Raw genomic sequence first — 60,228 nt, 5'->3', positions numbered from 1 at the left:
CAGAGCTGAAGGAGGTCCAGCTGAAGAGGAAGGAGTCCAGGCAGCAGAGTAGGTCCTCCAAGGAACTCATCTCACATCCAGATGTCTCAGCTGCCACACAACTGTCCATCAGCTCAGTCAAGGATCTGACATTTTCACACAGATGTTCCCTTTGGAGTATCACTGAAATCCCTGCAGGAAAAACTACTGAGGGAGGAAATCATCTTTGGTCTCATCTCTCCTCTCAGTCTCAGGACGAACCAAGGTTTTTACAGTGCAACATCACTCAGAGTTACAGTACTGATTTACAGGTTTAGAGACTGAAAGTGAAGTGAGGCTGCTTTCAAAGGCAAATAATTTTTCTTTAACTTCATCCAAACAGAAAACATCTGAATCAGATCAGTATTTGCTGTGATCCACCTTTGCCTTTAAACCAGCACCAGTTTTCCTCGTAAACCTACTCACAGTTCTTCAGGTTTCTTGTTTTTCCAGCAACAAGGACCTGAAGAACCTGAGAACAGTTGTTCTTTGGATTTGATCTCCTCATACTGATGGTCAGTGTTTCCACACAGGTCTCCCACATGTCACTTACTACAAACCATACTTCACTTATCTGTAGCACAGATGTGAAGACACAGCTGCCCAATCCCTATTGGCTGTTTCCATAGCAACTGAGGTTGTAGTATGGACCCTCAGAGACAGGATAGGAGAGAGAGAGAGGTCAGTGAAGGAGGGAATCAGCCAGTGTCTCAGGGTCAGTAAGTTACACATGACTTCTCTAAGTAGGACAGAGGGTGTGAAACTGTACAGTGTGACCAGTAGAAGGATGTGATGTGGTTCCATGAAGAATAACTGTATTAGGACACGTAGTTAGTGCGATGTAGAACAGGGTTAAATAGGGTCTACCAGGAAGGAATCCCTGTAATGTTGAACTGCTCATCTGTCTTCTCCTTGATCGATTACGCTTCAATAAATGCTTCTGCTTAAGACACCTGGGTCTCCTGAAATGTCTGCCTTCACAGTCAGGTCTGCTTGTCAGACAGCCTGAGAAACCCCCTCCCTCCACACCTTTCCACACCTCAGGAGGATCTGTGTCCGCTCATTTCTGTAACTGAAACAACGATCTGACATTAACCCACTTCATGATTGGTCGGCTGTGTGGAGATGAGGGATGAGCCAAAGGAGACTGACTGAAAATGAGCACCTTTATCCCCATTTTTAAACCGATTTTGTCCCTGCCTGAAGACGGCTTTTCAGAGGTGGAGGTGGCACGATGTGTCATTAATGTGCACTCACAGCACGTAGAATTTTTAAATGTATTAATATTCTCCTAATAATAGACTTGCACTTAAATTAACAGGCTACATGCATACACGACTGCTGATGCAGAACCTTTGTAGTCAAGTGGCCGAACATTAGCAATGGCAAACAAATAAAGACCTACTCTGAGCTCAGTTACTAAACTTGAGACTATTATATTTTCAAATGCTCCAAACAGAAATGCTTTATAGACATCCTGGGTTCTATGGTGCTCTGAACTAACTCAGAATGACTAATACTGTACAGTATTTGTATTTATGATATGGCCAGCACCGGTCACCTACAGCTCTGTGACACAATAAACAGAGCAACCCTGGTCCTTCATGGCTTCAGGGTAGAACTGAAAATTCATTTTACCAAAACACCAATTGATGCATCATGTGACTGTACCAGGACAGAAGATATTGATGTTAACGTAGCTGTCTCATTAATATCACACCTTGAGGGAGGGAGGGAGAGGGAATCACCAGATTTGATGTTTGAAGTTTGACTAAACAGAGCACAGGTGACTGGCACCATCCTACCTTAAGGCAGACAGTTAATCCAGCTGCTTCCATGTAAGTCCAGGTTCCTGGAAAACAAGCTGTGAGGCTCAACATCTACTAGAATCACTGGATATTCTGAGGCCAATCTTACATTTGCTCATCACGATAGATCATCACCTCTTCTTCTTCACCCACCAACAGAGGCATTTGGTACGGAGGAGGAGCTTGTTTCCCCTTGATGGTAGTAGTGATGAGATGTACACAGAGAGAATGAATACATGGAATACAGCAACATCCACATAAAACAAGCATTGCCGTGACCGCTACTAGAGAAGAAATCACTGACACCACCAGATTGTGCCATTTACCAAACCATGATTCAAGCATATCAGTGAATGGGTTGTCAATACCTGTGTGAGATGCCATCTCCTCGTTGAGGGCACGCAGAGCAGTCAATGCTCTAGTGACGGAACCATCTGGAGCGGTGTTGTTGGGGATAGCTGTGCAACATTGATCTCCGAACATGTGACATACACCCCCTTTTTCTTGATTACCCAACCTTTGCACATTGCAATAGATGTAATTTATGCGATCAACATTTTTATTAATTGTACACCACCAACACAAAGTAGACTCAAACCCTGCAGCAACCTGATTCACCAGTTTGTGTTCGTCAGGAACTCCTCGTGGAACTCCTATGGAATCAATATAGGTTGGTGAGTCTTTTTAATTCAACTCTATACCTCCATAACGCTGCCAACACTAATCAGTTGTCTTACCATTCTTGTTAGTCAGAGATCTCTTTGTGCGATTGGTTGGTTTTTGTGATGCTAGGCTTACCTGTGCCTGGTGTCTGTGATCTCCCTCTGTCTTTTCCCAAATCAAAACTGGTACAACAATCAAAAGAGAAATCACACAGAAAACAACAAGCCTATGCCGTCTGTTAGATGGAGGCGTCATGACTGGCACAAATTTCATTCTGTTATTTTTCAAACAAGATAAAAACACTTTTTTTTTTAAAGTTATTTTTATGGCCTTTTTAATGCCTTTATTGGATAAAGCGGGTCAGATTCGAACCCAGGGCCGCTGCGGGTAGGACTAAGCCTTAATGGTATGCGCTCTACCAGTTGAGCCACCAAGGCACCCCAAGATAAAAACACTTTTTTTTTTTTATTATTTTTTTGGGCCTTTATTAGATCAGTGAAGATTGACAGGAAAGGGGGTAGAGAGAGGCAAATGACATGCAGGAACAAGTCAGACCGATCGGTAGTCGAACCAGTGACTACCTGCAAAGAGCGTCTTGCGCTCACACATGATACACGCCCTAACCACTCGACTACCGGGATGCCCCGATAAAAACACTTTTAAGCAAAATATGCAACTGGCAATAAGCTGGATATATGAATGTTTTTGGGGGTTTTTTAATGGTCACAGAGTCTAATCCTTGGTTTCTTCTGGATCTGCCTGCTGTGTGTCTTTTAATGACTGTCTGGTGTTTTCCAGGGATCTCCCTGGGGGTTCAGCTGGAGTACACCTACTCCAATGAAACCACGTCTCCCCTTTACCTTGGAGTCTGACAGCATGTGATGTTCTTTCCACCACCTTGTAGGGTCCAGTCCACCTTGGCTCCGACCACTTGCTTTTGATGACTTTCAGGAGGACCCACTCAGTCACTGGTGGAGGAGTGTCCTTGCCTTCCTCTCGCTCACTGTGAATCTGGGTGGAGAAAGCTGAGACAATAGCCATTAGTTGTTCATAGTAAGGTTTATAGCTTACTGGGCTTGAATTCCCCACTATCAGGCTGGCTCCTGTGAAGAGTTCAAAAGGTGTGAAACCTGTCATGCTGTTCACTGTGCTCCTGATACTCATCAATACCAATGGCAGCGCATCTACCCAATTTAGTTTAGTTAGCACACGCTTTTCCCAACTTTTCCTTTATGTTTCTATTTCTATTCTTTTCCTTGAGATTGAGGATGATACACTGTTCCAAAGGCATGTTTCAATCCAAGTATCTTTTCTACTTACTGTAGATCTTTGTTTTTGAAATGTGTGCCATTATCAGATCTAATTCTTCTGGGGAAACCGTGAAATGGAATGTATTGATTTATCAAAAATTTGATTACCGATTTTGCATCTTCATTTTTTGTTGGTACAGCTTCTGGCCAGCCGGTGTATGCATCCACCGCCACCAGAAGATACCTGTAACCTCTTTCTCTTTTTACCATGTCAGTATAGTCAATCACTATTTCCTGACCTGGAAGTTTGGGCAACATTTTTTCCTTCGTGAGGTTTAACAGTACTTTTTACATTATATACATTGCAGATTGAACATTCTTTCACATGAGTTTCCATCATTGCTGGCAGGTATGGATGCCACCAATGACAGAGATGTCTTTCCAACTGTCTCTTACCACAGTGTGTTAACCCATGAGCTTCTGTCAATACTGATTTCATCAAACCTGGAGGCAACATTGGTCAGCCGTCCGGTGCTCTCCACAGCTCATCTTGTTTCACCGCTCCCCTTTCAACCCATACTGATATATCATAGGGAGAGACCAGTTTTTGTTCTGCTATTAACATATTTACATTACACTCAGGTAACAAGTAATGAATTGTTTTTTCTGCCTGCATCATCTGGTATTGAGGCTGATACCCTGCTTTCCTTTTGGCTGCCTTGTCCGCTTCCTCATTTCCTCTGGCTGCCTGCGTGTTTGACCTATCATGTCCCTTGCATTTCATTACCGCCACTGCTGTTGGTTTCATTAGCGCTTCTGCTAGTTCTTTCATTTCTTTCTCATGTTTGATAGGTGACTGGGCTGATGTCAAAAACCCTGCTCTGATCCATTGGCTGAGTTCAACATGTACTGCTCCTACTACGTAGGCTGAGTCTGTGTAAATGTTCACCTTCCTTCCCTCTGACAGTTCAAGGGCCGTTATTACTTAATTAAGCTAGTTGAGTTGACACTTTCCCTTCCACTTTTTCTGCTCTGACTTAGGGATGTTTGTTTTACCACGGCAAATGCAGCTTGCAGCCCTTTGTGGGATGTCTATAGCAGCACCCATCAGTATACAGTGTGTCATCTGCATCTGGGATTGGTTTGTGTTGTAAGTCTGCTCTAACTTTTACATCTCGCTCCACTCTTTCCTCACATTGGTGTGGTGTTCCTTCCTCCATGTTGTCAGCCATGTTGTTGCCTTCATGTGTGTAGGTGATGTGTGCAGCTCCTAGAAGTTTATCTAGCCTAGTCTGCCTTAGTGATGCTGTGTGTTGTTAAAACTGTCAATGCATGTCCCATTACTATGTGTGCTGTTTTTTGTAGTAGTTTAGCTTCTCCTGCTGCATGTCTTGTGCATGGTGGATGTCTTGCCTCTGTTGGATCTAGAGTTACACTAGCATACATCAGTACTTGTCTACCTCCCCCTATTTTCTGAAAAAGCACCCTGTTCGCGGAATGTGCTTTTACAGAAACATCAAGGAAGAATGGTTCTGTGTAATCGGGGGCCGCGAGATCAGCAGCTTGAGACATGTCTTGTTTGAGGCTAATGAACGCTTGTTCTGCTGCAACCGTCCAATTTAGACGTGCGGTTAGATTTCTCATACCTTGTTCATTAACTAGGCAGCGAAGAGGAGCTGTGACTTCACAAAATGCTGGAACAAAATGTCTGCTATATCCTGCCAAACCAAGAAATGACAACATCTCCTTCACTGTGGATGGTTTAGAGTGATCAAGAAGTGCAGATCAGTGATTACCAGAAATGGCAGTGCCCTTAGAGGACACTACACGACCTAGGAACGTCACTGACTGCCTACAGCACTGTAGTTTGGATTTTGAGACTTTAAAGCCTATCTCGAACAGCTTCATTAGCAGGGAACGTGTCGCCTCTAGGCAAGAGTCAGGTGATGGAGCAGCTAATAATATGTCATCTACATATTGAATTAGTACCACACCCTGTGGCAGGTGCAGCCCACCCAGCTGTTGTTTGAGTACCTGGTTAAACAGTCCTGGTGACAAAATGAACCCCCTGAGGTACACGAGTATACCTAAGACGGCGTCCTTGGTATGTGAATGAGAAGATGTCACGCAGATGATCAGCTAATGGAAGACAGAAAAATGCGTTAGCCAAATCTATGCATGAAAACCACTGATGTTGAGGTGTGAGAGTTGCTATAGCAGTATACGGATTGGGCACGGGGACCATCGGCGTCGCCGTGATCAGATTAATGTGTCGCAAATCATGAGCCATGCGGTATTTGCCTGTGTGTTGCTTCTCCACAGGAAGAATGGAAGAGTGTTCCAAGGTGAGGAAGAGGGTTCAAGAACACTGGCTTGTAACAGCCCTTCAATGGTGTCCTGTAGGCCTAGATCAGCTTCCGTCTTATGTTTATATTGAGGTTGCCAAATGGGTGTGTTGTCAGATAAGTCAAATGTGATTGGATCAATGTGTGAGCAAAAACCTACATCTGTGGGTCCTTGGGACCACAGGGAGTCAGGTAATGTGCTAAGCATCGCATTAGCATCTTCATGGTCAGTTTTTTCTCTGCCTCTCAATTTGCCTGTGTTCCAGGATCACTAGATCACGTGTTGCATGTGTTATTTTATATGCAGATTCTGAAGGGGAATACTGAAGGCCAGAAATCTGAGTTGGCTGTGACGCCACTCAACCTTTTGGTCATGGGACCCAAATCTTTAGCTTGATGATTAGCATGAACCATTAAGGTGATATGAGGTATGGCTTCTTCAGCCATCTCATACCATACACTTTGTTCTGGTGTTAGATCAACGACCGCAGCCACACCCTCTGGACCTGCAAAAATACACTGGGAAGTAATTTGCCAATTCTTCCCGCATGTTGATACATTTCATTACCTTCTCTATCATACAACAGAGTGACATGATAAGGATCAACGGGGGAAGCATAGGGATGCAAAGCCCACAACCAAGGTCGCCACTGCATGAACAACGTTACTACACCATTATGTTTCACATCCTCAGGTTCCAACGAACCCCAGTAGATGTCAGCCCACAGAGTTGGTGCTTGTGGAGTCGTGTCAGCCGCCAGCATCATATGTGAAGTTGTATGCAATGATGGAACAGAACAGTTCGTGGTTACACCATTTGGGAACGTGACTGAGAGCCCATCCGGACTACACAACACAGAAGCTCCACATTTTATCAAGAGATCCCTACCCATGAGGTTAACAGGGCATGATGCTGCCTGAACATACTGATGATGAAACACCTGTCCCGCCACCGCCGTGCAGAGAGGTTTCGTGAGTGGCAAACCTTCTGGTCTACCCGAGAACCCAACAACCTGGACACTGTGAGAAGAAAGTCTAGATTTGGACAATTCATTAATGATGGTTGAATATCTGGCTCCTGTATCCACAAGGAGAAGCAGTTCTTTGTTTTCTACCATCATAGGCATGTAGGGGTCTGCCAATCCTACATGCTCCTGAGGTGCTGGACCGCGATTGGGAGGCTGCCATGGCCTCGCCCCCAGCTGATATGCTTGTGGGCAGTCTCAAGCCCAATGTCCTGTTTGATGGCATATGTAACACTGATCTAGCGCATGGTCAAACCCTCGGTAACCGCTACCTCCCTTGCCTCTGCCCCGAAAGACCCCTGCCATGCCCCTTGTGTGATTTCTAGGATGTCGAGGTGGTCTAGGCACCCAACTTGGTGCTGGATACAGGTCAGGCTGGGTGGGCGATTGTGGTTGAGGCTGTTGCACTGTTTGTTTTGAGGCTTTCTTTGAATCATTCACAAGTTTTCTGGCAGCCTCAAGCTGGAGCTTAAGAAGCTGAGTTTGTGCTACTTCAGTCTCTGCCTTCTCTGCATCAGTTTTACTTTTGTGGGCTTTCATATGGTGAGAGAGATGCTTCTCCCACTTTGCACAGTCACATCCTGGGATGTCGGGATTGCTTTCCATAGTTGTTCTAACAACTTTGGGCATTCCCTCCATCACAGCTTTCCTAAACAGTGACTTCTGCAGCTCACTAGAACCTGGATGCTCTCCAGTGGTGTTTGTCCACTGTGTTTTGCATCTAATCAGAAAAGCTGGAACATCCTCTCCCTCCTGCATTGAGAACACTAGTGAGTGCACTGCCCCATGTGGAACTGGATATTTTACACGCATTGCTTCGCCTATAGCAGTGGCATGTTGCAAAAACGGCGCTGCATCAGATGCTCCCCCTAGCTTAGCCATTGCCTCTACTTGTCTTACTTCCCATTCACCAACCTGTCTGCCCAGGAGAGCTCTCCAATCTCCCATAGCCAATTGGTGGCCCATGGTCAGCTGACAAAACTTTGCCATCCATGGGCCTCCTCCGTCTGTTGGGGGTGGCATTTTCTTCATGTCAGTGAACGGGAAGGGCTGATAAACCTGTCCTTTACTTGGCCCACAATCTATTAATGGAAAATTTCCCTTGGTGGTTGCTCCGCTGCGTAAAGGATACGGAGAGCGCAATCTATCTGGAGGCTGTAAAATGCCCGCTGGCACCTCAACATGCCCACTTAACGAGAGTGAGTGATTATTCTGTCCCTCATCTCTGCTTATCGCCTCTCTGTAGATGCGTTCTAATTCTGCATCATATTGCCCTCGTTCATTGGTGTCGGATTCCCCATCACTATGGTTCATATCCTGTTTGTTAGCTGGATCGTTGCTCAGTCTGTCCTGTTGCATTGAAAACTGAAGTAGGTCCTGTTGGGTGTCTAAAAGCTGCCGCTTTACACTCTGAATGTTTTTCCTCAAATCAGCCTCATGTAACCCGCCTGCCTGTGCCCCTCTTGAACTTGATTTTGGAATCTCTCTACACGTGAAGCAAATGGTTGTGCATATGGTGTTGATGTGATGGTGTTGGGCAAGGGGATGTGATGTGACAATAATTCACTGTTAGAATGATGTGCTGCCCCTGCACCTGACAGGTCCATGAGTGCTACATGATTTCTCTCCATTTTTTTCAGTTAACTGGCTAGTCTCTGCTACTCGGCTCTTAGCCTTTTCTATCTCTTCCCTTATCACTTCTAGCTCTGACTGTACCAGCCCACTCACCTCTTCTAACAGTTTGTTCTTCTCCTCCTGGCTTATTTCTTCTGTCTGCAAAACTCCCTCTACCTTGACCACTGGCATCTGATAAGATGGTAATAATGCATTTAAATCTGGATACAACTGTGGGGCTGTTGGTGGTGACAGTACTGCTGCTGATTTAGACATGTGTTGCATTTTTTCACCCTTGTGTGTCATTTTTCTCCATGCCTCAGGATACACTGCTGCACAAGCCATGGCCATATTATGAACTCGAGTGCGCCACTTATCTTTCTTTTCTAGCCCTTTTCCCAATTTCCTTTCTGAAAAGTGCCTGGTGTTTGTTTACCATGCTCCTCAACCTCTTTCTTTGCCTTTTCCTCTGCTATCACTAGATGGGTTATCACAGCCGCGGGTACCTGTCCCTCAGTTTGCATCTGTTTCCAGACCTTATTATAATTTTTCAACTTCTTTTCTCTCTCCTCCCTGGAAAAACCACTTGACAGTTGTGCTATCACCTTACTCCACTGCTCTCCCACTGAACTCACCATCATATACCGTGGAGGACCACACCCTCCATTCTCCTCACACTCTTTGTCGAATTCCCCTTCCATGTTTGTGTGTGTGCGATATGAATCTGCCTTCAGTCGATGGTTATCTGCACCTTTTCAATTGTGCGTTACTCACCCTCTTCAGCAGATCCTGATGAATTTGGTGAATTTTGAATCCTTCCCTCAACAGCCAGTCAGTTTGTATGGAATAAACACCCGAGCAACTGACCCAATGAATTGTACTCACTTTCACAGTGAGGCATGTGAATCATGTTAGCACCATTAGGTTACCTTCACACGTCTTTACAATTCAGACACTTAATGCAACACAGTTGAGACACTGTTGTAACTACCACCCAAAATGATCTTCACATAAAATCACACCAATGGGGACTCTAACCCCATATCACAGTCTCTTGGATCACTACTGGATACCTTCAATATGAAATTTCTTACAGTAGCTTAGGAATACGAGCTCACCCTCCTCATGTCGCGGGGAGTAATAACAAAAAATAAACAAAACTGCGAACTTGAAACACTTCTGCGATAAACTATCCTGGATTACTGCTTCACACTCCCTTCTTTGATCCTTTAAACAACCTACTTGCTCCACTAATGTCTCTTAATAGCGAGCTCCAGGGCAGCCTCGAGACTCTTCCTCCACCACGGAATCAACAATCTCCTTTCCCCACTCTCCGCTATTTTACAGACAATGTAGACACATCGCACAGTGTTACTTTTAGAAATATTCAATGTGCAGCTCTTCGTTCAAACAGGCGTCTGCTTACCCTTGAATGCGAGGCCTCGATCTGTGTCCAGGTTGTCTGTGTCCAAGTAAAACAAAATTAAACTTCCTTTAAAAATCCTGCCTTTATCACGTCAAGGTCACCAAATTGTTGAGTTCGTCACCTTAACTCGCGTGTTGGTTTGATGAAGGAAACAGGAAACTCATTCAAAGTTCAAATCCCAGCATTTAATAAAGCTAACAGCAAAACAGCATTCAGAAAAGGAGATCGTTACAGAGCTCTGGCCAAACTATCTTTCCCTGACAACAACATGCAGTTGTGTCAGTTCACGAAGTCTGACCTCCTACTTCCTCCTAGCCTGGTCTTTTTATCACTGTTACACAAAGGAAGCAAAGAATGTAGGTTGAAGTCCTCTTCATTGGCTGTTGCCCGTCCTGCCTTCGCCCAGGCGCCTCCTTTGCGGTTATCTGACTCCATTTGACCTCCTTCACTCGTGCCTGGGAACAGCTGATTTTTCCTGTGTGAAACAGAGAAGAGAAGACAGAGACAGACACAACACTCCCACATCCTCAAGGCTGTCTCACATCTATCAGTTAACCGTGCCCTTGCACACTTCTGTCCTCGTCTTTACCTATGCAGTCTATCCGTGGCACGTCAGCCCCTGTGCACATCCTTGACTTCACTATCTGTAACACCCTGTTCCCTGACAGACTTCAGCAACTCCCCAACATATAGTTATCAAAAGCAAGCATCCTACCCCAACATGTTTCTCATAACCTTGTGTAGCAGGACGCAGTCATTGGCCCAGTGACGTCATTTAGGAGGCGGCCCCAGCCAATTGCGGTGGGTGAATGCAGCATAAAGGCGGGCATAGAACACCTGTCTGTCGTGTGCTAGGCTCCGTCATTTCCTGGCGTCCGTCGCTTCCGCCCCTCTGGTAGCAGGTGAGCTGTAATGAACCCACTCACTCTTTTAATCATACCCTTGATCTGGTTCTGACTTATGGGATTGACATTGAATACCTAACAGTTTCTCCCAGAAACCCTCTTTTATCTGACCATTCTCTGTTAACATTTGAGTTTTCAGTCATGGACTACACAGCATCTGGGGAAAAAATCTATTACAGCAGGTGTCTCTCTGACAATACCATTAGCAAATTTAAAGAAAGGATCCCATCAGTACTTAGCCCACTGCCATGTATCAATGCAGTAGGGAACAGCTCTCTTAACTTCACAGCCACACAGGTTGATGATTTTGTTGATAGTACTGTAGCCTCACTGCGTGCAACTCTAGATACTGTGGCCCCTCTGAGGAAGAAGGTAGTGAGTCAGAGAAGGCTAGCTCCATGGTACAACTCAGAAACACGAGCTTTAAAGCAAAATTCAAGGAAGCTAGAAAGAAGGTGGCATTCTACTAACCTGGATGAATCTTTAAAGGCTTGGAAAGACAGCCTAGTGGCGTATAAAAAAAGCCTCCGTAAAGCCAGAACATCCTATTATTCATCATTGATAGAAGAAAACAAGAACAATCCCAGGTTTCTGTTCAGCACTGTAGCCAGGCTGACAGACAGCCACAGCTCTGTTGACCCATCTATACCTTTAGCCCTCAGTTGTAATGACTTCATGAGCTTCTTTACAGATAAAATTGTCTCTGTTAGAGAAAAAATTCACCATCTCCTCCCCACAGCTGGTTCAGATGTATTGTCCAGTTCAGCAGCCTCAGAGTCAACTGTAACTGGCTTATATTTTGACTGTTTCTCTCCTGTACATCTCCCTGAGCTCACTTCAACAGTTTATTTATCTAAACCATCATCCTGTCTTCTTGACCCCATTCCAACAAGGTTGTTCAAAGAGGTTTTTCCTTTACTTGACACCTCTATATTAAGTCTGATTAACTTATCTTTATCAACTGGTTATGTACCGCAGGCTTTTAAAGTTGCAGTAATTAAACCTCTACTTAAAAAGCCTACTCTTGATCCTGACGTTTTAGCCAATTATAGACCTATATCCAACCTCCCCTTTATCTCCAAAATCCTTGAGAGGGTCGTTGCAAGCCAGTTATGTGATTACTTGCACAGGAATGGTTTGTTTGAAGACTTTCAGTCAGGTTTTAGAGTCCATCATAGCACAGAAACAGCTCTGGTTAAGGTTACCAATGATCTCCTCATAGCCTCAGACAATGGACTTGTCTCTATACTTGTCCTACTAGATCTTAGTGCCGCATTTGACACCATCGATCATAAGATTTTATTACAGAGACTAGAACATATGGTCGGCATCAAAGGAACCGCACTAAGCTGGTTTAAGTCATATCTGTCAGATAGAATCCAGTGTGTTCATGTTAATAATGACTCCTCTATCATCACAGAAGTCAGTCATGGAGTTCCACAAGGTTCTGTGCTAGGACCAATGCTCTTCAGTCTATATATGCTTCCTCTGGGAAACATTATTAGGAGGCACCAGATGAATTTCCATTGTTACGCAGATGACACCCAGCTGTACTTATCCATGAAGCCAGGTGAGACTAACCAGGTAGCCAAGCTTCAGGTGTGTCTTAAGGACATAAAAATCTGGATGACCAGTAATTTCTTACTCTTAAATTCAGACAAAACTGAAGTTATTGTAATTGGCCCAAAACACCTCAGAGATACACTATGTGATAATATACTGACTCTGGATGACATCACCTTGGCCTCCAGTGCTACAGTCAGAAACCTTGGTGTCATTTTTGACCAGGACTTGTCCTTTACTTCACATATAAAGCAAGTCTCTAGGACAGCCTTCTTCCACCTGCGCAATATTGCTAAAATCAGACCCATTCTATGTCTAAAGGATGCTGAAAAACTAGTTCATGCATTTGTTACCTCAAGACTGGACTACTGTAATTCTTTATTGTCAGGATGTCCCAAAAATTCAGTAAAAAGCCTCCAATTGATCCAGAATGCGGCAGCACGAGTACTGACAGGAACGAGGAAACGAGATCACGTCTCTCCTGTGTTAGCCTCTCTGCATTGGCTCCCTGTAAAATCCAGGAAAGAATTTAAAATCCTCCTCCTCACCTACAAAGCCATTAATGGTCAGGCACCATCGTACCTTGGAGAGCTTATAGTTCCCTATTTTCCCAATAGGACACTTCGCTCTCTAAATGCAGGTCAACTTGTGGTTCCCAGAGTTAGTAAGAGTAGAATGGGGGGCAGAGCCTTCAGCTATCAGGCTCCTCTCCTGTGGAACCAGCTCCCAGTGTGGGTTCGGGAGGCAGACACCCTCTCTACCTTTAAGATCAGGCTTAAAACTGTCTTGTTTAGTAAAGCTTATAGTTAGGGCTGGCTCGGGTATGTCCTGACCCATCCCTTAGCTATGCTGCTATAGAGCTAAACTGCTGGGGGATTCCCATGATTCACTGGGCGCTCTCTCCCTATTTCTGTCTCTCTCCCCCGCTCTCTCTCAATGACTTCATGCCATTAACTTTGTTTTTTTTTTTCTCTCCCGTAGTTTTGTGCTTCTCCTCTCTCTCCCTCTCTCTGTCCTCATTCTGCAGGTCTCTCTGCCTCGGGAGCAGCAGGATCCAGATCCACCACTACTCATCTTTACTATTACTATTACCTGTCTTTATTATTAATAACGCCATTACCGACACAGCTGTTCCTGGTCTCTCTCTCTTCTCTCCCCTCTCCTCCCCCTCCCCCTCTTTCTATCTTCCCCTAAACCCAACCGGTCGAGGCAGACGGCCGCCCACCCTGAGCCCGGTTCTGTTGGAGGTTTCTTCCTGTTAAAAGGGAGTTTTTCCTCCCCCCTGTCGCCAAGCGCTTGCTCGTTGTGGGAACTGTTGGGTTTTTCTCTGTAACAAAGTAAGGTCTTGACCTTACCCTGTAAAGTGCCTTGAGATAATGTATATTATGATTTGGCGCTATACAAATAAAATTGAATTGAATTGAATTGAACTGTAGGCCGCGGCTGCACTTCTCTCCACGTTGTCCCATCCAGTGCTAATTTGAGTTATTTTGGTTATAGAGGCTCGCTGGCTGTTGCTGCTGGCTGCATGCTGCTCACCGCTTCTTAGCGCCCTGTACGTCCCTCGCTGCTCGCTGCCGGTAGGTGAGCCTTCTGTCTCAGGGTCTTCCCCTGTGGTGTTGCACCTGTAGCGACCTGTGTGTGTTTACAGGTCGCTCGTGTATAGCGCCGACCCTCCGCTCCGTGCCGTGTGGGCCGGGACTGCCTGACCGGGTAAGGATGTCCATGTAGCGGCTCAGCGCCGGCTAATCTACCGCTGAACCACTGCTGCTTTGTCTCGCTGGAGCTTCCTGGCGGTCAGACACCGCTTGCTGCAGACTGAGTGCTGCCTATTACTACTTTGCTGTTTGCCTGAGCTCCCACTGTCGCCACGGCCGACCCGGCCCCTGCTGGCCTTGCCTGGCTTTGACTGTCTGGTTGGCTGGGTGTCTGTGGTGCTGCCGGGGCGAACCTGTGGCTCAGCAACGCTATTGCTTTTTGTTCATCCAGCCACTTCTTAAAGTGTGTGTGTGTGTGTGTGTGTGTGTGTGTGTGTGTGTGTGTGTGTGTCATCTTGTGTCTTTGTTTAATTGTTGGTTGTTGTATGTTCTTTATTATTAATTTTTCTTTTCTTTTGTAACCCCTAGATTTGATTAGTTGGTAGCTTTAAGTTTATTTGTGGTTATTTCTTTTTGGGTATTGTGGGTTGTAATTAATTTGTGATATTGTATATTTTGAGTAAGCAAATTGGTTTGCTATTGTGCCTAATTATTATAGATTTTGTAAATTTAAGTTCTTTATTCATTTTTCTTTTTGCTATTAGTTGTTGTTATTTTTGCTTGCCTCCGTTCCTAAACTGTCTCTCTCTGCCCCCCCCCCCCCCCCCCCCCCCCTTCAGGTGCTGAGCCTACGGTGGTGGATTGGTGTCCGGTGGTGGTGCCCCTCTTTTGTGCTGTGTCTTCACTGGTTTGAGTTTTCACTTATTTTGTTGCACGTGTGGTGTTCCTGGTATCCCCTTTTTGTTGACCCATCCGTCATGACCCCATCCGGCCTCAGCACTGATTGGCCCCCCTTTTTAACTTCCCCAGTGAATGATTTCATTTAAACCAGAGTTTTAACAAATTGATTATGATTAATAAAATAATAATATATTGTACCTTTGAACTGCCGTCTCTGCCTCGCTTTGTTAGTGGACCTGCGTGCCTCCTCTTGCGTTAGTTCACTAAAGTCCCTGGGTGAAACTCCCAGGGTGGCGTTGTCTGGCAACCATTATTTAATTAACACCAATCTAACATTAAACTAACTAATCCACCTCCTTGCGCCACCACAATCGCAATACTCCCACACACACAAGCTATTATATAAAAATATTCTTCAGGAGCTAGCTCACTGAGGCAGGTGAAACGTAGCTAATCGAGATGAACCCGTCACTTCTGTCACACTCATGGTTTCTGCAATGGAGACGTTTCACTGTCATCTGAAAACTGCTCGACTTCAACAACTGTTTTCACTTAGTTCTTGCTGCTTCTCAGCTTAGTGAAGCTCAACGTTGTGTTAGACTTAGTAAAGGCTAGGACCGTGTGAAATAAAGGATTTGTCACAACTGTAATATCTAATAACAGAAATAAAAGCATTAACTTTAAACTTAGATAAATAGTTAAATTGTTCTATTTTGGCCCAGCAGGGTTACAACAGTTCAGAGTCTCACTAATTGTTCTTACCATTTGTAAACTGTAACTTTCCACTGAAAACTTGTGTCCTTCTGGCCTGAGGTCCCAATACAACACTGAACAAGGCCTGTTCAAATACAGAGTAGACTGTCTACAACCCCACAACAGTGGCTCACACAGGTGCAGAGAGTAAATATGAGGCTAAACCACCGTTTAATCTGTCTGGTTTCTTCATAACTGAAATTTAAGTCAGTATAGACTGATGATGGATGTGTCACTCACCGATTGTTGTCTCTGTTTGTCCAGTTCAAGTTAAAAATAGACATCAATTAAAATGATACTGAGGTGAAGTGATATCTCTCCTTACCTCTGATCTCAGAACAGCTTTCTGTCCCTTCTGATGCCTGTGATTGGTCAAACTGTTCTTCCCCTCTTACTCAGCAGACCTCATGCTGCTGCCTGCTGCTGTTAGACTTGAGTACTGCTCATGTACGACTGAACTCACAGACGTCACCAGCTTTTTGTGAAGTTTATAGTAAAGTTCGTTCCTTTTTAAAACGTCATCCTCCTCTCCATCATGGTGACAAACCTGCCAACCACTTTATCTATGCTCAACGCACAGCAAGGTGAGGTTGGGTAGTCTGGCCTCATCCTTGCCTGAACACAGATATCTCTTAACAGTTCAGACAGACTAGATGCCAGTAGACCACCAGACCACTAAACCTCACCCCACTGAAAATCAGGTAATAAAATTACATAAAAGCAACAAAAGCTAAACACATACAGTTGAACCTGCACTCATCAGGACACAATTGAATGTGTCCAACTGTTGGTGCTGTCATGTGACTCCAGCTCTGTCTGCTGCTGTTTGTTGGGCTGAGACAAGACATGACGCCAGGAGACGAAGTGAAGACATTAGGACACTTCAGCTTTATGCTCTGCACTTATTGTCGCCAAACAGTAGACAATGATTCACATCAGGGTTCAAACCTCCACCAAACATTGTGTTCAAACTAGTCAGTTTGACTGAGTGAGTGTTTAGCTGCGGCCAGCAGATTGGAGGGAACATCAGCACCAGCATCAGCTGGGTTCATGTGTAGTTTGTGCCCCTCATCAGTTCACCTCAAACAAACGTGAGCTCCTCTGTCTGTTCCAGGGGTCTGGTTGAAGACTAAAGGGGATAGAGCGTTTGTCTACTGTCTGTGATCTCCTTTAAATCTCTTCTTCTCAACATACTTTTATCTGAGAAAATACACGGTAGCATGGAATTTGAAAAGTGTTGTATAAATAAAGACCATTATTATTATGATTATTCATATTAAGATTATTATTTCAGTAAATATGGAAGCCTGGTGGTGGGACACTCCCCTAACTGAGATCTGTGTTGGGGCTTTTTGCTGCCGTGTCTAGGTTTATCATCCTGCTGCATGAATGTGTCAAACAGCAAACATGTACTGGGCTCAGTGCAGCTGATGATGGTTTAACTTGACATTGCTCCAGGACATTGTCTCAGGGTGACTTTTCCTTCCTCCAAGCTAACTGAGCTAACCTTACTCTTGTCTTATTGCTGGTCTAAGTGTCTGATGGGACAGGGTAAACCCTGGTAGCATCCTGCATCGAGGTCATGGGATTGTTAATAGTATGTATTTGCAAATAGTTAATCTTATGTGAGCAAATTAGTGCCAGTGATGTCTTATTTGAACTCAAATGCCATTTCATTGATGCTCTCGAAACAAAAAAAAACATAGGCAAATTAATTGAATTAATTAAATATTGTAAAAACCCCTGAGTGCAGTCTGTAGATGCAACGCACAGTGCCAGTCTCTGATTTGGCACCAGGTGAGATGGAGGAAGAGCCAGGACCAGAATCACTCTACAGTGCCCAGAACCTCCAAGTACTGTGAGCTACTCCTGAGGGGGCTTGCTGCCAACAAAGAGTCAGAGCGGTCACAGTTCAACACAGACCAAGGATCTCTCCCAGTGACAGTTGTCTGACTCTAATGTGAGTTTCTTTTGTTCCTAAAGCCTGGCACTATACCTTAAATTATTAGTTACATCTTATAAATTATTTGTTTTAACTTATAACTCGTGAATAAGCTCATATTTAGATTGAAACCAGCATCAACTGCTGTCTACCCTCATGGCCTAGACCCCCTTCTGCCTGTATACTTAATCCTAAAGCCTGTAATAAACGAGATTTGGCTGGAACTGGAGTTCCCCGGGTGCTTCCTTGTGCCTGACCACATGCCCTATGTGTTCAACTACATTACCCAGAAACCTGCATGTCTCCATACAGCCTTAAATATCGAGTCTCTACTACACACGACAGACTGCTTGACTGTGGAAATCAACAAATCAAAGAAGCCACCAGAGGTTTTCAGGTCTGAAAAAGGAAGCTGAAAAACTAGTCCATGCATCTGCTACCTCTAGACTGGACATCTGTGATTCTGTATTGTCAGGACGTCCCAGTAACTCAGTGAAAAGCCTCCAACTGACCCAAAATGCTTATAGTTCCCTATTGTCCTAACAGGACACTTCGTTCTCCAAACGCAGGTCTACTTGTGGTTCACAGAGTTTTTAAGAGCAGAATGGGGGGCAGAGCCTTCAGCTATCAGACTCCACCCCTGTGGAACCAGCTCCCACAGACCCCCTCTCTACCTTTAAGATCAGATCATCTTGCAGGTATCTGTTTCTGGAGCAGCATGATCCAGATCTACCACTACAGCACTCATTATTATTATTATTATTATTAGTTATAGTAGTAGTAGTGTTATTAATTATTATTAACACCATTACCCATAGTATATACAGCTGGTCCTCTCTCTCCTCCCCCCAGGGGTGGACAGTAACAAAGTACATTTACTTCACTACTATACTTTAGCATATTTTTTGAGTAACAGTACTTTACTTGAGTATTTTCCTTTTTTTGGAAACTTATGATCTTTACTGCACTACACTTGACAAATATTGTACATTTGGCTCCACTACATTTCTATGAAGTACTTGTTACTTTGAAACAGCACTTTAGTATCTTTTTTTTATTTTCAAAGTTGAACAGACCATACACTGTGTTGGTCACAGGAGAAAAACCAATCACAGCCCACTCCCCCAATCTCAGCCTGTCTGAACCTGTCAGTGTCCCAACGATGCATCATTAGATGAAGATGAGGCAGAGACCATGATCTGATCTGAAGTCTGTGTTTGAAGATTCAGAAACAAAGAAAGATTCTTAAGCTTTAAATGTTTGCCATGTTTACAAAAATTTGCCGTCAAATTTGAGAAAGCATGTCAAGGTCATGTTTAATTTTGGATAAACTTTTAAACAGACAGCCTGTAGTAGTTCTCTGTCCTTTTTGTTGATTCTCCTGTGGTTTTATGTCCATGTCTTCAGTCTCTGTACCTGTATACTTTACAAGCTTTTTACAACGCCTTGATATAACAAACGTAATGTAAGTTGATATACTCAAAGTTACCATCAACCTTTTAATGGTTGATGATGGCATGTGCACAGTCCTCGTAGCCCTGGACCTTAGCGCAGCCTTTGACGGTCGACCACAGCATCCTGTTAGACTAAGGAACTGGGTGGGGACATTAGTTGTATATAGAGTGAGCAACAAAACCTAACTGTGGGTCATAATAACATGCTGCACAGACAACCTATGGGCTCTGTGTTTACAGGACAGTCTCATCCATAGACATGATGTCTCTTTTCATTTTTATGCTGATGATACACAATTGTACCTGCCGGTTTGATCTGCTCAGTTCTCTTAATGAATACCTGTGTGAGGTTAAAAACTGGATGTCAAACAGTTTTCAGATCCTTGTTAAAACAAATGCTACCATCTGTTGGTTCCCTGTCAGATCATATCAAGCCTGTTGCAAGGCTCAAAAATCTAGGTTTTGAGCATCAGCACCACAAAACTTGTACCATCATGTTTTTACATTACATTGACTCATGTCTCAGACACTTTTCTCCACAGACCCTGAGGTGGATCAGTTAAGCTTCAGGTCAGTAGACACCTCAGTGTCAGGACTCAGTTCTACATCTGTTTAATCAGTGAAGGAGATCAGGTAAAGAAGTGTGATAATGTGATAATTATCAGAAAACAGAGAAATATAAACTGTTTTATAAATTGTGTTTAATGAATTGTTCCAAATGATATAATGACAGTGTGTGTGGATGTTTGTGTTCTTATTAATACATGTTTCTGTACATGTATCTTTGTCACAGCTGTTTGTGTGATGTGACTGTGAGGAAAACGGCCTCAGTTTTCTGTTTTGATGAGAACTAGTTTGTTTAAAAGCATCAGTTGATAATAATATGCAACAACATTTAAAAACGTGAAAACATAAGATAAACACGGTGCATGATTTCTTTGTGTTCTAAGTCCTGTGAAAAGCAAACAGACACACATGAATCACATCACTGTAGCTACAGTAAATGGCTTTGGCTCCTGAGGCATTTGGCCAGTGTTGGTGCTTCATATAAATCTGGTTTGATTCATATTCTCAAACATATTTAACCAGGTCATTCACATTTCTTAGAAAACATATTTTTGGATTAGAAAACATAACACTGATTACAAACAAAACCAGAGAAGATACAAAAGCTCTCTCTTAGTATCTGCAGTGACGAGCTTTAACTAAATACTGTGATTGTTTCTGTGTCAATGCAGTTCTGTCACTGGACGGGTTCACTTTACAAACTAAGACACGTCACATCAAACATTGTGGTCACACATATTTGGCAGAAACTGAACTTTACTACACTCATGTTCTTAATTCTCTCAATATATTCAAATATCTCCGACATATAAGGCATTGGGAGGCATGTCAGCAAACTACATCAGCTCACTACTGTATGCAACTCACAACCCTCATCATTAACACTGTAACGAGGACGGCTGTAATACAGAACAATGTTAATATAAAGAACACATATCTGAATAATATTTGATGTTGTTACAGCAGAAATTAAAAATGATTGTCTTCATTAAGAGCCTCAAGAGAAAATATGTGATGGATGTTTAATAAATGAGCAGCTGCTACTGAATCACATGGTATAAAATCACTACAGCAGTCACCTGCACCTGGAACAGCTGTTATGGCACCTCTGGACCAGACCCAGTTTATCACCTGACTCAAACCAGAAACAATAAACGGAAGCTCCATGAGTCCATCCTGACAGCAACACGTAGGCAACGCGGACGACAGAGTTAATGAAGAAGAAGAAGAAGAAGAAGAAGAAGATGTAGAAGAAGAAGAGATGCTGATCAGCTGAAGTCTCGGTTGGTGAGGATCATGGGGGCCACCAGGGTCCAGATGTACAGGGTCAAACACACCCAGCTGGAGGTGATCTTCACCCACACTGCAGGCCACTTGCTCGTTATGGTGTAGTCTGCATCAGGGCTGTGAGGAAAACACAACACAGGTGTGTCAGCTGTCATTGTGTTACCAGGTGGAAGAACACCTTCAGAGACAGAGTATGAGGCTTCAGTCCAGGTGTTTAATGGAGGACCTTTTCCACCTGGACCTTGAGATCTGAAGTAACAATGCTACAACAGTCCAGAAGAACATGTGACTGTCACTGCACAGAGAAACCATCACAGCCACAGAAAGTGGGTCAGAGGTAAACATGGTGTGTAATGGTGTAACGGACGCTTCAAACAGAAACAGGTTAAAAAACTTTACATGTTTTCACCCAGATGTTCAGAGGACGTTTGTTTTTCAAACATCACCTAAACAGATGTTTACCGCTGTGACTCCAGTGTAATGGTAACACATCAGACAAACACACTATCCATGCATTTTCTTCCTTTTATCCGGGGTCGGGTCGCAGTGGCAGCAGGCTAAGCAGGAAGTTCCAGAAGTCCCTCTCTCCAGTAACATCCCAAGGCGTCAACAGGCCACATGACATAATATCTCCTATGTATTCTGGGCCCCTTCCAGTTGGGCAAACATCCAAAGGAAGGCACCCAAAGACACTAAAGGTCATGTTAACTTCACACTCACCACCTCTGCTGCAGAGAATCAGAGATGTGAAAACACTATCTGCTGACTGTCCTGAACAGGACCTGAGGATTTTATCAGAGAAAATATACTCAGTGAAAACTTCATGATAATTATTGTAATTATTATTTACGGTTCATCCTCAGTCTGACTTTAATCATTAAATTATTTCACTGTTTTATTTTGGTCATGTGATTTTTATGTGTCACCTTGTTGAATTTCACTTGATGATGTCACTATAACCAACTTTACCTGCAGGTCTCACTCGTCTCTTCTTCTCAGATCATATTAATACTGTATTCATGCTTCTGATGATGATGTTATAACTCATAACGAGCTCGTACCTGGACAGGTGAACCCAGAGAACCAATTGTTCAGGTGATCAGGACAGTGTTAGGTTTAGTTAGAATGCTCTTTGTCCTCTTCTTGTTATTCCTCTTCTTTTTCCTTCTTTTTCTTGTTCTTCTTCTTCTTCTTCTTCTCCTCCACTTTGATGTCAGACTAGAACAGCTGTAGTGTCATTATACTGCCCTCCTCATGGACTTCACCTGCAGAGTAAGAAGGCTGCTGGTGCCACCACTGCCAATGTTGAGAGACAAACCAATAGGACATGCAGTGTTTCCCATGAATCATCTGGTCCGTGGGGGCCCACTGGTCTAACCTGTCCCACACAGATTCATGTTAAAAATATTTTCACTCTTCTCAGACTAACAGAACAGATCTCTAATATGATGTTTAACACTGGTGCTTCATTGTCCACTCAGCCCCTCCCTCGGTGTAATCAACAGGATACCTTGTCTTTGGAACCCTAACCCTTCCTGCAGTACTGTGGAAAAAGGCAGTGACTTGGTTACCACTGGTTCTCGTGGTGTCTCTAAGCCAGCAGGGTGGAGGACTGACCTGTACCAGTTGGTGAGGGTCATCATGATGTAGAGCGAGGCCAGGAAGAGCATGAAGTGGAAGAAGGAGTAGCTGTACTGAACCATGTCCCGCTCGTTGTCCTCCACCCGCCTGGGCCCTGTCGACTCCTCTGATAGGTCGGGGCTGCTGCCTCCCTCGGCCAGAATGGTGGAGTCTCTGGAGGCCATGGTCAGCTTGTTCACCTGACTGGTGCTGGATGAACGAATGCTGCAAGCACAACAGGGACAAACAGACGCCAGTTAGAACAACCACTAATTACAAAGACCGTTGTTCCCTCAGCGTTGTCTTGGAGGACCTGTCTTTCTGGGGAAATAAATTTTTCAGGAACTGAAATCCAGTGTGAAGACGCTCTTGACTGTGGAAACAGCAACTGACCGAATAAAGGCCATATGATATGATCAAAAGCTCCACAACAGATACTAAATGACTGTGAGGAGAGACTGAACTCAGTGCCCATTGTATGATTTACATGCAGATGTTTCTGTACCCTGTAGTTGACAGGACATTTGTGAAGAGGCGGTAACATTCTAATGTTCTAATGTTAGTGTTATATGATGTTATCATGTTATATATTATATTATGTTGTTATGTTATGTAATGTTATATTATGGTCTAATGTTAGACTCCTATATCGATTATATATATTATAAGTGAAGAATATGTCACACTGCTTATTCGCTTATTTTTCATTTAATGATCACGAGGACACAGTAAAAGTAACCACATATGATTTTAGTATAATTTTAGTATGATTTTAAATATAATGTTAATATGATGTTAATCTGATTTTAATATGATTTTAACATATGCTTTTAATGAATACATATGAGTTCATGCATAATTTAACCCAATTACAATATTAGTGTATTTCACCAGACTCGGGGCTGCAGGACTCACACTAAACTGTGGTTTTTCACCAAAAGGCTGCAAATGTCGATGTCATGAAGAATATGTTTATACAATAGCATTGTGTGTGAGTGAGTATTGCAAGGTTATGAGGAACATGTTGGAACAGGATGCTTGCTTATATATTTTGATAACTATATGCTGGGGAGTTGCCGAAGTCTCGACCGGGAGCAGGGTGTTCCAGATAGTGAAGTTAAGGATGTGGGATGGGGTTTTTCTCTAGGTGCGGTGCGGACGTGCCACGGCCAGACTGCGTAGGCAAAGACGAGGACAGAAGTGTGCAAGGGCACGGTCAACTTATAGAGGGGAGACAGCCCTGGGGATGTGGGGGTGTTGTGTCTCTGTCTGTCTCTGTTTCAGGCACAAGTGAAGGAGGTCAAAGGGAGTCAGATAACCGCGAAGGGGCGAGGGCAGGACGGGCAACAGCCAATGAAGAAGAGCTCAACCTACATTCTCTATTTTCTTTGTGTAACAGTAATAAAAACACCGGGCAAGGGGAAGTTAGGAAGTCAGACTTCATGAACTGACACAGCTGCATGTTGTTGTCAGGGAAAGATAGTTTGGACCCGGAGCTCTGTAACGATCCTCTTTTTGTGAAAGCTTGTTTAATAAATTAGTGAAAAGAATTCTGAATTCGTCTCCTGCATTAACTTCATCAAACGAACGCGCGAGTTTACTTGAAACGAGAAAGGACAGTAAACTCAACATAAGATGGTATAATGTTATATAATGTAATGTCTAATGTAATAATCCAACCTTACCCAGGGCAGTGAGCCTACCTGGAGTAGAGGATACACAGGACAAATATGACAAGCCCCACGATGCTCTGGGCGTCCCACCACTGCAGGTATGGGGACGTCAGGACAGGTTCCTCTGTGCCAATGATCACCACAGCTGTCTGGTTCTCCATCTCCAGAGGGGCCAGCGTGGGGGCCGCGATCTGCTGGAAGATACTCAGCAGGCTGGGGTTACATGCTTGGTCTAAGAGGATGGAAAAAAACACAAGCACAGAATACGAATCTTTATCTTAGTGCGTTAGGAGGAATGGAAACAGACGGATTCTGATTTTCATTTACACCTCATGTATTCTTGACTTTCACATGTTCTTACAATCACAAGACATGAGATCCGTGAAAGTAGCTCGAAAATGACACTTAGACCACCTCAGATCAATGGTCATGCATTATGTGTGGATACCTCAGCACATTCTATGGAGGAATCAGTTAACTACAGTGTATGCATCATGCACATATTAAAAGCAGTAAACCACAGTCAAAAGAAGGAGAAAATGAAAAACAGTGCTGTGTGTCTTGTTTAGGTCTCACAGATGGAGGCTGTTTGATGGTTACAGGAAACTGTTTCACAGGTCACAGGTCTGTTTGACAGGAGAACTGGTCTCATTTTAGAACAGAGTCTGGATTTGATTGTGTTTCCCTGTTGAAGTAAGTGGATTATGCCACAGAGCAATATCACTTCTATCTAATGAGTTTTCCAGAACAAGGATGGATGAGAGAGTTTACCCTTGTTTGTTCCTCAGACTGTATCTGGGGGTCGGCCTTTATTTGTTTGTATCAACCAGCCATTATCAGAGAGCTCATACCACTAAGGCTCAGTCCTTACCACTCTATCTGTCTGTCCCTGTGGCCTTAAAAAGGCAAAAACTGCCCAAAGAGATAACTTAACTGACTCCTGGTTTTTATTTGAGGAAATATGATATTTCAACCCACCGGGCTCATTGGTCATGGCTGACCAGGTCAGAAACATGGTGTACAAGGTGATGATGGAGGACTGGAGAAGACCTGACCGTGGCTGAGACTCCTGGAGACACACACAGATACAGCAGTCAGAAATCTCACAGGTTGAACTGAAAGATTAAATCTGCATCATCTCAAAAGAAATCTAACCCACGTCTTGTCTGCATGTAAATATGTCAGCTAAAGTCTGGTCTGAAAGTCTGATCGTTAACACAGGGTGAGAGCAGCTCTACACTGTGTCTTAATGTCCACATCTTCCTCTGGTCTCTGTCCTGTACCTGGACTTTGTGCAGCACAGAGACGACAGAGGCCATGACGCAGAACAACATGTTGAAGCTGATGAAGAACTTGTTAATGAAGCATCCATCAGGCTTGGTGTAGAAGATGAAGAACAGCGCCACGGCAGTGAATGACAGGATGTAGTTGAGGATGGTCACAGCCAGCAGAGCTAAACACAGGAGGCAGAACAGAGACCACTCAGAAACAGGTCTACACCTAGTCCACGTGTCTCACATCTGTACAGATGTTTCCTGTGTGTCTCTTACTTCAGCTCCTGTGTCTGCAGGGTCTCATATCCTTTGTGTTCCTGAGCCACTCACCTGCGTACCAGCCTCTGGAGTTCCCTGTCTCCATCTTCTCTACCCAGGCCTCATTCCAGGAGTGGGCGAAGTCCACCAGCAGCACCAGCTGGATCAGGATGAAGAAGAAGGCTCCACCAGAGCCCACCACGAACCACGCTGCAGCAACACACACACACACAGTTACTCAGCTGTCATATCACAGCTGTGTGTGGCTGTGAGTGAACAGGTTCTTACTGTAGGTAAAAGGCCCGTCTGGAATGTAAAAGGCACCGACTGTGACAGCCACCAACGCAGCAAACTTAAAGAACCAGAACCTGAAAACACATGAGTGACAATTACAAAGAATCCAGACACACACGTGATAAGAAGCTGTTCCACACAGGCTGTTGTTAAGGTTTTTATTTTTTGAGTGTGTGTGAAAGTATTTCCTGACTGTAACACAGGAATCAGACGTTACGAGGTTTAATGTGTGAATGTGTGACATCACTGGTGTGTCAGACTGAGGACTGGTCTGAGTTCACTTACTTCCTCTCTGTTCTACCCACAGAAACATACTGGTTTCCAGTCTGACACTGGAATTCTTTACAACAAGGGGAAATCTACAACCAGCTGACACACAGTGTCTATCAAAGAGCTGACTGATGTTATGTTTGAGTGGGGGGGTCATGCTCCATGTAATGAAGGAGTCTTGAACTTTTGAACACACACGGTTATCATTGACACTGAAGGTAAATGTTCAGTCAGGGGGAAAATGAAAAGCCTGTTCGTATAATGCAAAAAGTAAAATGTTATTAAATAATATGATGCATCAGCTTTGACATAACAAACTACATTTACTAAGACGAAAAGGCAGAGCGTGTGTCACCCACAGATCCTGTAATTTAACAGGTTTCACAGGTGACACTGAAAAAAAACACCTGGCACAACCTGCATCTGTACAACACTGAAGGGATTAATGTGAAAGAGAAAAGGTTTTCTCAGTTAAGGAAACAGAGGAAGAGGTTTATGATTAGTTGATTGGTTAATTAATTAAAAGTTAATCAGCTGACTTGACATAAAGAACTGACCAATTATTTTATATTCATCAGGAAAAACACCAAACTTTTGCTGCACTGCTGATTTATTTTTACTTAAAACTTTCTCAGACATATAGATGTACATGTATAGATACTGAACACAGTGACACATGAACTGACTGTGTCAGTACCTGCATGCACAGTGACAGTAACAGAAGACTGCTACTGTTTCACCTCCTCAATCCTCTTCAAACGCTTTCTTTTCTTTTTGGAAAGTTCATCTGAAGAGGTGAGTAAAAGAGGAAACAGGTAAACATCAGGTCTGTGGTTACTGTTGTTTTAGCTTAAAAGTACAAAAACAACCCTCCATAAGGACACAGCAGGACTTAATCAGGTGTGGGTAAGGATCTGACTGTAGAAGTGAATGAAGAGGCCTGGCGAGTGTTTAAATAGTTCATAATGTTGACCTTCCTGTAAAGACTAGGATTAGTGATCTAACACACGCTCTCTGGTCATGCAGTCAACTTTCTATAATTAGTTCCTTTCACTTAATTGAACTGTGACTGTGGACACTGTTGTTACGCATGATGTGCTGATGTGTTCACTTTAGAATTAATTATTCATTATATATTCTTTCTTTTAATAAGTTTCATTCTGACTTTACAGCAAAATAATAAACATATTAAAAAAAAGTATGAAACAGCTGAGTTTTCTTTTTTCACACCAGGTGACATGAGGGTTGTAACATGTGTTAAACTATATTAAGTCCTGAACTAATCAATAATCAATAATATAATGAACAGGTCAGAATGTGCTGTAGTTGGTGATAATAGAGTCAGCTGTAGTTCATGTGAAGCAGGACAAAGTCCAGCCGCTGAACAACATGTATGAATTATGACAGATGTGTCAGTCCTCTGACGCACTTGTGCACTCACTGTGTCTCTGCAGCTGCCTGCACAGGAAGCTGCAGCTCCTCAGGTGAATGTAGGTGACACACATACACACATAGTGATAGTGATAGTGATGTGTGTGTGTGTGTGTGTGTGTGTGTGTGTTGCTGCAGTCCTTACCCATTGTGGATGGCAGCACGGGGGTCTCTGCTGTTCTTGATGTTTATCATGAGGATGGAGAATCCCAGGAACCACACGCTCATACCGAAGCAGACCCGGTACACGGCCTTGTAGCCCACAAACATCTCACAGTTCATATCAGCCTGCAGGCCGGGGATAGAAGAGCCCGCCCCCTCTTTACAGAAGCCCGGGATCTGCAGCGAATCACAGGAAGTGTCACTCTACAGAGACCAGGACAATCAGGTGGACCTCATATAATGTCAGACTGGGTCAGAATCAACCTGTGACCTGCAGTCACATCCAGAACAGAGCTGCACTGGTCCACACACTGTCATGTGAGTACCAGTACCAGTTTGAGATGATGGAGATCATCCACATACACCCAGTGAAGCTTGCACCTCTGGGTGGTTAATGAGAGTTAGAATGAACAGGCAGCAGCATTAAAGCTGTGGATACAGTACAGCATTAGTTAACATCAGTGAGTCATCACACACAGAGCTCCAGCTTTTACACATTAATACATTCACTCTGTTCCACTCCCATGATGCTCTCCTACCCTCCTGAGCTGCTCGTCCACGCCCGGCGACAGCATGATGCAGGCGACGATGGTCCCCAGCAGCAGGATGGAGGCGTAGATGATCCTGGTCACGGTGGAGTTCCTGCTGCTCGGACAGCAGCTGCACATCAGACACGTCGCACTGCTACACAGGCACGGCACCTGCAGACACACAACCACACACTGCAGTGTCTGAAGGGAGACACATCTGGGGACAACATCGACCTCATGAGGGAATATGTTGATGAAGAATGATGTGACCTGTGGTGGAACACAACCTTTTTTTTTTTTTTTTTTTGCAGATACAAATTCACTCTTGCTGCTTCCAGCTCTTCAACTCCTTTCAGAGCTTCCACTTCGACTGACCCCATCACAGTTCATCACCACAGAACTAAAACTAAAACTTCTCTGTCTCTCAGTTCACACTTGAAGTGGCACTAATTCTATCACTTCAGCTCCGTTTATCACCGACACTTCAACTGATATGTCACCTCCTTCCATGCAGCTGCAGCTTCTGCTAGCAGCTCCATCTTAACTGCTAATTCAGCTACTTTCAATGTTTGCAATTCCGCAGTCGCTTCAGCTACAAGACCATTTAGACTATTTCAAATATTTCAGCTGCATGTTTCCTTCATAAGACTGAGCCTTTTCACAATAAAATACATGTGACAATACAGCAGAGTCACAGCCCTGTGGAAGAATGTCAGGAGCAGTGTAAACTTGTCAGAGTATGAAATCGTTCTCATGTCCTCTCATTAGCAGGAGGTTCAGGATAATGGCTCCTCTCTCTGGGTAAATCTGGTACATCAGATTGGACATGCGAGAAAAGACATTGTGAAACATCATCTGAGAGTCATCTGTCACGGCAACATCAGCTGATGATCAGGCTTCAATCTGTTCTCAGCCCTCTGAGTGTGAGGAAGCTTCATGGTTAGTCTGACCACGGTGACAGAGGTTTAACACTCCCACAGGATGCACAGAGGAAACTAGAACCACCACCTCGTGGTCGTCTGCCTCCGTCACTCAGACTAGTTTTAGATGACATCCTTTTCATCCAGAGTGACATCAAACACAACCCATCTGTGTGAAATTTTGTCAGAATTGTTGTGTGAAGTCTGGAGTACTGACTTTAAAGCCTTATGTGAGGTCACACTGAACTTCACCTTTGACCTCTGGACCACCAAAATCTAATCAGGTCATCCTTGAGTCCAAGTGGACATTTGTGCCAAATTTGAAGACGTTCCCTCCAGGTGTGACTGAGATATCATGTCCCTGAGAATGAGACAGACAACCTGAGAACAGTATGGCTCCGGCTCTGACTGTTGCCGGCGCAGAGACATAAAAACAACAGTGACGACTGACTTTGAACGTGGGAGAGATGTGGGTCAAGCTGAAACTCTTCAGATTCCGGTCAGATGGTAAAACTGTGGAACCTCGAGGTAAGGTTATATAGAAGCTACGTGAGCTAGTGGCAGCTTAGCCTCCTCCTCCATTACAACACTAGCAACCTGTGGGCTAGTGCTGGAAGACATGATGCAGCCAGAACCTGTACGAGTAGTTCTGTCACTCGTCGTATTGGTTTGACCTCTGATGGACATCATGAACACAAACGAATGAACCAATGAGCAGACAGTGGACGGGTGGGACGACGTACTCACTGTAGCTATGGACAAGACGCTCTGAAAATGTGACGCTCTCTGACTACACAATCATTTAACTGACAGAAATGCACAGTGAAGAGACTTTTACTCTATATGTCATTTCTTTGGATCGTCCCATCACACACATCAAACATGCTTCACTGGTGAAAAGGTTCCACTGAGGCTTTATGCATTTACTACTGTTTATTTCTGTGACGGTAAACGAATCCAATGATAAGACCAGAACCAGCAACATGTTCTCACCCTGTCCAGACTGAACCTGGATCCTGCTCAGGGTTCGTGTTTAAAAACTGCTGGACCCTGTGGTGTTGGGGACTACTTTCATCTGAGGATTGATATACATTGGTTCTCTATTGAGTTGGCTGTGTTATGTGAGATTGACTCAAAACTAGTGTGTGTGTGAGTGTGTGTGTGTGTTTGTATAGCACCTTTCAAAAACAACAAGGCTATTTCAGTTGCAGGTAGAGCTGCACAATTAATTGAAATATAAATGAAACCACAGTATGGCAATATTCACATCACACCCAGCTGCAGTTTTCTGATGGGTTTTTTTTTTTTAGACATGGCCTGACTTACAGATCTTATTCTCCAGACGTACAGGAACATGATTGTTTGGTACAAACAAAAATCACATCATCATCTTTTTTTTTTTAATTCCGTGAAATGCAAAAACAACCATTCCACCTGAAAGCGTGACTCATATCACAATCACAATAGGATTTTGTTTTGTTCAGCCCTGGTTCCATCCATGTTGACCTGATATGACAGAAACAGCCGACAGTCTGAAGACAGATAAACAGGATTTAAAGAGGCCTCAGTGCAGCCTGGTGTAAAGCTGCTTGCACCAGATTGTTGGTCCTCTCCATCTCTACAGTGGTGGTGGTAATTATGCTAATGTTGAGCTAAGCTGTAGCAGCAAAAACTAACACAAGAGGAAGAAATTTCCTTTAAATGAATGAACGACTGATCCTGGAACAGGTTGTTAAACTACACTGTAAAACTGAGTCAGAGAAGATAATTAGTGGCCTACATTCAATGAGTTCTCTGCTCAAACAGCCTGTATAATAACACACCATAAACCACTATCTACACTGCTTTAGGGTGTGTGACTGTGTGTGTGTGTGTGTGTGTGTGTGTGTGACAACTGAGTCAAGTCAAGAGATAACGAGGCCCAGAAAACAAGTTAATTCCCCTGCCAGCCAGACAAGGTCGGCTTAGTCCAACCACAGACGAGGCCATGGTGATGTGTGCCAGACCCATGACCAACCAGGCCACGCTTCGGTGTGAACCAGAATAAACCCAGGAAATGTCCTCATTAGTGTAGAAATGACAAAGGCACGGTCTTCATTTAGTGTAATCACCACAGTAGCTCTGACAGTCCTTTAGTGAAGAGCACAGACAGGTGAAAGGCAGTGATGAAATGACTGATCAATTCATTTATTTGATCATTTTCATCATCTATTGATCATTTAATTTATTTATCAAGGAAAAATCCTAAATACTTGTTCACAGCTGAGAAATATTATTTGTTTTCACTGTCTGAAAAATCAATGTAGGTTTAGTATCTAGAATATATGATTTCTGGACAACTTGTGACGAATGCCTGTCATTATTTTTGACATTTATATAAATATTACAGTTGTTAAATTAACAGATAAACAGATAAAATAACAGAGTGAAGTGTTTGTGTTGTGCAGCAGCTGAAGACTTAAATCCTTGTACAACATGTTCTCATTATTCTGACCTTGGTCAGTTTATAGTCATATATCTTCTTCTTCTCCTGCTTTACATTAATACAAACTGTCACCACCATGTGAATTCACTCTGTTGACTGTATTAGTTGTTGTTGGTCTTGAACAACAACACAACAAAGCAGAGTTAATCCAATGAATCCCGTGTAAGCAGATGACTCAGTGTGTTATGATTAACCCTTTGCTTTGCTGGGTTGATCAGGTTAGACCGTTTTTAGCGAAGACTGGTGACGGCTAACATTTAGCGGGTTAGCTCCAGGTGACACTCTAACGGTGCTGTAATAACATCCAACTGCGAGTCCACAGTAATAAGCTTTGTAATGATTAAACAAACATGGGGCAGCTGTCTGAAGCGTCAGGAGGACATGTACTCTGCCCGTGTTTCACAAGTACCTGAAGTTCAGGTGTCATGACTGTACTGAGACAATGTTCACGGTACTCTTGGAAATATACAGGTAATTACTTAGGTGCCGAATTAACCTGTATACATTAATTAAATTAAATCAAATTAAATACATTGTATTCAGTGACAGTGTGGTTAAAACGACAGATATGTGAATGGAGTTTGGCTTGGTTAAGCACAATTCCTTGATTGAATGAATTGAGTTTAACCGAAGTTGAGAGCTGCTCTGTTAACCGCCGTTCATACCGAGGACTGTGACTTAAAACAGCAGATTTTACGGTGGAGTTTGGTGCACAGAGGAGCGGGCCGTACTGTACTGCTCTGTGCTGTGGGGCGATGTCACCTGTTGATCATCAGTCCGTGGTGTTTCCCAACACTTAAACACGGCGTGTGTCAGGAACACGACTCATATCCCACTGTTCTTTATCAGAGCTTACCCAGCTTGCGAAGGAGAAGACCCCCAGAACAGCCCCCATGACTGCCCGGTCTCAGCCCGTGATTCCGTGTTGTTCCGCCCGGTACTTCTGCTCTGACGCTCCAGGCTGGACCTCAGACCCGGTCCCGGTAGATGAACCGTTCCCGCTGAGACGGAGCAGGACATGAACCGCGGCAGCAGCGCGGGTCCTGGGCACTGTTCGGTGAGACGCAGACAGCTCCGCTCCGCTCGCGCTCCGCTCGCGCTCCGCAGCACCTCTGGGTTTCCGCTCAGCGCGCCTGTGAGTGCGTCACGCTGGGTGACGTCACTACGACGGAGTCGCGCCGTGAAGACTGACGGCTCCAAACCATGGATGTATTATAAGAGTTCTTATAATAATAATAATAATAACAATATTATAAGAGTTCTTATAATACAGCCATGCTCCAAACGTGATGAAGGAACAGTTTGCCACCGGTTTTTCAGTGTGAAATGATATCTTTTAAAGATCTTTTGAGGTAGATACCGCTCTACCCCTTTAACCTTAAAGATGATTATTTTTCTTATTAAAGATTATCGGTCACTGTGAGGATCGCGCTCTCTGAATATTGGATTACCTTCATTATTCTAAATGAAAATATTTCTTTTCACAAACAGAAATTTGCCAAATCAATAACAACAACAACAAAAAATAGATAAAATAAGCTTTTGGAAAGTTATGTATTTTTTCCCTGTCCCCTCGGAGTGAATATGTTAATACTGGTGTGTTTATGTTCCCTTGTCCCCTTCATTTCACCTTCTCCTGTGTCATATTCAGGTTATATGTGCTGTTGCTGTTTTACCTGATTTATAGTATACCTCCTTTGGTCAATAAACAATAAACCCTTCATTACAAATTTGCCACAAAAAACAAAAAATACATTTCTAGTGTAATAAATAATTTGATTATTGATAAAAAAAATTAAATCTTTATTTTCATAAATCACCTGTCTAAAGATTTGACCTTTGAAATTGATTCTTATTGTTCAATTCAATTCAATTCAATTCAATTTTATTTGTATAGCGCCAAATCATAATATACATTATCTCAAGGCTCTTTACAGGGTAAGGTCAAGACCTTACTTTGTTACAGAGAAAAACCCAACAGTTCCCACAAAGAGCAAGCGCCAGGGGGGAGGAAAAACTCCCTTTAACAGGAAGAAACCTCCAACAGAACCGGGCTCAGGGTGGGGGGGTCTGCCTCGACCGGTTGGGTTTAGGAGAAGATAGAAAGAGGGGGAGGGGGAGGAGAGGGGAGAGAAGAGAGAGAGAGAGAGAGAGAGAGACCAGGAACAGCTGTGTCGGTAATGGTGTTATCAATAATAATGACAGGTAACAGTGGTTAATAGTAAAGATGAGTAGTGGTGGATCTGGATCCTGCTGCTCCCGAGGCAGAGAGACCTGCAGAATGAGGACAGAGAGAGGGAGAGAGAGAGAGAGAGAGAGAGAGCGCCCAGTGCATCATGGGAATCCCCCAGCAGTCTATCTCTATAGCAGCATAACTAAGGGATGGGTCAGGACATACCCGAGCCAGCCCTAACTATAAGCTTTACTAAACAGGACAGTTTGAAGCCTGATCTTAAAGGTAGAGAGGGGGTCTGCCTCCTGAACCCACACTGGGAGCTGGTTCCACAGGAGAGGAGCCTAATAGCTGAAGGCTCTGCCCCCCATTCTACTCTTACAAACTCTGGGAACCACAAGTTGACCTGCATTTAGAGAGCGAAGTGTCCTATTGGGAAAATAGGGAACTATAAGCTCTCCAAGGTACGATGGTGCCTGACCATGAATGGCTTTGTAGGTGAGGAGGAGGATTTTAAATTCTATCCTGGAGTTTACAGGGAGCCAATGCAGAGAAGCTAACACAGGAGAGATGTGATCTCGTTTCCTAGTTCCTGTCAGTACTCGTGGACCTACCCCAGCGCACCCTGTGTACTGATCCATTTTATCATATACATTTACATACAGTACATTATCATTGACAAATTATTTGAAATTCATTTTAATTTATTTAACTATGTTTTCAATTCCTTAAATATTTAACATTAAAATACTGTAAAATTTAAAAATAATTCTTATGTAGGCTATAGCCTAATGGGCCTACAATTTATGATTATTTTCATTATTGATTCCAGTCAATATAAGTTCAGATTTCAAATAGTGAAGAATCTCATTCAAACATTCATAGAGGCTTTGTTTGTTTTATCCAACCAATGAAAATCTTCACTATGGAGAAGATGGAACCACAGAAACTTCTGGTATATTTATTGATAAATGATTAGAATGAGTACCTGTAAATGATTGTTTCAGCTCCGTAGGTTATGTAGGATGTGGTGGAAATTCAATAAAATTGGTTGAGACCAAGTTGTCTTTTATGAGTTTTATTGAAACCTTTGCAATGGGTTCGATCATTCGACAAGTGTCTGAGCTGAAAGGACCAGAGTAGGAAAGCTCACACAAGTTTAATAGGTAGACCACCTCCCTGTGGTTCACAGGCTGGGCACATCTGCACCCACAGGTGGAGGAGGTGATGAGACCACACAGTACAATCTTTGTTTTCTCACAGCTCAGCTGTGCAAGATCGTTCTCTGCACAACATAGATGCACAACTTAGATACATTTAGTCTCTGCTGTCTGATCTTTCTGTCTATCTTTAGTATCAGTTTGAATTCACAATAGTTTTTCATTTGGGAAACAAGCACACATGACAATACATACGTTTCCATTTAACAGGATGTGATGTAAACCTGTGGGTGAGTAACCTAAACAAATGTGAGAAGTTTTTTGACTGATTCATATTTCTATGGTTTATTTTATTATTCTTGTTTCAGATATGTTAAACTTGCTTCTGTTCTGATGATGTTTGTAATGTTTGACATCTGTCTATCCATCTTATCTTTTGATGTTTTACAGTTGGGAAGCAACTGAAGTTGAAATCTTTGATTGAGAGAATACTGTTTAACAAACTTTATTATTATGATCATTATTATCACTTCTCCTGACTTGATGGTGAACATGAACTGTCGGTGACTTCAGGGGCAGACTATTAAAGGCTGCAGTCAAGTCAGACACAGTCTACTTCCTGTAGTGTGAGTGAGCTCAGTTCACCTGTGCCATAGCAGCAGGTCATTGTGGAGTGTTGTTGTTTTTTTCACTGTATAATGAGGAGTGTAACCCTCAGTATGTGACTTCATGTGACAAATATGCCGTTTTAAAGCCCATTCACTGTTCACTCACCAAACATATGTTCTTCTAACTCATGTTCAGATCAGACACAGATTTACACCAGTCTGAACACATGAAACTAAATCTCAGTCATGTTTTCTGAAAACATGGAGGAGGATGGTTCAGGTGTGTGGGGTTAGAGGTCACACAATGAAGACCCGTCAGAGCAACAAGATATATTTCTTTATGTGTTGTTGAGACCCAAAGACTTACACATACACAAATGTGTTGGTCTGAAAATCAGTGTTATCAGTGCATCCCTAACCAGCCAATGACATCAGGCACATTTAGTCTGACCTTGTCTGACTAAATGCTAAATGCTAACTAATCCACTCTGCTTCTCTGTGCCTGGGTTCAGTGTGTGCTCGGTGTCTGCATTAATTAGACTGAATGGTCTGCTTTGCTCCGCTTGCAGTGAAAATAACAAGAAGTTTTCCAGCTGTAGTTGAGATCAGTGGAGCTGTCATCAGTCCTACCTGTTGCAGGACCTGCTGGTCTGAGGGCTGTGATGTGAAGCAGGTACCACCTCAGCTGTCCTCTGCACCAGTGGAAATTCAGCGTTCACATGGAAACTTATCTCTTCCCAAGCTTTGCATTTTATTTCAGATCTGAGAACAGCACCAAGTTTTCCTTTTATCATATCTTTTCTTTCAAAGACCAACAGGGCGAGTAGCAGCAGCTGGTCTTGTACCCAGTTCAGTTTTCTTGTTTGTTTATCCTTAATGACCTTCATTACTATGAAGCTACTTCAATACTTTTTGCTAATAGGCTGCCAGTTAGCTTCAGTTAGGGAGCCTATGGCAGGTGAATTTTTTTTCCATTTAGTGAATTGAATGCAAGTTTTTATTGTAAATTAATTCTCCCAGGTCGACACGAACCTTATCATACAGATGCATTTCAGAGAATCCACTACTTATGTAAACAGAACGTGATCCGTCATTAATTCATTTTTATTTGTTTGTTTCTGTTTTCTTCATTATTACTGCAGGATGTTGCTCCATTTAGCTAATGCCAACATGCTAAACTGCAGAGACCAACACTGTTAACAGACTGATGTTTGGCAGGTGTAATGTTTATCATGTTGTTTAGATAGTTAACAAGCTAACTCTTGCTAATTAGCACTAAACACAAAGAAGAGCTTCCAGTGATGAGATGTTTTCCAGGTACTTCAGTCATAAATCAGAGCAATGGTAAATTACAACTTTGACCAGATGGTGCTAGATGAAGAGTCAGAGGACCCCCTCAATTATTAGGATCCATCCCCTGTGTAACATGAGTGTCTTTACTAAATTTCATGACAGTAAATAGTTGTTGAGATGTTTTAGTCTGGATCAAAGTGATGGACTGAGCAACTGACATTAACCTCCCTGAGGTCAAAGATGTTCCAGGTGTTACCACCTGCCCTCCTCTCCTGTGGCTGTCTAAATCCCCTTTTTTATCACTGCATGATTTTACCAGGACAAAAGTGTCCAGGCTTCAACTTTCAGGTCTAAAGTCAAATCTTGAAGCTTGAAGACAATTCAAGTCACATCTTCAGTCCCTGTTCACATGACTTCAGTCTGAATATAGTGTGTGATCTGCATCCAGACAAAGGTATAAATGTTTAACTGACCAAACTACTGGGTAAGGTTTAGTCAAAAGTGAAAACACCAGTACTGACTGCACAATAAATACATAAAGTCTGATTCAAAAAAATCAGATTCAACCACTGGGTGGAGACAAATCATTGAAGTAATTCAGACCTGCACGTGTTGGATGGAGAATAAATTATGCTTTTATTTTTGTGTCCTGACTTTGTGTCACATGTCTAATAAATACACAGGATCTGTAATCAAATCTCTAATACAAGGTGAACGCTCAAACAGGAATCTAGACTCAGACTCCAGGTGACTGATGTTACCATTATGTTACAGGTGGACATGCTGCATTATGGGAAGTCTCTGATGATGAATCACTAATAAACTGAGGCCGCAGGTGGATGCTCGTGGGATGGGAGCATCATATCACACATCAACAGTGGCATTTATTATTTTATGATTCAATACAGCACATACAGTCTAATACAGCTGTGGAGCAGCTGTAGCCAAGATGGCAAACGGGGACAGACACTAACTCCAGACCGTACAGACTGCTGGACAGGTTCATTCTTTTAATGCCACAGTGTTGAAAACTCTCACAACCATGTACACTTCACAGAATACACCTGGTTCTGCTTTAAAGCCAACAAGCTCACAGGAGGTTCAAACACACAGGATGAATAATCAGCAGGACAGTTTCTCATGACAGAGCTGCTCTAACCCTAACCCAAACTACAGGTTCACCCCCAAATACATCAGCACCAAAACTAACACCACTATGACGGTCATCTGAAAGAGTCTCATCAGTCTCTGGAGGTGAGTTAATATCTGCAGCATAGCCTCAGCATGCACACACACACACACACACACACACACACACACACACACACACACACACACACCACATGGCTTACAATTTAAAGGCCTGAACCCAGAGTGACTTCATGTACCATGAAGCATCAACAGTGAAGATCTAAAAGCTGCAGTTCCTCTAACGACCACTAGAGTCTGGCTCCAGCAGTGAGTCAGTCCCCACAGACTCCCATGTTCAAATGTCTTTACAGCAGAAATAAGCATGTTTACAGCCTGGTAAAAAAAACTGTTCTGGTCCCTAGAGCTAATTTCCTCCTTCATGACACCTGTACGGGCTGAATTTTACATTACATAAGGACTGAGCGCACCTATGGCACATGCACACTGTTCAGTTGCAGTTTGTTTTGAAGTAAATGTAACCACTGTTCCTAAGGAGACAAGTTAACACACATGGGTCAACTATGATCACATGATCAAATGTTAGACTGACTTTATGAATAGTTTGATCATGTGGAGAATATGACGCAGCATCAGACAAACATCAGCTCAGTGATGTCAGACGACGCCATGATGTAGTAGCAGCTACCACACACAGTTAAGGTGGAATGATACTTAATGCGTGATTGACATCCGGAAATCAATCAAAACACCTTAAATGTCAGAATGACAACTTTGACCATTTCATTAGTTACTTTCAGCTCTCTTCATGACAGACACTTTAGTGATGATCAGATCTTCAAGATCTTAAAAATGTCTATAAATTTAAACTGGATTATTTGAAGTGTGGATATTTCATCACTTGGAGAAAAAACTACACTTGTTTAAACAGTGTTTAGAAACTAGCTAAGAACGGAGGAGGTGCCAGGGTGATGGATTCATGAACATTTGGGGTAGAGAACTGGTGGAAGTGTTCCACCATCCACAGAAACCCTCTGAGAGAACCCGAAGGTGCTGCGAGCTGCTGCTGTCATTCTGTAACCATGGAAGATAAACTGTGACCATGGTAACCATGGAAGTTGACAGTTAACTGTTACCATGCAGATGTACGAATTTAACTATAAACAGGAGTCACTATAAAACTACTCAGCAGGAAGCTGCACAGCTGAAGAAGAACAGAGGAAAAACCGGTAGGTTTAATTACTGTTGTATGAATGAAATACTAATTATCAGCTGAGCACTGTTTAGTTTATGGTAAATTTATAGATAATTTCAGGTTTTAACTCACATTAATGCTTCATTCACCAGATGTGATTTACAGTGACAGTGAGTGAGAATGGGCTTGTTGGCTTGAGGTTTAGGGTTTTTCTCTCAGAGAAAAGAAAAATCTGGATATTAATTGTCTGAATGTTAAATTAAACATCACAATACAATCTACAATCAGTCACTGCTTCCTTCAGCTTAATGTCCCAGAACAGGTCGTCCTCCATGTCCCATGTCTCCATATCAAGAAATGTGGAATATTCATAATAATGAAATGACAGGGCTTGATGTCTCCTTGTGTAAGAGGATGTCGCTGACAGATGTGGACAGGTGTGCTGACAGATCACTGTGATTGTAGTGAGCAGCTGTGATTTTATTTTTCATCTCCCTCTGCTGGTCCACACTCAGTCTCAGGTTGTGATGTGCAGTAACAGAACCATATGTTCTTCTCTTTATCATTAAATAATGTGATGAAATGTGAAAACTAGGAAATAAAAAGCTTTTTTATTTCATCCTACAACAATAATTCAAAGCTCATTTTTTCTCATCTTCACTTGATGTGAATCACGACTGTGTGTTAGCTTACCTTCACAGCAATGAATGCAACAGTCACTATGGAGGAAGTCAAACCTGGCCATCCAGGCTCAGAAGGATGTGGAGCCCAGGAGGTCAGGGATCAGACAGACACCCCCACAGATATTTGCAACCAAATCATCCAGCTGCTTTGCACTGGTCTCAGTGACAACTCCATCATGGTTAGTGGACCATAGTGTAGAGCTGAGCACAAAGTACATCCTTCTGCATTATCACTTATCATCACATGTTCTCGCACTTGTATGATAAACTACATCCAGGGCCAATTCCACTGAATCATCAGAGCCCACATGACCTGCATTACAGTATAACTTGTCGGCCATGTTGGGGCAGCAGCGCTGTACATTAAGACTGAAAATGGCATAGTGTGAAAACAAAGGCATGTTTTACTATCCATTGTGGATGAGTCTGAAGGCTCTGATCCTCTCTTCCAATTGGACGACTGTTTTCTGAGTGATCCAATAAAAACATAACAGATTACAGGTAAACACTCAGAGAAACCAAATCCTGCAAGGTTGGATGGTGGGTCCAGGTGGGTTGGGCTTGGGGCGTGCTTTGTTGTGACATCACAAAGTTCCAGAAGTCCTGACAGCTGGTTTTAAGGCTCAGTGTCCAGACTGTGCCTGATTGACAGCTTCATCTCCTGCTGCTCCTGTGCAGGTCCATGTTATCATCCCTGTTGTTATGATGACACTGTGTAATTACTTCAACATGAATACAGATACTGAAAGTATGAATGTGTTTTCTGAGGACTGTGAGGGTGAGGGTGAGGGGTGGAGCCCTTAGCAGAGCACCTGGAGATTCATGAAATCATGTGATGTGTTTCAGGCGATGCAGAAAGAGCTGCAGCTCATGAACAGGGGCTCATACTACCTGGAAATCCAGCGGCAGGATCTGGTGCCGACTGCAGACCAGCAGCACACATTACATCTGTCTGACAGCACGCTGTTGTCTCTGATCAACCAGCCGAGGCTGCAGGCCGCCATGTCGATGGCTAAAACCCAGGTGAAGCTCCTCCTCACTTACCTGGGGATGCTTCAAGATCAGATCATGAGGGGTTGCAGAGAGCTGGAGGCCTTCATCGTGAAGTACAACCAGGGAGGAGTGGACAGTCACACGGCAGCCTCCATGAAGCAGAAGCTCCAGCAGACCCACCAGGACCTGAAAGACTTTGAGAGAAGAATGACCCGGACTCTGGGCCCACTGGACCTTCAGAACCAGCTCATCTCTAACACAGGAAACTATCCCATCCCACAGCTCAGTGTCACTGTGGCCATGAAAATGCCGGTAATATTTGACAGGTTCAAGTCGCGTGTGACGTCCACCTCTGTGTACCTGTGCTGGGAGGTGGCAGGTGAGGAGCCTCAGGAGCCAAATGAGCAGTTTGAAATCCACGTAAAGAGCCTTCATCCAACTGTTGACGACCAAGGACACTTTTCTAAATGTATGTGTCAGTTGTACCACATACAGGTGAACAACCTGATCTCGGACAGGTTCTATCAGTTCTCTGTTAAGAGAGTAGACGCTGGTAACCTGGTCTATGGGATGTGGATTGACAGCATCACCTTGAAGACAGCGGAGAAGTGAGAGACACAAATCTGAGGAAAGAGAAGAGAAATCACAGAGACAAGAACATTTACCCAATTTATAATAAATAAATGAACTTTTATTGACCTGACGACTGTGAAGGAGAAACTGGTTTGTTCAAGTAACACATGACAGTGAAACCTTTTCTCAAACCAAGTCAACTTTATTTATCAAGCACATTTTAATCAAAGCGCTGCACAACAAAACAGAGACAGAGTCAGAGACAGAGAGAGAAAGACAGAGACAGAGACAGATAGAGAGACAGAGAGAGACATAACCTGGTGCATTCTGGGAAACATGGCTAACAAAGGCTCACCAGGAGCAGGAGGATCAGCGGTCAGAGGATCATCAGTCCTGAACTCAGTACACATTCAGAAGCCACAGCCTCTCAGCTCTGCCACAGCTGCACTGGAGGTTCTTTAATTATTATTTTTATGCCTTTATTTTGACAGACAGGACAGAGACCAGGGGAGGGGGGCATGGAGCAAACACACCAGGTTTGTTGCTGCTCAGAGAGTCTGCACCATGTGACCCTGACCCGCCGGACTCCTGGGTCACCCCACTACTGATCATCATGACAGTAACTGTGTAAAAGAGACTTGATGTTGCAGACTGTATGGAGTCATGCTGGTTTCCAGGTACCATGTCTAAACACTGGAGGTGTGTGGTCAGGAACAAGGAGACAGCGGGACAAGTTCAGTCCCAGGTGTGTGCAGGTGGTCCTGGGTCTAGGCCATGAAGGTGAACAACAATTGATGCTGTTTTTTTTTCTCCAAACAGAATATATAAATCATGTGTTAATTGTACTAAGACAATCTAAACTTATTAAGAGTTATGACATATGACAATTTCTGGCCTCATAACTGTAACATCACACCTCAGGTAAATACTGCAGCTGTAAAGAACATAGGAGCTCACATGTACATCGGACAATCAGCTGCTGCCCGGAGACAGAGCAGGGCTCTGCTGTAGGTTGGGAAAACAGAGTTATGTGAAGTCAGACAGGTCACACTTCAATATAAAAACTAGTGGAGAATAGAAACAGTAAAAAAACCCCAATAAAAACACTAGAAGGACATCACTGAATCTACCTCATCTCCTGCGGCTGGTCGATCCAAGGTCAAGGGGCCTGATGGCAAAGAAATGGTCACCTTTAGATTCAGGCCTAGACTTTGGACCGAGGATCTGAGGCTGTGTGTGTGGGGTTAACATTTAAATGTGATCAGTAAAATTTAAAATGTTTTCAGAGAGACACTGAAGAGGAGCCAGGATCAGCTTATCTCTAAACTCTGCTGAAGTGACAGTCAGACATGTTGACCCAGAATTTTTAATGATTATGTTTTTATTGTTTATTTGAGAGTGGTGGCAAGGGGGGGGGGCATGTGACAGGGACACCCAAGGAGGGGGTCAGACATCGTATCTCTCTAACCTGGTCAGGGCTGAGGTTAGAGTCATACAATATTATTCTGCTGTAATAAAATTTGGCCATCAGTGCTACTGGACACCGTCCCGGCTGCAGTTTGGTGGACAGCTCAGAGTCATGACAAAGATGGTACACATGCCTCAGTTCTGGTCTGATATACATATGATTATAGATCAAATGTTTTTGCTGTTATCTTTTGTTTATTCTGTGTGTCTTCATTATAGTTTCCTTCCTGTTCTATCTTAATGTTTCATGTCAGTGGTGACTGAAATATTTTAATGAGTTTTGTTTATCATGAAAACAATAAAATTAATCACACCTGCAATGATGAACTTAAGATTAGTAAAAGATTATGTTTTATGACCAAAAGCTCCAGAACATCGACTAAATGGACCCTGAGATGGAACCGTTGTAACCAAGGCTAAAGTAAAGTGAAAGTCTTCTCCTTAAGGTTTCCTTAAAATGTTCACTTAAGTATTTAAGATTTTCTCCTTATCTTGGTCTTATACTTAAGAAATCACTTAAAGTCAGTGAAGCTGTTGTACAGAGGACCTTAGCAACCAAATTAAGGAAAGAAACTTAAGGAACCTCTGATCATATCTTAACCGCAACATGGCTGAATGTATGGTGATAAATGAAGAGGATGAACTCAAGCGCTAATGCCAGCAAACAAACTCCATGGAAACTGTAGAATTTTACTGCTGTAAAATCTCTTTCACTGCTGTAAATGCCTTAAAGTTTTTCCCTAGCTAAGGAAACCTTTTAAGAGATTCTGTGCAACAACCTTAATTAGGTAACTGCCTCAGCTAAGGAGAAAATCTACCTTAAATGTCATACTTAAGTAGAAAACTTAAGGTGCTTTGTGCAACTGGCCCCAGGTGTTTCCATGGACCAATCAGAGCAGTCGGATGATGTCAGAATGATGTCAGGGTTGTTTGCTCATGTTGCCTGGGAGACGCCCCTGTCAGTTAGATTTAATTAGACGTCCATGGTCCTGATGAAGCTCATTAACATTAATTATTGATTTACAAAAGAGGATGTTTTTGTAGCTTGACCTTTGATTATTGATCATTATCATCATAGAAACTCAGTCAGATCTGAAACCAAGTTTTCAGACAACAGTGGATTTAAAATGTGAGTCCCAGGAGATGATTGTGAGACCAGCTGTGTGTCTGATGGACATTGTGTTACTCTGTCATATCTGATAATGGACTGGACTAATCACAGAGTCTGAGGAAATGAAACTGATTAATATAATTATGTTGTGGATTAGAGCTTTTCTGGCCAATGCACCACAGAGTGTGTGTGTGTGTGTGTGTGTGTGTGTCTGTGTGTGTCTGTGTGTGTAGAAGGTGTTGTGTTGGGTTAAAGATGGTTACCCAGAACACAGGCGCATCACAAGGTGTCATTGTTATGATCTGTCTTATTTTTGCCGTGAGTCAGTTGTGCTGCTGATGTGGAATCAGGGACAGAGGTCCTGTGGTTTGAGCCAATCACACTGGAAATAAATGACAGAGCTTATGCAGAGACTGAATCTGTCTCAGTCCAACAAGTCAGGACTTGCTTTAGAAATGAACCATAAGGAAAGTATTTCATGTTGTCCACTGTTAGGTGACAGAGGTTGAGGACTTGAGTCACATGACTTGACTTAAGTCACAAATCTGAGGACTTGAGACTTGACTGACACTGATGAAAGACTGGACTTGACTTTGACCTGGTATTCAGGAGCTGGTTTCAGAAAGACAGACTTTGACTATAGCTTAAAAGCTTTTAAAAAAAACATCTGATTTCATCTGATTCTGACTATCTTAATAGACTGTTGCACAATGTATTCTGGGTAAATTAAGAGGAACCACATCTAGCCGGTGAGCTCAGAAAATGTTTGTCTTCTGCAGGCATTAAACAGTTAGGAGGACGTTTTACTTTGAAAGTTCAGCGAAGAGAGAAACAATAAGAATAAAAAACCTGACTTCTCTAAAAATTCTTCCCTTTCTTGCTCTCACTAGAACAATGTCAGCAAACCACAGATTAGGAGCCATGTTTTTTCTGTTCTCTGTTTTTGGGTGCTACTCATCATGGATTGGTCTTAGGCCTGAGTTAGCCTGGGGTTGAGGAGTCTGATGTTGTATGACTTAGACTGATCTGTGGCCTCACTCTATAAACCAGTCTAAAATGTCTTTGTGAAACTGGCCCCCGGTCTTGAGACTTGACCTGGTCCAGAGACAGACTGGATGCGTTTTGGTTTTCGTTTTGGCGCCCATGTTAACAGTTAGCGTGAACACACTGCCTGCATGAGACCTATTTTTCAGGTGTGACATGCAAAACAAAAACAGACAGAGATGTCATCTTAGAGACATTTTCTGTTAAAATAAATCAGAAATGAATCTATAATGAAGAGAAATCCAGCATTCAAGCAGGCAGCAAACTGCAGAAGCAGCGACACAGCAAACACAGTGTGAACACGCACACACGGTCAGAGGCAGCAGCTGCCACACACACACACAACACAGACTGTGTGTTCCTGTTGTTAGACTTCAGACAGACCACTTGGATAGACTTGACTTGACCCTTGTGGGGAGGGGCTGAGCCCACAGAGACCAACACATGTATCACAGGAGGAAGTCCAGAACACAACCCAGGTTCCTCAGAGACATGTACAGTAACGGTAATAACTACAATAACACTCACTAGCATTAACGCCTTCACCAAAACCAAACTATCCTACAGATTAAAGACAGACATAAGAAAAATCCTGGCTCCGCCGCTTTAACCAGATCTGGACCGGCATTTCATGAAGTCTTCTCTGGCCTCTCGTCCATCCCTCCACCAAGTCTGCTTCAGATCAGTTCAGGACCTGTTCCACACAGGTGAAAATAGAACCTGCTGATGACAGGTAATAATAATATGAACAATAAGAAGAAGAAGAAGAAGAAGAAGAAGAAAAAGAGGACAAAGAAGATGAAGAAGAAGGAGAAGAAGAAGAAATTACAGACTGTGAGTTGAACTGATTTCATGTGGAAACTGATCATCAGAGTTTATTCTAACTTGACTAGATCTAAACAATGATTTGACTTGGAAATAGTGAATACAGCTAGAAAAATGAAAGGTGCATCCAAGGGAGAATATGGATTGTCAGTACTCTGACAGTCTCTTAGGATTTCTGTCCATATTGGAGAATTCTCAACAAGCCCTCCACAGTTTGTCCTTGTCCTCTGGTACGACAAGTAGACATGACATCAGCAGGATGTTGTCACTTTTCTGTGCCTTCAAAAATTAATTCAAAGAACTGCTAGAACAATAAAGTGATAACCGCATGGTTGAGGTTAGGTTAGGTTTAGAGAAAGATCATAGTTTGGGTTTAAATTACTAAAGTTAAGGGACCTTTGTCGTCATGGCTGCAGTAATAACTACAAACTCTAAAGGTTACACTAATTACACTTATATAAACACTGACACTGGGTGTAGAGTGACGTCTCTACAGAGAAAAATAATGACAAATGTGCAAAAATCACCAACAAGTCCTCCAACCTGAAAAACCACGTCTCTTGTCCCTACCCTCGGATACGACGGTTGGGGTGGATGGATGAATATGACACAGGAGAGCAGTGTTCGATTCCCATGTGAATGTAGCAGTTTATGTTGTTGTTATTATCCATTGTTGTTATTATCATAACCATGACAACAAAGACTGTCTAATGTTGAGCAAGTACTTATTCTAACCCAAATCACCATCTTTTCATAAATCTAACCAAGACATATGAGTAGCAGTATTATCGTTAACATTAACATTATCATTGCTGCTGTTACTGCTTATTACTGTTACTACTATTAGTGCATCTCTCGCTCTCTCTCTCTCTCTCTCTCTCTCTCTCAAACCCAACCGGTCAAGGCAGATGGCCGCCCACCCTGAGCCTGGTTCTGCCTTAGGTTTCTGCCTGGTTCTACCTTAGGTTTCTGCCTCTTAATGGGAAGTTTTTCCTTGCCACTGTCGCCAAGTGCTTGCTCTCAGTGGGAATTGTTGGGTTTCTTTCTCTCCTATACTTTAAAGAGAGGGTCCTGACCTCCTCCAATTGGAAAGTGCCTTGAGTTAACTTTTGTTGTGATTTGGCACTATATAAATAAAACTTGATCTGATTTTTGATTTGATTTGATGACCATTACTATAGTAACCATTGTGACAAAAGCCACTCTCGGTACAGTCTACATGTTGCCACCGTAGGGGCACTATTTCAGGAGACACTGCCATGGGTTGAATCAGAGGGTTTTTTGTTGTTCAAGTTGGAGGACTGGTTGGAGGACTGGTTGGAGGACTGGTTGGCCCCTACAGGCGTAGCAGACAGTCTTCAACCATGTGTCATGATAACTATGATAAGCTGCCTGCACAGACGCCTATGGGGTTGATTTTTACAGGAGTACATATATTTATGTTCACATCACAACGTCCTCTAGCTGCTGAATTGTCCACCAGGACCAAAGACGAAAATAAGGTGACAAATTATGAAGCCTGAGAGTTTGCAGAGGGAAGGAGTGGAGGTGGAGGGAGGAGTCAACAAAATGTTGTTTTTGACATTGGAGACTGAGCATTGGCTGAGTCTCAGGAGGTGGAGCGGGTCATCCACTAATCGTCCGTGGGCGAGACACTGACCCCAGAGGTGCTCCTGTTGGTCAGGTCATTGGCAGCGCATCAGCTAGCATGGTACTTCACTGCCATTGTAATGTGAGTGTGTTTGTGAATGGGTGAATGAGCTGTAAATTGGGATAAAAGTGCAACATAAATGCAGCCGTCTGCCAACAGTCAATGTTGGTTTCTGTTAACCATCAACGTGGTCTTTCCATAACCTTGGCGAGCTCCTAGTGAAGACAGTGTGTTTGATTTTCATGCAGGAAATTGCTTTCGTACTAACCACAACCATAATCATGCTGCAGCTGCTAAGAGCACCGGATGTAAAAAAAACAATGTGATGGAACATACCAACAGGTTTTTCACAGCTCTCCAACAATGATGTTCTGTCAGACAGTTGGGTTTCAGCAGTGGCCTGGTTCCAGACCTCTCAGTCGATGCCTGCCTCTCAGACTTATAAATAAGTGATGGATTCTAATTGGTCTGGTGTCCATTTAGAAAAACAACTGACCACTCAGCTCTTCTCAGTAATGAGGATTAACAATAGCTTCCTACATTTATGAAGGACAGACACATAGAAATAGTGTGGATGAGATTGACACAGATGGGCAGGTTGTTGTGAGGTCACAGACAGGTGAACATGGTCTCCGGCTGTAGCTGGTCTGGGTGTTTCCTTTAAGTGCTTACACACATTCATCAAGCCACTTTGTTTTTTTCTTACCAGACTGTGTTTACAGAATCAGAGAATGTGAGGGAGGGAAAATCCTGAGATGTTAATATTTATCTGTAGAGACAACACAGTTTTGTGTTGGATCACAGACCGTATATAAAAAGGTTGGATCCTGCTCAGACACCACAAAGACACAGACGGAGTGAGCTGACGTCACGTTTCAGACTGTTGAACAAAAATATTCAGTGTTTCTGAACGAGGGAGTGAGACCTCTTTAAAGGTCCACATTGTATAAAGAGAGTCAGTCACTGCAAGCCCTGCTCAAAGCTGCTCACATTTATCACACAGTGCTGATTGAGTTTGTTTAAGGCATGTGTTTTTTGATTATAGATCAGGTCTAGGTTCTATATTAACACTGTGAAAGTATCAAAGCCTCAGTCCACAGAGAAAAGCACACAGCCTGTATTCAGAAACTGAGCCTTAAAACCAGCAACAAAATAGTCACTGCCCCAAGTCCCACCCTCCTGGACCCACAATCCAACCTTGCAGGATTTGGTTTACCTGAAATCTACTATATATTTATTGGATCGATCAGAAAATTGTTGTTACCAGGGCTCCAGAGAGAAGCCAGAGAGAGGAGATGTAAAACTACACTGAGATGTTTTTTGGTTCTTGAAACCACAAATATACCTTCTGTCAAATAAAAACACAGTGAACACAGGAAAATGATTTTGAAACAATGAAGGGAGAACAACACATCATTCTGTTATGATTGTGTCTAAGTTCCTGTATTTTTGCCATGTAGCAAACGTCATTACATCACACCAGGATAAGGGTTGTGCATGTCTCATTCATGCCAAATCAAGAAGTGGTCTATGAATTCTTATCTTTGTGCCGTCAGTCCAACCAGAGTCCCTAAGGTCTTTGTGTGCACGTCAATGGGCCAGGGAAATGTTGGACACAAAAAATATATCTTTATTGTGTCAAATGTTCCTGTTCATATCTCAACCCTGGTCTGATTTGTGAGCCAGTTTGAAGCTGGAGCCATTATTCCTAACAACTGGGGGCAGAGCAGGTCACAGCTCTAATAAGTGGATAAGTGAAATCCTCACAGGGCTGAGATCTCGGTCAGGCCTCTGCCTTGACTTCCTGCTGCTGTCTCATTACAGAATACATGGTTTCCTTAATGAGCAGTTCCTAAGAGTCCTGAACAATGATGAGATCCTATCGTTTCCAGTAAAGCCACAGTCCTGAGGTATTTCTCTAAACTCTCAGAGCTGGATCTGTGTTCTGAGGAGTCTGCATCTGTTCTGAGGTTCCTTGGCTGTTACTTAACCCCGGTCTGCTAAACAATGTTACTGAGAAGTGAAGCAGTTGAACTCCCGAGCTACAACAGCAGTTTGTGGTTGGCACACCCTTTCCTGAAACCATGTGTGTGACATGGAGATGAACTTGTTTGCAAAATTTCCCCACATCTTTGATATAACTTTATAATACAGCCAAACTGTACCCAGCAGCTCAGTGTGGTACACACCATGATACCAAACAGCACAAAGACCACTTTTCACCCTTTAAATAGGCAGACACAAGGTTGATTACAAGGTTGAAGACACCTGTGATGCTAATTACAGGACACACCTTAGTTTAACATGTCCCTATGGTCAAATTATTTTCAATCTTTCCTAGGGGTACCATCATTTTTTTCCGGGCCAGTTTCATTAGTTTGTTTTTTAAAATGATTCTGCTGAACCACAATTCAAAAGCAATGTCTGATTTTCATTAGTTAATTTTCAGTAAATTTTTATGTATTATTCCTTTTGTCAATTTCAAGTTATTTCAGTGACCATTGTGTGTTTTCCTTTCTTTAACGGAAGGGTACCAACAATTTTGTCCACATGTGTATACTTTATACCACAGTGACCTCACAGCGTCCTCGCCTGTTTGTCAGGACCGTACTATAGGTGCACAGTCTTTGTAAAAACACAGTATGGTTGTATGAGGGTTTTGAACATGGACTCATTCACATATTTTAATGTCACAGAGGAACCAAACCATGAGAGCAGCTTCAGCTTCCTGACATCAGAAGAGTTTGTCATTCCCCTCTGCAGACCTGCATCTTCAATCGAGATTTTTGTTCACGAAGCAGCAGAAGCACCGCAGATGTGTGACACCAGTCAGTTCATTTATGCAGACAGCTTTCCCTGGTGCTCAGGTGTAACACCTATGGTTAGAAATGAGTCATCATGTGTAGTCTTCTTCTAACGCCACCGGGGGGGTTATGTTGTCACCTGTGTGTTTGTTTGTTATATACAGAGGGAGAGACAGACAGAGAAAGAGTATATAGCCATGTCTGTGTTTAATTGAGCAACATGATCCTCTCACCTTGCTGAGATTTTCAAAATAAAATGGTGCCTGACATTAACAAACAGATTAGATGGACAATCTGTGGCTAATTAACTTCATAATTAATGTTCTTGATCATGACTCATAAACAGACATGACTCCTGATCCAGCTGATGTCAGAGATGATCAATGTTTGTATTGATCAGAGCTGAGCTCAGTTCTTACACTTGAGTCCATTTCTCTTCAGAGACCAGTGAACACTGAACCACTGAGATTTAAACATCACATCAGCTGATCTTCATTCAGTTCACTGAAGACGTTTTCAGGTCTGTGACATTTCAAACTTTAAACACTGACAGTTTCACATTCACCAACTCCACTGCTGCTGTCCTGTAATAAGCAGCTCCGCTTACCACAGCACAGCTCCACGGTGTGTACCTCTGTCACCATTTAGCTGAAAACACACAAATCTGACAACCAACAGTTTGTGCACAGGTCTCACAGGTAACACAGAGCAGAGTGAGGTTTAAGTTGTGTAAATATATTGTTGAGTCCCTACTGTCCATACACAGACCTGCACATGTGGGTTCCCCTGAGGAAGATGTGAAATACTGTGCTTCCATGTTTGAAATAAAAAAAGACTGTAAGAGTGACACCTATGTCCACCTCCATGTTCTGCTTTGACATGTGACACTTGAGGACAGTTTGCTGTTAATAAAGCTGTAATAATACATGTGATGAAGATTTTGTACAGGTGGTACTTTCCTCCACCACCTCTTCAGACTGTGTATCCCAGCATGCACAGCTCCTGATGTGTGTTTTCTCCACAATAAAAGCTGGCCTCAGGTGAATTAAACAAGTGCCTCGGTTCAAAAGTCTGGGTTACATAAGACAAGGAAAAATCAAACATTGCCAAGTAGATGCTTCACCTGTTACAGCGCAAAGGTCGCGCAATATGCTGCAAATCATAAACACGTCCCTGCAGCACTGCACACGGACTGGACCCTCAGCACAGAGGTCCTGGGTCACAGGACTGGAGCGCATTCAATGAGACAGAAAGTACAGGACAGGAGGTGCAGCTGGTTTTATACTGACTGAGTGCAGTGGTGGGATGAGCGCAAGAGCTGCAGCAGCGGCTCCACACCCGCAGCCCGGTGACCTGATGACCTCCAGCACCGCCTGGGAACAGTCCAACACCTCGGTCATCACCGCGCGTCGTTCCGGGAAAAGTGGAAGTCCTGACAATGCGTGACGTGCAGGCCCGGAGGTGAACCTCAGCTGAACCCATTGTGCGTCTTATCCGTTCATCAGGTCAAAGCTGACGTGAGTCCCCGACGGTGAATCCGGGCTCCGTTCCGCGGGTTTGCGGTAAAGGACTGCGCCCTTCAGCTCGGCCAGAGACAGGCGGGCTCTCTGGCCGAGCCCATGCAGCTTCGTGAGGAACTCATCGTTCCCCACGATGTAAATCAGCGGGTTGATGGCGCTGTTCAGACACGCCAGGCACCGGCCCACCTGGTGCGCGATGTAGACGTTACGGAAGCCGGCGCGGCAGACCCCGCTCTGCTTCAGGATCCTGGTTTTCAGGTTTAAGTTCCGGAACACGTGGTATGGGATGAAGCAGACGGAGAAGAGGAGGACCAGGATCACCACCAGCCTCAGACACCGCTGCTTCAGAACCGGGTTCACGCTGGCTTTCCTGGCGAGGACCACGACGATGTGTCCGTAGCAGGCCAGAATGATGACCAGGGGCACGGCGAAGCCTGTGACGGTCCAGCCGATGCTGTAGGGCAGGTACTGGCGGATCCGCTCGTTGGAGGTGGTGTCGAAACACGAGTGTGTCGAGTTCAGGTCGTTCTTCTCGAAGAACATGTCGGGGAGGATCTGGAGGACCACCAGGAGCCAGACCAGGGCGCTGATGGCCACCGAGTGGCGGCCGGAGAGCTTGCCCATCACCCTCATGGGGTGCACGATGCCCAGGTAGCGGTAGACGCTGATGCACGTGAGGAAGCCCACGCTGCCGTACAGGTTCAGGTTGAAGCAGAAGCGCGTGATCTTGCAGAACGCGGGGCCGAACTTCCAGCGGCTGCCGCGCGCGTAGTAGTGCACGAGGAAGGGCAGCGTGGACAGGTAGAGCAGGTCCGCGAGCCCCAGCTGCAGCATGAACACGTTGATGCCCCCGAGGCTGCTCCAGCTGCCGCGCACGCTCCGCAGCCCCCAGATGTTGGCCAGCGTCCCCACCACGAACACCGCCACGAACACGCGCGGCAGCACCGTGTGCGTGAAGTCCAGGTTGATGGCCCCGCACGTGGCGTCCGTCACGTTCTCAGACATCTCGAGGGATTAAATGTCGTTCTCAGCAGCCAGCGGCGGGAACCTGCGGACCACACATCTCCTCTGAGAACGACCCAACTACGAACCAGCGAACAACGACGTGAATATGAACCCAAGAAAAGGCCCGCCCACCTCCTGCTGTCAGGCTGGCGTGAGGAGCAGGCACACAGCAGATCAACAGCAGGGGCGTTCACACAGCAAGTCACAGGCTTCATCCTTCACCCTGGTCGGGACAGAGCGGGGGGGCTGGTCATCCTCTTCTCCGTCTGCCCTGTCTATTGTTATAGAAATAAAAAATTTAAAGACATGAACTGCGTTGTAGTTTACACACCCAGGTTTAACTAAATTCACTAACTGTGAATTTGTGTGACAAGTTGGTCCACTTCCTGATAACTCCTGCTCAGTGTGTCGGTGTCTGAGTCATGTCGCCTGTGGCTAACTCAGATAGTGTGTGGTGTGGTAGTGGTGTGGTAGCAGCTTTGATCGTCATCATGGACCTGGTTCTGCATCAGTGCTCATCAACCATCCACACGTTAGCACGGGAGCACGGCAGCAGCTAACGCAGCTGGAGACTGAAGGTGTTCCGCTGTCTGAGGCTGCACCTCCACTAATGACCACTAGAGCTCCACTGTTAGCTCCACTGTTAGCTCCAGAGTTAGCTTCAGTGTTAGCTTCAGAGTTAGCTTCAGAGTTAGCTCCAGAGTCAGCTTTAGAGTTAGCTCCAGAGTTAGCTCCAGAGTTAGCTCCAGAGTTAGCTTCAGTGTTAGCTCCAGTGTTAGCTCCAGAGTTAGCTCCAGAGTTAGCTCCAGAGTCAGCTCCAGAGTTAGCTCCAGAGTTAGCTTCAGAGTTAGCTTCAGAGTTAGCTCCAGAGTTAGCTCCAGAGTTAGCTTCAGTGTTAGCTCCAGAGTCAGCTCCAGAGTCAGCTTCAGAGTTAGCTTCAGAGTTAGCTCCAGAGTTAGCTTCAGTGTTAGCTCCAGAGTTAGCTTCAGAGTTAGCTTCAGAGTTAGCTCCAGAGTCAGCTCCAGAGTCAGCTTTAGAGTTAGCTCCAGAGTTAGCTTCAGAGTTAGCTCCAGAGTTAGCTTCAGTGTTAGCTCCAGAGTTAGCTTCAGTGTTAGCTTCAGAGTTAGCTTCAGAGTTAGCTCCAGAGTCAGCTCCAGAGTTAGCTTCAGTGTTAGCTCCAGAGTTAGCTCCAGAGTCAGCTCCAGAGTTAGCTTCAGAGTCAGCTTCAGAGTCAGCTTCAGAGTCAGCTCCAGAGTTAGCTCCAGAGTTAGCTCCAGAGTTAGCTTCAGTGTTAGCTCCAGAGTTAGCTCCAGAGTTAGCTTCAGAGTTAGCTCCAGAGTCAGCTTCAGAGTTAGCTTCAGAGTCAGCTTCAGAGTTAGCTCCAGAGTCAGCTTCAGAGTTAGCTCCAGAGTCAGCTTTAGAGTTAGCTCCAGAGTTAGCTTCAGAGTTAGCTTCAGAGTTAGCTCCAGAGTCAGCTCCAGAGTCAGCTTTAGAGTTAGCTCCAGAGTTAGCTTCAGAGTTAGCTCCAGAGTTAGCTTCAGAGTTAGCTCCAGTGTTAGCTTCAGAGTTAGCTTCAGTGTTAGCTCCAGAGTTAGCTCCAGAGTCAGCTTCAGAGTTAGCTTCAGAGTTAGCTCCAGAGTTAGCTTCAGTGTTAGCTCCAGAGTTAGCTTCAGAGTCAGCTTCAGAGTTAGCTCCAGAGTTAACTTCAGTGTTAGCTTCAGAGTTAGCTCCAGAGTCAGCTTTAGAGTTAGCTCCAGAGTCAGCTTCAGAGTTAGCTTCAGAGTTAGCTCCAGTGTTAGCTCCAGTGTTAGCTTCAGAGTCAGCTTCAGAGTTAGCTCCAGAGTTAACTTCAGTGTTAGCTTCAGAGTTAGCTCCAGAGTCAGCTTTAGAGTTAGCTCCAGAGTTAGCTCCAGAGTTAGCTCCAGAGTTAGCTTCAGTGTTAGCTCCAGTGTTAGCTTCAGTGTTAGCTCCAGAGTTAGCTCCAGAGTCAGCTTCAGAGTTAGCTCCAGAGTTAGCTCCAGTGTTAGCTTCAGAGTTAGCTCCAGTGTTAGCTCCAGAGTCAGCTTCAGAGTCAGCTCCAGAGTTAGCTCCAGAGTTAGCTTCAGTGTTAGCTCCAGAGTTAGCTCCAGAGTTAGCTCCAGAGTTAGCTTCAGTGTTAGCTCCAGAGTCAGCTCCAGAGTTAGCTCCAGAGTTAGCTCCAGAGTTAGCTCCAGAGTTAGCTCCAGAGTTAGCTTCAGTGTTAGCTCGAGAGTCAGCTCCAGAGTTAGCTTTAGAGTTAGCTCCAGAGTCAGCTTCAGAGTTAGCTCCAGAGTTAGCTCCAGTGTTAGCTTCAGAGTTAGCTCCAGTGTTAGCTCCAGAGTCAGCTTCAGAGTCAGCTCCAGAGTTAGCTCCAGAGTTAGCTCCAGAGTTAGCTCCAGAGTTAGCTTCAGTGTTAGCTCCAGAGTCAGCTCCAGAGTTAGCTTCAGAGTTAGCTCCAGAGTTAACTTCAGTGTTAGCTTCAGAGTTAGCTCCAGAGTCAGCTTTAGAGTTAGCTCCAGAGTCAGCTTCAGAGTTAGCTTCAGAGTTAGCTCCAGAGTCAGCTTCAGAGTCAGCTCCAGAGTTAGCTCCAGAGTCAGCTTCAGAGTTAGCTCCAGAGTTAGCTCCAGAGTTAGCTCCAGAGTTAGCTCCAGAGTTAGCTTCAGTGTTAGCTCCAGTGTTAGCTTCAGTGTTAGCTCCAGAGTCAGCTTCAGAGTTAGCTTCAGAGTTAGCTCCAGTGTTAGCTCCAGAGTCAGCTTCAGAGTCAGCTCCAGAGTTAGCTCCAGAGTTAGCTCCAGAGTTAGCTCCAGAGTTAGCTTCAGTGTTAGCTCCAGAGTCAGCTCCAGAGTTAGCTTTAGAGTTAGCTCCAGAGTCAGCTTCAGAGTCAGCTCCAGAGTTAGCTCCAGAGTCAGCTTCAGAGTTAGCTCCAGAGTCAGCTTTAGAGTTAGCTCCAGAGTTAGCTCCAGAGTTAGCTTCAGTGTTAGCTCCAGTGTTAGCTCCAGAGTTAGCTCCAGAGTCAGCTCCAGAGTTAGCTCCAGAGTTAGCTTCAGTGTTAGCTCCAGAGTTAGCTTCAGAGTTAGCTTCAGAGTTAGCTCCAGAGTTAGCTCCAGAGTTAGCTTCAGTGTTAGCTCCAGTGTTAGCTCCAGAGTTAGCTCCAGAGTTAGCTCCAGAGTCAGCTCCAGAGTTAGCTCCAGAGTTAGCTTCAGTGTTAGCTCCAGAGTTAGCTTCAGAGTTAGCTTCAGAGTTAGCTCCAGAGTTAGCTCCAGAGTTAGCTTCAGTGTTAGCTCCAGAGTCAGCTCCAGAGTCAGCTTCAGAGTTAGCTTCAGAGTTAGCTCCAGAGTTAGCTTCAGTGTTAGCTCCAGAGTTAGCTTCAGAGTTAGCTTCAGAGTTAGCTCCAGAGTCAGCTCCAGAGTCAGCTTTAGAGTTAGCTCCAGAGTTAGCTTCAGAGTTAGCTCCAGAGTTAGCTTCAGTGTTAGCTCCAGAGTTAGCTTCAGTGTTAGCTTCAGAGTTAGCTTCAGAGTTAGCTCCAGAGTCAGCTCCAGAGTTAGCTTCAGAGTTAGCTTCAGAGTTAGCTCCAGAGTCAGCTCCAGAGTCAGCTTTAGAGTTAGCTCCAGAGTTAGCTTCAGAGTTAGCTCCAGAGTTAGCTTCAGTGTTAGCTCCAGAGTTAGCTTCAGTGTTAGCTTCAGAGTTAGCTTCAGAGTTAGCTCCAGAGTCAGCTCCAGAGTCAGCTTCAGTGTTAGCTCCAGTGTTAGCTCCAGAGTTAGCTCCAGAGTTAGCTCCAGAGTCAGCTCCAGAGTTAGCTTCAGTGTTAGCTCCAGAGTCAGCTCCAGAGTTAGCTTCAGAGTCAGCTTCAGAGTCAGCTTCAGTGTTAGCTCCAGTGTTAGCTCCAGAGTCAGCTTCAGAGTCAGCTCCAGAGTTAGCTCCAGAGTTAGCTCCAGAGTTAGCTTCAGTGTTAGCTCCAGAGTTAGCTCCAGAGTTAGCTTCAGAGTTAGCTCCAGAGTCAGCTTCAGAGTTAGCTTCAGAGTCAGCTTCAGAATTAGCTCCAGAGTCAGCTTCAGAGTTAGCTCCAGAGTCAGCTTTAGAGTTAGCTCCAGAGTTAGCTTCAGAGTTAGCTTCAGAGTTAGCTCCAGAGTCAGCTCCAGAGTCAGCTTTAGAGTTAGCTCCAGAGTTAGCTTCAGAGTTAGCTCCAGAGTTAGCTTCAGTGTTAGCTCCAGTGTTAGCTCCAGAGTCAGCTCCAGAGTCAGCTTCAGAGTTAGCTTCAGAGTTAGCTCCAGAGTTAGCTTCAGTGTTAGCTCCAGAGTTAGCTTCAGAGTTAGCTTCAGAGTTAGCTCCAGAGTCAGCTCCAGAGTCAGCTTTAGAGTTAGCTCCAGAGTTAGCTTCAGAGTTAGCTCCAGAGTTAGCTTCAGTGTTAGCTCCAGAGTTAGCTTCAGTGTTAGCTTCAGAGTTAGCTTCAGAGTTAGCTCCAGAGTCAGCTCCAGAGTTAGCTTCAGAGTTAGCTTCAGAGTTAGCTCCAGAGTCAGCTCCAGAGTCAGCTTTAGAGTTAGCTCCAGAGTTAGCTTCAGAGTTAGCTCCAGAGTTAGCTTCAGTGTTAGCTCCAGAGTTAGCTTCAGTGTTAGCTTCAGAGTTAGCTTCAGAGTTAGCTCCAGAGTCAGCTCCAGAGTCAGCTTCAGTGTTAGCTCCAGTGTTAGCTCCAGAGTTAGCTCCAGAGTTAGCTCCAGAGTCAGCTCCAGAGTTAGGTTCAGTGTTAGCTCCAGAGTCAGCTCCAGAGTTAGCTTCAGAGTCAGCTTCAGAGTCAGCTTCAGTGTTAGCTCCAGTGTTAGCTCCAGAGTCAGCTTCAGAGTCAGCTCCAGAGTTAGCTCCAGAGTTAGCTCCAGAGTTAGCTTCAGTGTTAGCTCCAGAGTTAGCTCCAGAGTTAGCTTCAGAGTTAGCTCCAGAGTCAGCTTCAGAGTTAGCTTCAGAGTCAGCTTCAGAATTAGCTCCAGAGTCAGCTTCAGAGTTAGCTCCAGAGTCAGCTTTAGAGTTAGCTCCAGAGTTAGCTTCAGAGTTAGCTTCAGAGTTAGCTCCAGAGTCAGCTCCAGAGTCAGCTTTAGAGTTAGCTCCAGAGTTAGCTTCAGAGTTAGCTCCAGAGTTAGCTTCAGTGTTAGCTCCAGTGTTAGCTCCAGAGTTAGCTCCAGAGTCAGCTTCAGAGTTAGCTCCAGTGTTAGCTTCAGAGTTAGCTTCAGTGTTAGCTCCAGAGTTAGCTCCAGAGTCAGCTTCAGAGTTAGCTTCAGAGTTAGCTCCAGAGTTAGCTTCAGTGTTAGCTCCAGAGTTAGCTTCAGAGTCAGCTTCAGAGTTAGCTCCAGAGTTAACTTCAGTGTTAGCTTCAGAGTTAGCTCCAGAGTCAGCTTTAGAGTTAGCTCCAGAGTCAGCTTCAGAGTTAGCTTCAGAGTTAGCTCCAGTGTTAGCTCCAGAGTTAGCTTCAGAGTCAGCTTCAGAGTTAGCTCCAGAGTTAACTTCAGTGTTAGCTTCAGTGTTAGCTCCAGAGTCAGCTTCAGAGTCAGCTCCAGTGTTAGCTTCAGAGTTAGCTCCAGTGTTAGCTCCAGAGTCAGCTTCAGAGTCAGCTTTAGAGTTAGCTCCAGAGTTAGCTCCAGAGTTAGCTCCAGAGTTAGCTTCAGTGTTAGCTCCAGAGTTAGCTCCAGAGTTAGCTTCAGTGTTAGCTCCAGAGTTAGCTCCAGAGTTAGCTCCAGAGTTAGCTTCAGTGTTAGCTCCAGAGTCAGCTCCAGAGTTAGCTTTAGAGTTAGCTCCAGAGTCAGCTTCAGAGTCAGCTCCAGTGTTAGGTCCAGAGTGAGCGCCACTGACTGCAGTGCCCAACTGTAATCAAGGTCTCAGCAGCTCATTTCACTTTCTCTAACCTGTGTCTTGATTTTTTTAAACATCGTAAAGACAGTTAAGTCTGTCAAAGCACAATAAAGCAGAGATGTTTTTGATTTTGAGCCTCAACACACTCCTGTCTCTGAGCTCTGCAGCAGCTCCTTCCTCCTCCTGGTTTCTGCTCTGATCTGCATCGTCAGCTGTGACACCCGATATGGACAGGTGTGTGTCCAATCAGCTGATTCACCACAGGTGGGCTTCAGTCCAAGTGTAGAGACACAAGAGGAACCTGAGCTGTCTGGTTGACTGTTTTCTGAGTGATCCAATAAAAATATAGCAGATTCCAGGTAGCAAAGTTGGATGGTGGGTCCAGGTGGGTGGGGCTTTGGGCGGGGCTGAGGGCCGTGACTGCTTTGTTGTGACATCACAAAGTCCCAGAAGTCCTGACGGCTGGTTTTAAGGCTCAGTTTCTGAATACAGGCTGTGTGCATTTCTCTGTGGACTGAGGCTTTGATACTTTCACAGTATTAATATAGAACCTAGACCTGCTTTATAATCAAAGAACACATGGACACATGGATACTTTTATACTATATGGACCTTTAATATTTGATTATTGAATAAAAGAAAAATGAAGTCTTTGCTAAAGCTTCTGCTAACTAAAACTGCACCAGGTCTGCAGGCTCTCACCCTCTCCCACCTCCTGTCAGCATCACAGCCTTAAACAAGCTCACTCAGCGCTGTGTGATAAATGTTGGCAGCACTTCGTCTGCTCGCGTGCTCTCTTCTCTGGATGCAAACTCATATGTTTCCCTCTTGAGGTTTACTGTAACTGTGTGTGCTCGCTGCTTGAGACTGCTCAGAACTACAAACCTGATTTGGCCTGACTCAACTCGACATTTCCTGTAGGCTACATGCCAGACTGCAGCCTGTATCTGAAGAATCTTAAAGAGACCACCTGGGGGTTTCAGGGCTTGCCAGATTCATCCATGATCAGACTATGCTGTATTTGATACGTGTATAAAATATTATCCAACACTCTTATGGCCTGAGAGGTGTGCAACAATCAGTACTCCAAAACTCAACATACTCAGTACATTTAGAGGTCCAGACCCAGGTACACTGAGGCAATGT

General features: G+C 44.0%; 3 protein-coding genes across 4 annotated transcripts; 1 reads left to right on the top strand and 2 right to left on the bottom strand.

The window, feature by feature from the left end:
- Window positions 1-19,887: 19,887 nt before the first annotated feature.
- LOC139615268 (serine incorporator 1) lies at window positions 19,888-33,123 on the bottom strand. Its single transcript, XM_071473079.1, has 10 exons — window positions 32,832-33,123; window positions 28,580-28,741; window positions 28,024-28,217; window positions 26,172-26,251; window positions 25,956-26,093; window positions 25,635-25,804; window positions 25,330-25,420; window positions 24,382-24,583; window positions 22,676-22,903; window positions 19,888-21,175 (listed from the first exon to the last, which is right to left on the bottom strand). The coding sequence occupies exons 1-10, from the start codon at window positions 32,868-32,870 to the stop codon at window positions 21,040-21,042; spliced, it is 1,440 nt and encodes a 479-aa protein (XP_071329180.1). The 5' UTR covers window positions 32,871-33,123; the 3' UTR covers window positions 19,888-21,039.
- Window positions 33,124-39,459: 6,336 nt separating this feature from the next.
- LOC139615284 (fibronectin type III domain-containing protein 11-like) lies at window positions 39,460-41,932 on the top strand. 2 transcript variants are annotated; one of them, XM_071473102.1, is made up of 3 exons: window positions 39,460-39,587; window positions 40,242-40,415; window positions 41,083-41,932. In XM_071473102.1, the coding sequence occupies exons 2-3, from the start codon at window positions 40,257-40,259 to the stop codon at window positions 41,839-41,841; spliced, it is 918 nt and encodes a 305-aa protein (XP_071329203.1). In that variant the 5' UTR covers window positions 39,460-39,587; window positions 40,242-40,256; the 3' UTR covers window positions 41,842-41,932. The 2 variants fall into 2 exon arrangements, with proteins under 2 accessions (XP_071329203.1, XP_071329204.1); XM_071473103.1 differs by having other exon boundaries at window positions 39,471-39,587; window positions 40,255-40,415.
- Window positions 41,933-50,029: 8,097 nt separating this feature from the next.
- Window positions 50,030-53,692, bottom strand: LOC139615293 (P2Y purinoceptor 1-like). The gene has a single exon (XM_071473111.1). It carries the CDS (start codon window positions 53,227-53,229, stop codon window positions 52,195-52,197), a length of 1,035 nt encoding a protein of 344 aa, XP_071329212.1. The 5' UTR covers window positions 53,230-53,692; the 3' UTR covers window positions 50,030-52,194.
- Between the last annotated feature and the right edge of the window lie 6,536 nt (window positions 53,693-60,228).

This window comes from Trachinotus anak, unplaced genomic scaffold (genome assembly GCF_046630095.1).
Source record: "Trachinotus anak isolate AG129_WGS33_773 ecotype Australia unplaced genomic scaffold, CSIRO_AGI_Tana_v1 ptg000045l, whole genome shotgun sequence".
Taxonomy (NCBI): domain Eukaryota; kingdom Metazoa; phylum Chordata; class Actinopteri; order Carangiformes; family Carangidae; genus Trachinotus; species Trachinotus anak.
The sequence above is the reverse complement of the archived record's forward strand: the minus strand, read 5'-3'. Positions and strand labels throughout refer to the sequence as shown.

Bases quoted from the DNA above. Each gene is read 5' to 3' on its own strand.
- LOC139615268 (XM_071473079.1), bottom strand. From the start codon at position 32,870: ATGGGGGCTGTTCTGGGGGTCTTCTCCTTCGCAAGCTGG. The intron at 22,904-24,381 runs GTAGGCTCACTG...TTGTGCTTGCAG, and splicing joins CTGTGTATCCTCTACTCCAG to CATTCGTTCATCCAGCACCA. The intron at 21,176-22,675 runs GTCAGTCCTCCA...TTTTCCTCACAG, and splicing joins ACCCTCACCAACTGGTACAG to CCCTGATGCAGACTACACCA.
- LOC139615284 (XM_071473102.1), top strand. From the start codon at position 40,257: ATGAATGCAACAGTCACTATGGAGGAAGTCAAACCTGGCCATCCAGGC. The intron at 40,416-41,082 runs GTTAGTGGACCA...GATGTGTTTCAG, and splicing joins TCAGTGACAACTCCATCATG to GCGATGCAGAAAGAGCTGCA.
- LOC139615293 (XM_071473111.1), bottom strand. From the start codon at position 53,229: ATGTCTGAGAACGTGACGGACGCCACGTGCGGGGCCATCAACCTGGAC.